Raw genomic sequence first — 72089 nt, forward strand, 5'->3', positions numbered from 1 at the left:
GCCCACTAGGGGACGTACTTAGTCCAAGTGCCCGTTAGCTAACCTACATAGTGCAAGTGCCCGCTAGTTAACATTGATCATCCAAGTGCCCGCTAGTTAACCTACGTAGTCCAAGGTCCGCTAGTTAACCTAGATAGTCCAAGTGCTCGCTAGTTAACCTACATAGTACAAGGGCCCGGAGTTGACCTAGATAGTCCAAGTGCCCGCTAGTTAACCTAGATAGTCCAAGTGCCCGCTAGGTAACCTAAGTAGTCCAAATGTCCAATAGGGATCCTACATTGTCCAAGTGCCCGCTAGGTACCTTACATTGTCCAAGTTCCCGCTAGGTAACCTAGATACTCAAAGTGCCCGTTACCTAACATAGATAGTCCAAGTGCCCGCTAAGCAACCTACATATTCAAAGTGCCCGTCGTTAACCTAGAACTCAAAGTGCCCGCTAGGTAACCTAGACAGTCCAAGTGCCCGCTAGGTTACCTGCACATTCCAAGTGCCCGTTCGTTAACCTAGATAGTCCAAGTGCCCACTAGGTAACCTACATAGTCCAAGTGCCCGCTAGGTAACCTAGATATTCCAAGGGCCCGCTAGTTAACCTATATAGTCCAAGGGCTCACTTGTTAACTTTGATAGCCCAAGTGCCTGCTAGTTAACCTAGATCGTCCAAGTGCCTGCTAGTTAACCTAGATTGTCCAAGTGCCCGCTAGTTAACCTACATAATCCAAGGGCCCACTAGTTAACCTAGATAATCCAAGTGTCCTCTAGTTAACTTATATACCAAGTGCCCGCTACGTAACCTAGATAGTCCAAGGGCATGCTAGTTAACCTACATAGTCCAAGTGCCCGCTAGGTAACGTACATAGTCCAATTGCCCTCTAGTTAACCTACATAGTCCAAGTGTCCAATAGGGAACCTATATAATCCAAGTACCCGCTGGGGAACCTACATAGTCCAAGTGCCCGTTAGGTAACCGAGATAGTCCAAATGCCCGCTAGGGAACCCACATAGTCCAAGTGCCTTCTAGGGAACTTACATAGTCCAAGGGCCCCTTAGGGAACCTACATAGTCCAAGTGCCCGATAGTTAACCTATGTAGTCCAAGTGCCCGCTAGGTAACCTATATAGTCCAACAGCCCAGTAGGTAACCAACATACTCCAAGTACAGGGCTAGGTAACGTAGATATTTCAAGTGCCAGCTAGGTAACCTAGATAGTCCAAGTGCCCGGTAGGTAACCTACAAAATCTAAGTGCCCGCTAGGTTATCTATATAGTCCAAATGCCTGCTAGGGAATCTGCATAGTCCAAGGGCCCGCTAGTTAAAGTAGATAGTCCAAGTGCCTCTAGTTAATCTACATAGTCCAAGGGCCCGCTAGTTAACGTACATAGTCCAAGTACCCGCTAGTTAACCTAGATCGTCCAAGTGCCCGCTAGGTAACCTACATAGTCCAAGGGCCTGCTAGTTAACCTACATAGTCCAAGGGCCCGCTAGGTAACCTACAAAGTCTAAGTGCCCGCTAGGTTATCTATATAGTCCAAATGCCCGCTAGGGAACCTACATAGTCCAAGTGCCCGCTAGGTAACCAAGATAATCCAAGTGCCTGCTAGTTAACCTATATCGTCCATGTGCCCGCTAGTTAACCAACATAGTCCAAGGGCTCGCTAGTTGACCTACATAGTCCAAGTGCCCGCTAGGTAACCTAGATAATCCAATTGCCCGCTAGGGAACCTTCATAGTCCAAGTGCCAGCTAGGTAACCTAGATAGTCCTAGTGCCGGTTACCTAACCTAGATAGTACAAGTGCCCGCTAGGTAACCTACGTAGTCCAAGTTCCCGCTAGGTAACCTAAATAGTCCAAGTGCCCGTTACCTAACCTAGATAGTCCAAGTGCCCGCTAGGCAACCTACATAGTACAAGTACCCGTTCGTTAACCTAGAAGTCCAAGTGCCCGCTAGGTAACCTAGACTGTCCAAGTGCCCGCTAGTTAACCTACATAGTCCAGAACCCGCTAGTTTACCTAGATAGTCCAAGTGCCCGCTAGATAACCTACATAGTCCAAGGGCCCGCTAGTTAACCTAGATATTCCAAGTGCCCGCTAGTTAACCTAGATCATCCAAGAGTCCGCTAGTTAACCTACATAGTCCAAGTTCCCGTTAGGTAACCTAGGTAGTCCAAGTTCCTGTTAGCTAACCTAGATAGTACAAGTGCCTGCTAGGTAACCTACATAGTCCAAGTGCCCATTCCTTAACCTAGATAGTCCAAGTGCCCGCTAGGTAACCTAGACTGTCCAACTGCCCTCTAGGTTGCCTACATAGTCCAAGTGCACGTTCGTTAACCTAGATCGTCCACGTGCCCGCAAGGTAACCTACATAGTCCAAGGGCCTGCTAGGTAACCTACATATTAAAAGTGCCCGCTAGGTAACCTAGATAGTCCAAGTGGCCGTTAGGTAACCTAGATAGTCCAAGTGCCCGCTAGGTAACCTACATAGTCAAATTTCCCGCTAGGTAACCCAAATAGTCCAAGTGCCCTTTACCTATCTTAGATAGTCCAAGTGCCCGCTAGGCAACCTACATACTACAAGTGCCTGTTCGTTAACCTAGAAGTCCAAGTGCCCGCTAGTTTACCTACATAGTCCAAGGGCCCGTTAATAACATAGATAGTCCAAGTGCCCGCTAGGTAACCTTTAGAGTCCAAGTGCCCGCTAGGTAACCTAGATAGTCCAAGTGCCTGTTAGGTATCCTAGATAGTCCAAGTGCCCGTTAGGTAACCTAGATAGTCCAAGTGCCCGCTAGGTAACCTACATAGTCTAAGTGCCCGCTAGGTAACCTAGATAGTACAACAGCCCGTTAGTTAACCTAGATAGTCCAAGTTCCCACTAGGGAACGTACATAGTCCAAGTGCCTCCTAAGGGACGTACATAGTCCAAGTGCCCGCTAGGGAACCTAGATAGTCCAAGTGCCCGCTAGTTAACCTTGATCATCCAAATTCCCGCTAGTTAACCTACATAGTCCAAGTGCCCGATAGGGAACATACATAGTCCAAGTGCCCGATAGGGAACCTTCATAGTCCAAGTGCCAGCTAGGTAACTTAGATAGTCCAAGTGCCCGCTAGTTAACCTAGATAGTCCTAGTGCCCGTTAGTTAACCTAGAGTGTCCAAGTGCCCACTAGGGGACGTACTTAGTCCAAGTGCCCGTTAGCTAACCTACATAGTGCAAGTGCCCGCTAGTTAACATTGATCATCCAAGTGCCCGCTAGTTAACCTAGATAGTCCAAGTGCTCGCTAGTTAACCTACATAGTACAAGGGCCCTCTAGTTGACCTAGATAGTCCAAGTGCCCGCTAGTTAACCTAGATAGTCCAAGTGCCCGCTAGGTAACCTAAGTAGTCCAAATGTCCAATAGGGATCCTACATTGTCCAAGTGCCCGCAAGGTACCATACATTGTCCAAGTTCCCGCTAGGTAACCTAGATACTCAAAGTGCCCGTTACCTAACATAGATAGTCCAAGTCCCCGCTAAGCAACCAACATATTCCAAGTGCCCGTCGTTAACCTAGAAGTCAAAGTGCCCGCTAGGTAACCTAGACAGTCCAAGTGCCCGCTAGGTTACCTGCACATTCCAAGTGCCCGTTCGTTAACCTAGATAGTCCAAGTGCCCACTAGGAAACCTACATAGTCCAAGTGCCCGCTAGGTAACCTAGATATTCCAAGGGCCCGCTAGTTAACCTACATAGTCCAAGGGCTCACTTGTTAACTTTGATAGTCCAAGTGCCTGCTAGTTAACCTAGATCGTCCAAGTGCCTGCTAGTTAACCTAGATTGTCCAAGTGCCCGCTAGTTAACCTACATAGTCCAAGGGCCCACTAGTTAACCTAGATAATCCAAGTGTCCTCTAGTTAACTTATATACCAAGTGCCCGCTACGTAACCTAGATAGTCCAAGGGCATGCTAGTTAACCTACATAGTCCAAGTGCCCGCTAGGTAACGTACATAGTCCAATTGCCCTCTAGTTAACCTACATAGTCCAAGTGTCCAATAGGGAACCTATATAATCCAAGTACCCGCTGGGGAACCTACATAGTCCAAGTACCCGTTAGGTAACCTAGATAGTCCAGATGCCCGCCAGGATACCCACATAGTCCAAGTGCCCGCAAGGGAACTTACATAGTCCAAGTGCCCGTTAGTTACCCTACATAGTCCAAGTGTCCGCTTGGTAACCTAGATAGTCCAACAGCCCGCTAGGTAACCTACATACTCCAAGAACCCGCTAGGTAACGTAGATAGTTCAAGTGCCAGCTAGGTAACCTAGATAGTCCAAGTGCCCGCTAGGTAACCTACAGAGTCTAAGTGCCCGCTAGATTATCTGTATAGTCCAAATGCTCGCTAGGGAATCTACATAGTCCAAGGGCCCGCTAGTTAATGTAGATAGTCCAAGTGCCGCTAGTTAACATACATTGTCCAAGGGCCCGCTAGTTAACCTACATGGTCCAAGGGCCCTCTAGGTAACCTACACAGTCTAAGTGCCCTCTAGGTTATCTATATAGTCCAAATGCCCGCTAGGGAACCTACATAGTCCAAGTGCCCGCTAGGTAACCTAGATAATCCAAGTGCCCGCTAGTTAACCTATATCGTCCAAGTGTCCGCTTGTTAACCTAGATCATCCAAGTGCCCACTAGTTAACCAACATAGTCAAGGGCCCGCTAGTTAACCTACATAGTGCAAGAGCCCGCTAGTTAACCTAGATCGTGCAAGTGTCCGCTAGTTAACCTACATAGTCCAAGTGCCAGTTAGCTATCCTAGATAGTCCAAGTGCCCGCTAGTTAACCTAGATAGTCCTAGCGCCCGTTAGTTAACCTAGAGTGTCCAAGTGCCCACTAGGGGACGTACTTAGTCCAATGCCCGCTAGGTAACCTATATAGTCCAAGTGCCCGCTAGGTAACCTAGATAGTCCATGGGCCCGCTCGTTAACCTACATAGTCCAAGGGCTCACTTGTTAATTTTGATTGGCCAAGTGCCCGCTAGTTAACCTAGATCGTCCAAGTGCCTGCTAGTTAACCTAGATTGTCCAAGTGCCCGCTATTTAATCTACCTAGTCCAAGGGCCCACTAGTTAACCTAGATAGTCCAAGTGTCCTCTAGTTAACCTACATAGTCCAAGTGCCCGCTAGTTAACCTATATACCAAATGCCCGCTACGTACCCTAGATAGTCCAAGGGCACGCTAGTTAACCTACAAAAATCCAAGTGCCCACTAGGCAACCTAGATTGTCCAAGTGCCTGCTAAGGAGCTTACATAGTCCAAGTGCACGATAGTTAATCTAGATAGTCCAAATGCCTGCTAGGTAACCTACATAGTGCAAGTGTCCACTAGTTAACCTACATATTCCAAGTGCCCGCTAGTTAACCTACATAATCTAAGTGCCCGTTAGGTAACCTAGATAGTCCAAGTGCCCGCTAGGTAACCTAGATAGTGCAAGTGCGCGCTAGTTAACCAAGATAGTTCAAGTACCCCCTAGGTAACCTAGACCGTTCAAGGGCCCCCTAGTTAGCCTACATAGTCCAAGTGCCTGCTAGGTAACCTAGAAAGTCCAAGTGCCCTTTAGGGAACCTAGATAGTCCAAGGGCCCGCTAGTAAACCTACATAGTCCATGGGCGCGCTAGTTAATCTACATAGTGCAAGTGTCCCCTAGTTAACCTACATATTCCACGTGCGCGCTAGTTAACCTACATAATCTAAGTGCCCGTTAGGTAACCTAGATACTCCAAGGGCCCGTTAGTTGACCTACATAGTCCAAGTGCCAGCTAGGTAACCTAGATAGTACAAGTGCCCGCTAGGGAACCTAGATAGTCTAAGTGCCTGTTAGATAACCTAGATAGTCCAAGTGGCTACTAGGTAACCTACATAGTCCAAGTGCCCGTTCATTAACCTAGATAATCCAAGTGCCCGCTAGGTAACCTAGACAGTCCAAGTGCCCGCTAGGCACCTACATAGTCCAAGTGCCCGATAGGGAACTTACATAATCCAAGTGCCCGCTAGGGAACCTATATAGTCCAAGTGCCGGCTATGCAACCTACGTAGTCCAAGTGCCCACTAGTTAACCTACATAGTCAAGGTTCCCCCTAGGTAACCTAGATTGTCAAAGTGCCCGCTAGGTAACCTACATAGTCCAAGTACCCGCTGGGGAACCTACATAGTCCAAGTGCCCGTTAGGTAACCAAGATAGTCCAAATGCCCGCTAGGGAACCCACATAGTCCAAGTGCCTGCTAGGGAACTTACATAGTCCAAGGGCCCCTTAGGGAACCTACATAGTCCAAGTGCCCGATAGTTAACCTATGTAGTCCAAGTGCCCGCTAGGTAACCTAGATAGTCCAACAGCCCGGTAGGTAACCAACATACTCCAAGTACAGGGCTAGGTAACGTAGATATTTCAAGTGCCAGCTAGGTAACCTAGATAGTCCAAGTGCCCGGTAGGTAACCTACAAAGTCTAAGTGCCCACAAGGTAATCTATATAGTCCATCGGACCGATAGGGAGCATACATAGTCCAAATGCTTGCTAGCTAACCTAGATAGTCCAAGGGCCCGCTAGGTAACCTACATAGTCCTAGTGCCCACTAGTTAACCTACATTCTCCAAGTGCCCGATAGGGAACCTACATAGTCCAAGTGCCCGCTAGGTAACCTACATAGTCCAGGTTCCCCCTAGGTAACCTAGATAGTCCAAGAGCCCGCTAGGTAACCTACATAGTCCAAGTGCCCGATAGGGAACCTACATAATCCAAGTGCCCGCTAGGGAACCTACATAGTCCAATTGCCAGTTAGGTAACCTAGATAGTCCAAATGCCCACTAGAAAACCCACATAGTCCAAGTGCCCGATAGTTAACCTATGTAGTCCAAGTGCCCGCTAGGTAATCTAGATAGTCCAACAGCCCGGTAGGTAACCTACATACTCCAAGTACCCGCTAGGTAACGTAGATATTTCAAGTGCCAGCTAGGTAACCTAGATAGTCCACGTGCCCGCTAGGTAACCTACAAAGTCTAAGTGCCCGCTAGGTTATCTATATAGTCCAAATGCCCGCTAGGGAATCTGCATAATCCAAGGGCCCGCTAGTTAATATAGATAGTCCAAGTGCCGCTAGTTAATCTACATAGTCCTAGGGCCCGCTAGTTAACCTACATAGTCCATGTACCCGCTAGTTAACCTAGATCGTCCAATTGCCCTACAGTTAACCAACATAGTCAATGGGCCCGCTAGTTAACCTACATATTGCAAGAGCCCACTAGTTAACCTAGTTCGGGCAAGTGTCCACTAGTTAACCTACATAGTCCAAGTGCCAGTTAGGTAACCTAGATAGTCCAAGGGCCCGCTAGTTGACCTATATAGTCCAAGTGCCCGCTAAGTAACCTAGATAATCCAAGTGCCCGCTAGGGAACCTTCATAGTCCAAGTGCCAGCTAGGTAACCTAGATAGTCCAAGTGCCCGTTCAGTAACCTAGATAGTCCAAGTGCCCTTTAGGGAACCTAGATACTCCAAGGGCCCGCTAGTAAACCTACATAGTTCATGGGCCTGCTAATTAACCTACATAGTCCAAGTGCCCGCTAGTTAACCTATATACCAAATGCCCGCTACGTAACCTAGATAGTCCAAGGGCACGCTTGTTAACCTACATAGTCCAAGTGCCCGCTAGTCAACCTAGATAGTCCAAGTGCCCGCTAAGGAACCTACATAGTCCAAGTGCACGCTAGTTAACCTAGATTATCCAAGTGCCCGCTAGTTAATCTAGATAGTCCAAGTGCCTGCTAGGTAACCTACATAGTGCAAGTGTCCACTAGTTCACCTACATATTATAAGTGCCCGCTAGTTAAACTACATAATCTAAGTGCCCGTTAGGTAACCTAGATAGTCCAAGGGCCCGCTAGTTGACCTACATAGTCCAAGTGCCCGCTAGGTAACCTAGATAGTACAAGTGCCCGCTAGGGAACCTAGATAGTCCAAGTGCCTGTTAGCTAACCTATATAGTCCAAGTGCACGCAAGTTAACCTAGATAGTCCAAGTGCCTGCTAGGTAACCTACATAGTGCAAGTGTCCGCTAGTTAATCTACATATTCCAAGTGCCCGCTAGTTAACATAGATTGTCCAAGTGCCCGCTAGGGAACGTACATTGTCCAAGTGTCCCCTAGGTAACCTAGATAGTTCAAGTACACGCTAGGTAACCTAGTTCGTCCAAGGGCCCCCTAGTTAGCCTACATAGTTCAATTGCCCGCTAGGTAACCTAGATAGTCCAAGTGCCCGCTTGTTAACCTACATAATCTAAGTGCCCGTTAGCTAACCTATATAGTCCAAGGGCCCGCTAGTTGACCTACATAGTCCAAGTGCCAGCTATGTATCCTAGATAGTACAAGTGCCCTCTAGGGAACCTAAATAGTCCAAGTGCCTGTTAGCTAACCTAGATAGTCCAAGTGGCGGCTAGGTAACCTACAAAGTCTAAGTGCCCGCAAGGTAATCTATATAGTCCAAATGACTGAGGGGAGCCTACATAGCCCAAATGCCTGCTAGGTAACCTAGATAGTCCAAGGGCCCGCTAGGTAACATACATAGTCCTAGTGCCCCCTAGTTAACCTACATTCTACAAGTGCCCGAAAGGGAACCTACATAGTCCAAGTGCCCGCTAGGTAACCTACATAGTCCAAATGCCCTCTAGTTAACCTACATAGTCCAAGTGCCCGTTCGTTAACCTAGATAATGCAAGTGCCCGCTAGGTAACCTAGAGAGTCCAAGTGCCCGCTAGTTAACCTACATAGTCCAAGTGCGCGATAGGGAACTTACATAATCCAAGTGCCCGCTAGGGAACTTATATAGTCCATGTGCCCGCTACGCAACCTACATAGTCCAAGTGCCCACTAGTTAACCTACATAGTCCAGGTTCCCCCTAGGTAACCTAGATAGTTCTAGGGCCCGCTAGGTAACCTACATAGTCCAAGTGCCCGGTAGGGAACCTACATAATCCAAGTGCCCACTAGGGAACCTATATAGTCCAAGTGCCCGTTAGGTAACCTAGATAGTCCAAATGCCCGCTAGGGAACCCACATAGTCCAAGTGACCGCTAGGGAACTTACATAGTCCAAGGGCCCCTTAGGGAACCTACATAGTCCAAGTGCCCGATAGTTAACCTATGTAGTCCAAGTGCCCGCTAGGTAACCTAGATAGTCCAACAGCCCGGTAGGTAACCTACATATTCCAAGTACCGGCTAGGTAACGTAGATATTTCAAGTGCCAGCTAGGTAACCTAGATAGTCCAAGTGCCCGGTAGGTAACCTACAAAGTCTAAGTGCCCACAAGGTAATCTATATAGTCCAACGGACCGATAGGGAGCCTACATAGTCCAAATGCCTGCTAGGTAACCTAGATAGTTCAAGGGCCCGCTAGGGAACATACATAGTCCTAGTGCCCCCTAGTTAACCTACATTCTCCAAGTGCCCGATAGGGAACCTACATAGTCCAAGTACCCGCTAGGTAACCTACATAGTCCAAATGCCCTCTAGTTACCCTACATAGTCCAAGTGCCCGATAGGGAACCTACATAATGCAAGTGCCCGCTAGGGAACCTACATAGTCCAAGTGTCCGTTAGGTAACCTAGAGAGTCCAAATGCCCGCCAGGATACCTATGTAGTCCAAGTGCCCGCTAGGGAACTTACATAGTCCAAGGGCCCGCTAGGGAACCTACACAGTCCAAGTACCCGTTAGTTACCCTACATAGACCAAGTTCCCGCTTGGTAACCTAGATAGTCCAAAAGCCCGCTAGGTAACCTACATACTCCAAGAACCCGCTAGGTAACGTAGATAGTTCAAGTGCCAGCTAGGTAACCTAGATAGTCCAAGTGCCCGCTAGGTAACCTACAAAGTCTAAGTGCCCGCTAAGTTATCTATAGAGTCCAAATGCCCGCTAGGGAATCTGCATAGTCCAAGGGCCCGCTAGTTAACGTAGACAGTCCAAGTGCCGCTAGTTAATCTACATAGTCCAAGGGCCCGCTAGTTAACGTACATAGTCCAAGTACCCGCTAGTTAACCTAGATCGTCCAAGTGCCCGATATGTAACCAACATAGTCCAAGGGCCCGCTAGTTGACCTACATAGTCCAAGTGCCCGCTAGGTAACCTAGATAATCCAATTGCCCTCTAGGGAACCTTCATAGTCCAAGTGCCAGCTAGGTAGCCTAGATAGTCCAAGTGCCCGCTAGATAACCTAGATAGTCCTAGTGCCCGTTAGTTAACCTAGAGTTTCCAAGTGTCCACTTAGGGACGTACTTAGTCCAAGTGCCCGTTAGCTAACCTAGATAGTCCAAGTGCCCGCTAGTTAACATTGATCATCCAAGTGCCCGCTAGTTAAACTAGATAGTCCAAGTGCACGCTAGTTAAACTTGATAGTCCAAGTGCCCTCTAGTTAATCTAGATCGTCCAAGTGCCCGCTAGTTAACCTACATAGTCCAAGTGCCCGCTATGTAACCTAGATAGTCAAAGTGCCCATTAAGTAACCTAGATAGTCCAATTGCCCGCTAGGTAACTTACATTGTCCAAGTTCCTGCTAGGTAACCTAGATACTCAAAGTGCCCGTTATCTAACCTAGATAGTCCAAGTGCCCGCTAAGCAACCTACATAGTACTAGTGCCCGCTAGTTAACCTAGATCGTCCAAGTGCACGCTAGTTAACCTAGATAGTCCAAGGGACCGCTAGTCAACATAGATATTCCAGTGCCCGCTAGGGAACGTACATAGTCCAAGTGCCTGCTACGTAATCTAGATAGTGCAAGTGCGCGCTAGTTAACCTAGATAGTTCAAGTACCCGCTAGGTAACCTTGATCGTCCAAGGGCCCCCTAGTTAGCCTACATAGTCCAAGTGCCCGCTAGGTAACCTAGATAGTCCAAGTGCCCATTCGGTAACCTAGATAGTCCAAGTGCCCTTTAGGGAACCTAGATAGTCCAAGGGCCCGCTAATAAACCTACATAGTCCATGGGCCCGCTAGTTAACCTACATAGTGAAATTGTCCGCTAGTTAACCTACATATTCCAAGTGCCCGCTAGTTAACCTACATAATCTAAGTGCCCGTTAGCTAATCTAGATAGTCCAAGGGCCCGCTAGTTGACCTACATAGTCCAAGTGCCTGTTAGCTAACCTAGATGGTCCATGTGGCGACTAGGTAACGTACATAGTCCAAGTGCCCGTTCGTTAACCTAGATAGTCAAAGTGCCTGCAAGGTAACCTAGATAGTCCAAGTGCCCGCAAGGTAACCTTCAAAGTCTAAGTGCCCTCTAGGTAACCAAAATAGTCCAAATGCCCGCTAGGGAAACTACATAGACCAAGTGCCCGCTTGTTAACCTAGATAGTCCAAGTGCCTGCTAGTAAAGCTACATAATCCTTGGGCCCGCTAGTTAACCTACATAGTGCAAGGGCCCGCTAGTTAACCTAGATCGTGTAAGTGTCCGCTAGTTAACTTATATAGTCCAAGTGCCCGCTAGTTAACCTATATACCAAGTGCCCGCTACGTAACCTAGATAGTCCAAGGGCACGCTAGTTAACCTACATAGTACAAGTGCCCGCTAGGCAACCTAGATAGTCCAAGTGCCCGCTAAGGAACCTACATAGTCCAAGTGCCTGCTAGTTAACCTAGATAGTCCAAGTGCCTGCTAGTAAACCTACATAATCCATGGGCCCGCTAGTTAACCTACATAGTGCAAGGGCCCGCTAATTCACCTAGATCGTGCAAGTGTCCGCTAGTTAACCTATATAGTCCAAGTGCCCGCTACGTAACCTAGATAGTCCAAGGGCACGCTAGTTAACCTACATAGTACAAGTGCCCGCTAGGCAACCTAGATAGTCCAAGTGCCCGCTAAGGAACCTACATAGTCCAAGTGCACGCTAGTTAACCTAGATAGTCCAAGTTACCGCTAGTTAACCTAGATAGTCCAAGTGCCTGCTAGTTAACCTAGATAGTTCAAGTGCCAGCTAGGTATCCTAGATAGTACAAGTGCCCGCTAGGGAACCTAAATAGTCCAAGTGCCTGTTAGCTAACCTAGATAGTCCAAGTGGCGGCTAGGTAACCTACATAGTCCACGTGCCCGTTCGTTAACCTAGATAATCCAAGTGCCCGCTAGGAAACCCAGAGAGTCCAAGTGCCCGCTAGTTAACCTACATAGTCCAAGTGCCCGATAGGGAACCTACGTATTCCAAGTGCCCACTAGGGAACCTACATAGTCTAAGTGCCCGCTAGGCAACCTACATAGTCCAAGTGCCCACTAGTTAACCTACATAGTCCACGTTACCCCTAGGTAACCTGGATAGTCCAAGGGCGCGCTAGGCAACCTACATAGTCCAAATGCCCTATAGTTAACCTACATAGTCCAAGTGCCCGCTAGGGAACCTACATAGTCCAAGTGCCCGTTAGGTAACCTGATAGACCAAATGCCCGCTAGGGAACCCACATAGTGCAAGTGCCCGCTAGGGCACTTACATAGTCCAAGGGCCCGCTAGGGAACCTTCATAGTCCAACTGCCCGCTAGGTTACCTAGATAATCCAAGTGCGCGGTAGTTAACTTATATCGTCCAAGTGCCCGCTATTTAACCTAGATCGTCCAGTGCCCGCTAGTTAACCTACATTGTCAATGGGCCCGCTAGTTAACCTACATAGTGCAAGAGCCCGCTAGTTAACCTAGATAGTGCAAGTGTCCGCTAGTTAACCTACATTGTCCATGTGCCCGCTAGGTAACCTAGATAATCTAAGTGCCCGCTAGGGAACCTTCATAGTCCAAGTGCCCGTTCATTAACCTAGATAGTCCAAATGCCCGCTAGGAAACCTACATAGTCCAAGGGCCCCCTAGGTAACCTAGATAGTCCAAGTGCCCGCTAGATAACCTAGAGTCCAAGTGCTCGCTAGTTAACCTACATAGTCCAAGTGCCCGCTATGTAACCTAGATAGTCCAAGTGCCCATTAGGTCACCTAGATAGTCCTAGTGTCCGCTAGGTAACGTACATTGTCCAAGTTCCCGATAGGTAACCTAGATACTCAAAGTGCCCGTTACCTAACCTAGATAGTCCAAGTGCCCGCTAAGCAACCTACATAGTCCAAGTGCCCGTTCGTTAACTTGGAAGTCCAAGTGCCCGCTAGGTAACCTAGACAGTCCAAGGGCCCGCTAGGTTACCTGCATATTCCAAGTGCCCGTTCGTTAACCTAGATAGTCCAAGTGCCCGCTAGGTAACCTAGATAGTCCAAGGGCCCGCTAGTAAACCTAGATTGTCCAAGTGCCCGCTAGATAACCTACAAAGTCTAAATGCCCGCTAGGTTATCTATATATTCCAAATGCCCGCTAGGGAATCTGCATAGTCCAAGGGCCCGCTAGTTAACGTAGATAGTCCAAGTGCCTCTAGTTAATCTACATAGTCCAAGGGCCCGCTAGTTAACGTACATAGTCCAAGTACCCGCTAGTTAACCTAGATCGTCCAAGTGCCCGATAGGTAACCTACATAGTCCAAGGGCCCGCTAGTTAACCTACATAGTCCAAGGGCCCGCTAGGTAACCTACAAAGTCTAAGTGCCCGCTAGGTTATCTATATAGTCCAAATGCCCGCTAGGGAACCTACATAGTCCAAGTGCCCGCTAGGTAACCTAGATAATCCAAGTGCCTGCTAGTTAACCTATATCGTCCAAGTGCCCGCTAGTTACCCAACATAGTCCAAGGGCCCGCTAGTTGACCTACATAGTCCAAGTGCCCGCTAGGTAACCTAGATAATCCAATTGCCCTCTAGGGAACCTTCATAGTCCAAGTGCCAGCTAGGTAACCTAGATAGTCCAAGTGCCCGCTAGATAACCTAGATAGTCCTAGTGCCCGTTAGTTAACCTAGAGTTTCCAAGTGCCCACTAAGGGACGTACTTAGTCCAAGTGCCCGTTAGCTAACCTAGATAGTCCAAGTGCCAGCTAGTTAACATTGATCATCCAAGTGCCCGCTAGTTAACCTAGATAGTCCAAGTGCACGCTAGTTAACCTTGATAGTCCAAGTGCCCTCTAGTTAACCTAGATCGTCCAAGTGCCCGCTATGTAACCTAGATAGTCAAAGTGCCCATAAAGTAACCTAGATAGTCCAATTGCCCGCTAGGTAACTTACATTGTCCAAGTTCCCGCTAGGTAACCTAGATACTCAAAGTGCCCGTTACCTAACCTAGATAGTCCAAGTGCCCGCTAAGCAACCTACATGGTCCATGTGCCCGCTAGTTAACATAGATCGTGCAAGTGTCCGCTGGTTAACCTATATAGTCCAAGTGCCCGCTAGTTAACCTATATACCAAGTGCCCGCTACGTAACCTAGATAGTCCAAGGGCACGCTAGTTAACCTACATAGTAAAAGTGCCCGCTAGGCAACCTAGATAGTCCAAGTGCCCGCTAAGGAACCTACATAGTCCAAGTACCCGCTAGTTAACCTAGATTGTCCAAGTGCCTGCTAGTAAACCTACATAATCCATGGGCCCACTAGTTAACCTACATAGTGCAAGGGCCCGCTAATTAACCTAGATCGTGCAAGTGTCCGCTAGTTAACCTATATAGTCCAAGTGCCCGCTACGTAACCTAGATAGTCCAAGGGCACGCTAGTTAACCTACATAGTACAAGTGCCCGCTAGGCAACCTAGATAGTCCAAGTGCCCTCTAAGGAACCTACATAGTCCAAGTGCACGCTAGTTAACCTAGATAGTCCAAGTGCCCGCTAGTTAACCTAGATAGTCCAAGTGCCTGCTAGTTAACCTAGATAGTCCAAGTGCCAGCTAGGTATCCTAGATAGTACAAGTGCCCGCTAGGGAACCTAAATAGTCCAAGTGCCTGTTAGCTAACCTAGATAGTCCAAGTGGCGGCTAGGTAACCTACATAGTCCACGTGCCCGTTCGTTAACCTAGATAATCCAAGTGCCCGCTAGGAAACCCAGAGAGTCCAAGTGCCCCCTAGTTAACCTACATAGTCCAAGTGCCCGATAGGGAACCTCCGTAATCCAAGTGCCCACTAGGGAACCTACATAATCTAAGTTCCCGCTAGGCAACCTACATAGTCTGTGTGCCCACTAGTTAACCTACATAGTCCACGTTACCCCTAGGTAACCTGGATAGTCCAAGGGCGCGCTAGGCAACCTACATAGTCCAAATGCCCTCTAGTTAACCTACATAGTCCAAGTGACCGTTAGGTAACCTAGATAGACCAAATGCCCGCTAGGGAACCCACATAGTCCAAGTGCCCGCTAGGGCACTTACATAGTCCAAGGGCCCGCTAGGGAACCTTCATAGTCCAACTGCCCGCTAGGTTACCTAGATAATCCAAGTGCCCGGTAGTTAACCTATATCGTCCAAGTGCCCGCTAGTTAACCTAGATCGTCCAGTGCCCGCTAGTTAACCTACATAGTCAATGGGCCCGCTAGTTAACCTACATAGTGCAAGAGCCCGCTAGTTAACCTAGATCGTGCAAGTGTCCGCTCGTTAACCTACATTGTCCAAGTGCCCGCTAGGTAACCTAGATAATCCAAGTGCCCGCTAGGGAACCTTCATAGTCCAAGTGCCAGCTATGTAACCTAGATAGTCCACGTGCCCGCTAGTTAACCTAGATAGTCCTAGTGACTGTTAGTTAACCTAGAGTGTCCAAGTGCCCACAAGGGGACGTACTTAGTCCAAGTGCCCGTTAGCTAACCTAGATAGTCCAAGTGCCCGCTAGTTTACATTGATCATCCAAGTGCCCGCTATTTAACCTAGATAGTCCAAGTGCACGATAGTTAACCTAGATAGTCCAAGTGCCCTCTAGTTAACTTAGATCGTCCAAGTGCCCGCTAAGAAACCTAGATAGTCCAAGTGCCCGTTAGGTAACCTAGATAATCCAAGTGCCAGCTAGGTAACCTACATAGTCCAAGTTCCCGCTAGGTAACCTAGATAGTCCAAGTGCCCGTTACCTAACCTAGATAGTCCAATTGCCCGCTATGCAACATATATAGTCCAAATGCCCGTTCGTTAACCTAGAAGTCCAAGTGCCCGCTAGGTAACCTAGACTGTCAAAGGTCCCGCTAGGTTACCTATATAGTCCAAATGCCCGTTCGGTAACCTAGATGGTGCAAGTGCCCAGTAGTTAACCTACATAGTCCAAGTGCCCGCTAGGTAAACTAGATAGTCCAAGGGCCCGCTAGTTAACCTACATAGTCCAAGTGCCCGGTAGTTAACTTCCATAGTTCAATTGTCCGTAGGGAACATACATAGTCCAAGTGCCCGCTAGGGAACATACAGAGTCCAAGTGCCCGCTAGGGAATATACATAGTCCATGTGCCCGCTCGGGAATCTACATAGTCCTTGGGCCCGCTAGTTAATGTAGATAGTCCAAGTGCCGCTAGTTAACCTAGATCGTCCAAGTGTCCACTAGTTAACCTACATAGTACAAGTGCCCACTAGGGAACCTAGATAGTCCAAGTGCCCGCTCTGGAACCTACATAGTCCAAGTGCCTGCTAGGGAACCTACATAGTCCAAGTGCCCGCTAGGGAATCTACATAGTTCAAGGGCCCGCTAGTTAACGTAGATAGTCCAAGTGCCGCTAGTTAATCTACATAGTCCAAGGGCCCGCTAGTTAACCTAGATAGTCCAAGTGCCCGCTAATTAACCTACATTGTCCAAGTGCCCGCTAGGTAACCTAGACAGTTCAAGTGACCACTAGGTTACCTACATAGTCCAAGTGCCCGTTCGTTAACCTACATAGTCCAAGTGCCCGCTAGGTAACCAACATTTTCCATATGCCCGCTAGGGTTCCTAATAGTCCAAATGCCCGCTAGTTAACCTAGATAGTCCAAGTGCTCGCTAGTTAACCTAGATTGTCCAAGTGCCCGCTAGTTAACCTAGATAGTCAAGTGCCCTCTAGGGAACCTAACTAGTCCAAGTACCCGCTAGGAAACGTACATAGTCCAAGTGCCCGCTAGGTAACGTACATAGTTCAAATGCCCGCTATGTAAAGTAGATAGTCCAAGAGACCGCTAGGGAACGTACATAGTCCTAGTGCCCACTAGGTAACGTAGATAGTCCAAGTGCCCGCTAGTTAACCTACATAGTCCAAGTGCCTGCTAGGTAACCTAGATAGTCCAAGTGCCCACTAGTTCACCTACATAGTCCAGGTTCCCCCTAGATACCTAGATAGTCCAAGGGCCCGCTAGGTAACCTACATTGTCCTAGTGCCCCCTAGTTAACCTACATTCTCCAAGTGCCCGATAGGGAACCTACATTGTCCAAGTGCCCGCTAGGTAACCTACATAGTCCAAATGCCCGCTAGTTTACCTACATAGTCCAAGTGTCCGCTAGAAAACATTGATCATCCACGTGCTCGCTAGTTAACTTAGATAGTCCAAGGGCCCGCTAGTTAACCTACGTTGTCCAAGGTCCGCTAGTTAACCTAGATAGTCCAAGTGCTCGCTAGTTAACCTACATTGTACAAGGGCCCGCTAGTTGACCTAGATAGTCCAAGTGCCCGCTAGTTTACCTAGATAGTCAAAGTGCCCGTTTGTTAACCTAGATAGTCCAAGTGCCCGCTAGTTAACCTAGACTTTCCAAGTGCCCGCTAGGTTACCTGCATAGTCCAAGTGCCCGTTCGTTAACCTAGATAGTCCAAATGCCCGCTAGGAAACCTACATAGTCCAAGGGCCCCCTAGGTAACCTAGATAGTCCAAGTGCCCGCTAGATAACCTAGAGTCCAAGTGCTCGCTAGTTAACCTACATAGTCCAAGTGCCCGCTATGTAACCTAGATAGTCAAAGTGCCCTTTAGGTCACCGAGATAGTCCAAGTGTCCGCTAGGTAACTTACATTGTCCAAGTTACCGATAGGTAACCTAGATACTCAAAGTGCCCGTTACCTAACCTAGATAGTCCAAGTGCCCGCTAAGCAACCTACATAGTCCAAGTGCCCGTTCGTTAACCTAGAAGTCCAAGTGCCCGCTAGGTAATCTAGACAGTCCAAGGGCCCGCTAGGTTACCTGCATATTCCAAGTGCCCGTTCGTTAACCTAGATAGTCCAAGTGCCCGCTAGGTAACCTAGATAGTCCAAGGGCCCGCTAGTTAACCTAGTTTGTCCAAGTGCCCGCTAGTTAACCTACATAGTCCAAGGGACCACTAGTTAACCTAGATATTCCAAGTGTCCTCTAGTTAACGTACATAGTCCAAGGGCCCGCTAGTTAACCTACATAGTCCAAGGGCCCGCTAGGTAACCTACAAAGTCTAAGTGCCCGCTAGGTTATCTATATAGTCCAAATGCCCGCTAGGGAACCTACATAGTCCAAGTGCCCGCTAGGTAACCTAGATAATCCAAGTGCCTGCTAGTTAACCTATATCGTCCAAGTGCCCGCTAGTTACCCAACATAGTCCAAGGGCCCGCTAGTTGACCTACATAGTCCAAGTGCCCGCTAGGTAACCTAGATAATCCAATTGCCCTCTAGGGAACCTTCATAATCCAAGTGCCAGCTAGGTAACCTAGATAGTCCAAGTGCCCGCTAGATAACCTAGATAGTCCTAGTGCCCGTTAGTTAACCTAGAGTTTCCAAGTGCCCACTAAGGGACGTACTTAGTCCAAGTGCCCGTTAGCTAACCTAGATAGTCCAAGTGCCAGCTAGTTAACATTGATCATCCAAGTGCCCGCTAGTTAACCTAGATACTCCAAGTGCACGCTAGTTAACCTTGATAGTCCAAGTGCCCTCTAGTTAACCTAGATCGTCCAAGTGCCCGCTATGTAACCTAGATAGTCAAAGTGCCCATAAAGTAACCTAGATAGTCCAATTGCCCGCTAGGTAACTTACATTGTCCAAGTTCCCGCTAGGTAACCTAGATACTCAAAGTGCCCGTTACCTAACCTAGATAGTCCAAGTGCCCGCTAAGCAACCTACATGGTCCATGTGCCCGCTAGTTAACATAGATCGTGCAATTGTCCGCTGGTTAACCTATATAGTCCAAGTGCCCGCTAGTTAACCTATATACCAAGTGCCCGCTACGTAACCTAGATAGTCCAAGGGCACGCTAATTAACCTACATAGTAAAAGTGCCCGCTAGGCAACCTAGATAGTCCAAGTGCCCGCTAAGGAACCTACATAGTCCAAGTACCCGCTAGTTAACCTAGATTGTCCAAGTGCCTGCTAGTAAACCTACATAATCCATGGGCCCACTAGTTAACCTACATAGTGCAAGGGCCCGCTAATTAACCTAGATCGTGCAAGTGTCCGCTAGTTAACCTATATAGTACAAGTGCCCGCTACGTAAACTAGATAGTCCAAGGGCACGCTAGTTAACCTACATAGTACAAGTGCCCGCTAGGCAACCTAGATAGTCCAAGTGCCCGCTAAGGAACCTACATAGTCCAAGTGCACGCTAGTTAAACTAGATAGTCCAAGTGCCCGCTAGTTAACCTAGATAGTCCAAGTGCCTGCTAGTTAACCTAGATAGTCCAAGTGCCAGCTAGGTATCCTAGATAGTACAAGTGCCCGCTAGGGAACCTAAATAGTCCAAGTGCCTGTTAGCTAACCTAGATAGTCCAAGTGGCGGCTAGGTAACCTACATAGTCCACGTGCCCGTTCGTTAACCTAGATAATCCAAGTGCCCGCTAGGAAACCCAGAGAGTCCAAGTGCCCCCTAGTTAACCTACATAGTCCAAGTGCCCGATAGGGAACCTCCGTAATCCAAGTGCCCACTAGGGAACCTACATAATCTAAGTTCCCGCTAGGCAACCTACATAGTCTGTGTGCCCACTAGTTAACCTACATAGTCCACGTTACCCCTAGGTAACCTGGATAGTCCAAGGGCGCGCTAGGCAACCTACATAGTCCAAATGCCCTCTAGTTAACCTACATAGTCCAAGTGACCGTTAGGTAACCTAGATAGACCAAATGCCCGCTAGGGAACCCACATAGTCCAAGTGCCCGCTAGGGCACTTACATAGTCCAAGGGCCCGCTAGGGAACCTTCATAGTCCAACTGCCCGCTAGGTTACCTAGATAATCCAAGTGCCCGGTAGTTAACCTATATCGTCCAAGTGCCCGCTAGTTAACCTAGATCGTCCAGTGCCCGCTAGTTAACCTACATAGTCAATGGGCCCGCTAGTTAACCTACATAGTGCAAGAGCCCGCTAGTTAACCTAGATCGTGCAAGTGTCCGCTCGTTAACCTACATTGTCCAAGTGCCCGCTAGGTAACCTAGATAATCCAAGTGCCCGCTAGGGAACCTTCATAGTCCAAGTGCCAGCTATGTAACCTAGATAGTCCACGTGCCCGCTAGTTAACCTAGATAGTCCTAGTGACTGTTAGTTAACCTAGAGTGTCCAAGTGCCCACAAGGGGACGTACTTAGTCCAAGTGCCCGTTAGCTAACCTAGATAGTCCAAGTGCCCGCTAGTTTACATTGATCATCCAAGTGCCCGCTATTTAACCTAGATAGTCCAAGTGCACGATAGTTAACCTAGATAGTCCAAGTGCCCTCTAGTTAACTTAGATCGTCCAAGTGCCCGCTAAGAAACCTAGATAGTCCAAGTGCCCGTTAGGTAACCTAGATAATCCAAGTGCCAGCTAGGTAACCTACATAGTCCAAGTTCCCGCTAGGTAACCTAGATAGTCCAAGTGCCCGTTACCTAACCTAGATAGTCCAATTGCCCGCTATGCAACATATATAGTCCAAATGCCCGTTCGTTAACCTAGATGTCCAAGTGCCCGCTAGGTAACCTAGACTGTCAAAGGTCCCGCTAGGTTACCTATATAGTCCAAATGCCCGTTCGGTAACCTAGATGGTGCAAGTGCCCAGTAGTTAACCTACATAGTCCAAGTGCCCGCTAGGTAAACTAGATAGTCCAAGGGCCCGCTAGTTAACCTACATAGTCCAAGTGCCCGGTAGTTAACTTCCATAGTTCAATTGTCCGTAGGGAACATACATAGTCCAAGTGCCCGCTAGGGAACATACAGAGTCCAAGTGCCCGCTAGGGAATATACATAGTCCATGTGCCCGCTCGGGAATCTACATAGTCCTTGGGCCCGCTAGTTAATGTAGATAGTCCAAGTGCCGCTAGTTAACCTAGATCGTCCAAGTGTCCACTAGTTAACCTACATAGTACAAGTGCCCACTAGGGAACCTAGATAGTCCAAGTGCCCGCTCTGGAACCTACATAGTCCAAGTGCCTGCTAGGGAACCTACATAGTCCAAGTGCCCGCTAGGGAATCTACATAGTTCAAGGGCCCGCTAGTTAACGTAGATAGTCCAAGTGCCGCTAGTTAATCTACATAGTCCAAGGGCCCGCTAGTTAACCTAGATAGTCCAAGTGCCCGCTAATTAACCTACATTGTCCAAGTGCCCGCTAGGTAACCTAGACAGTTCAAGTGACCACTAGGTTACCTACATAGTCCAAGTGCCCGTTCGTTAACCTACATAGTCCAAGTGCCCGCTAGGTAACCAACATTTTCCAAATGCCCGCTAGGGTTCCTAATAGTCCAAATGCCCGCTAGTTAACCTAGATAGTCCAAGTGCTCGCTAGTTAACCTAGATTGTCCAAGTGCCCGCTAGTTAACCTAGATAGTCAAGTGCCCTCTAGGGAACCTAACTAGTCCAAGTACCCGCTAGGAAACGTACATAGTCCAAGTGCCCGCTAGGTAACGTACATAGTTCAAATGCCCGCTATGTAAAGTAGATAGTCCAAGAGACCGCTAGGGAACGTACATAGTCCTAGTGCCCACTAGGTAACGTAGATAGTCCAAGTGCCCGCTAGTTAACCTACATAGTCCAAGTGCCTGCTAGGTAACCTAGATAGTCCAAGTGCCCACTAGTTCACCTACATAGTCCAGGTTCCCCCTAGATACCTAGATAGTCCAAGGGCCCGCTAGGTAACCTACATTGTCCTAGTGCCCCCTAGTTAACCTACATTCTCCAAGTGCCCGATAGGGAACCTACATTGTCCAAGTGCCCGCTAGGTAACCTACATAGTCCAAATGCCCGCTAGTTTACCTACATAGTCCAAGTGTCCGCTAGAAAACATTGATCATCCACGTGCTCGCTAGTTAACTTAGATAGTCCAAGGGCCCGCTAGTTAACCTACGTTGTCCAAGGTCCGCTAGTTAACCTAGATAGTCCAAGTGCTCGCTAGTTAACCTACATTGTACAAGGGCCCGCTAGTTGACCTAGATAGTCCAAGTGCCCGCTAGTTTACCTAGATAGTCAAAGTGCCCGTTTGTTAACCTAGATAGTCCAAGTGCCCGCTAGTTAACCTAGACTTTCCAAGTGCCCGCTAGGTTACCTGCATAGTCCAAGTGCCCGTTCGTTAACCTAGATAGTCCAAATGCCCGCTAGGAAACCTACATAGTCCAAGGGCCCCCTAGGTAACCTAGATAGTCCAAGTGCCCGCTAGATAACCTAGAGTCCAAGTGCTCGCTAGTTAACCTACATAGTCCAAGTGCCCGCTATGTAACCTAGATAGTCAAAGTGCCCTTTAGGTCACCGAGATAGTCCAAGTGTCCGCTAGGTAACTTACATTGTCCAAGTTACCGATAGGTAACCTAGATACTCAAAGTGCCCGTTACCTAACCTAGATAGTCCAAGTGCCCGCTAAGCAACCTACATAGTCCAAGTGCCCGTTCGTTAACCTAGAAGTCCAAGTGCCCGCTAGGTAATCTAGACAGTCCAAGGGCCCGCTAGGTTACCTGCATATTCCAAGTGCCCGTTCGTTAACCTAGATAGTCCAAGTGCCCGCTAGGTAACCTAGATAGTCCAAGGGCCCGCTAGTTAACCTAGTTTGTCCAAGTGCCCGCTAGTTAACCTACATAGTCCAAGGGACCACTAGTTAACCTAGATATTCCAAGTGTCCTCTAGTTAACGTACATAGCCCAAGTGCCCGCTAGTTAACCTATATACCAAGTGCCCGCTACGTAACCTAGATAGTCCAAGGGCACGCTAGTTAACCTACATAGTCCAAGTGCCAGCTAGGCAACCTAGATAGTCCGAGTGCCCGCTAAGGAACCTACATAGTCCAAGTGCACGCTAGTTAACCTAGATAGTCCAAGTGCCCGCTAGTTAATCTAGATAGTCCAAGTGCCTGCTAGGTAACCTACATAGTGCAAGTGTCCACTAGTTAACCTACATATTCCACGTGCCCGCTAGTTAACATAGATATTCCAAGTGCCCGCTAGGGAACGTATATAGTCTAAGTGCCCGCTAGGTAACCTAGATAGTGCAAGTGCGCGCTAGTTAACCTAGATAGTTCAAGTACCCGCTAGGTAACCTAGATCGTCCAAGGGCCCCCTAGTTAGCCTACATAGACCAAGTGCCCGCTAGGTAACCTAGATAGTCCAAGTGCCCGTTCGGTAACCTGGATAGTCCAAGTGCCCTTTAGGGAACCTAGATAGTCCAAGGGCCCGCTAATAAACCTACATAGTCCATGGGCCCGATAGGGAACCCACATAGTCCAAGTGCCCGCTAGGGAACTTACATAATCCAAGGGCCCGCTAGGGAACCTACATAGTCCAAGTGCCCGTTAGTTAACCTAGATAGTCCAAGTGCCCTCTTGGTAACCTAGATAGTCCAACAGCCAGCTAGGAACCTACATACTCCAAGAACCCGCTAGGTAACGTAGATAGTTCAAGTGCCAGCTAGGTAACCTAGAAAGTCCAACTGCCCACTAGGTAACCTACAAAGTCTAAGTGACCGCTAGGTTATCTATATAGTCTAAATGCCCGCTAGGGAATCTACATAGTCCAAGGGCCCGCTAGTTAACGTAGATAGTCCAAGTGCCGATAGTTAATTTACATAGTCCAAGGGCCTGCTAGTTATCCTACATAGTCTAAATACCCGCTAGTTAACCTAGATTGTCCAATTGCCCGCTAGGTAACCTACATAGTCCAAGGGCCCGCTAGTTAACCTACATAGTCCAAGGGCCGGCTAGGTAACCTACAAAGTCTAAGTGCCCGCTAGGTTATCTATATAGTCCAAATGCCCGGTAGGGAACATACATAGTCCAAGTGCCCGCTAGGTAACCTAGATAATCCAAGTGCCCCCTAGTTAACCTATATCGTCCAAGTGCCCGCTAGTTAACCTAGATTGTCCAAGTGCCCGCTAGTTACCCAACATAGTCAATGGGCCCGCTAGTTTACCTACATAGTGCAAGTGCCCGCTATTTAACCTAGATCGTCCAAGTACTGGCTAGTTAACTTACATCGTCCAAGGGCCCACTACTTAACCTAGATAGTCCAAGTGTCCTCTAGTTAACCTACATAGTCAAAGTTGCCCTAGGTAACCTACATAGTGCAAGTGTCTGCTAGGTACCCTACATAGTCCAAGCACCCGCTAGTTAACCTAGATAGTTCAAGTGCCCGCTAGGTAACCTACATAGTGCAAGTGTCCGCTAGTTAACCTAAGTAGTCCAAGGGCCCGCTAGGGAACTTACATAGTCCAAGTGCCCGCTAGAGAATCTACATAGTCAAAGAGCCCGCTAATTAACGTAGATTGTCCAAGTGCTGCTAGTTAATCTATATAGTCCAAGGGCCCGCTAGTTGACCTACATAGTCCAAGTGCCCGCTAGTTAACCTACATAGTCCAAGTTCCCCCTAGGTAACCTAGATAGTCCAAGTGCCCGCTAGTTAACCTAGATAGTCCAAGTGCCCACTAGGGTACGTACATAGTCCAAGTGCCCACTAGGTAACCTAGATAGTTCTAGTACCCGTTACCTAACCTAAGTAGTCCAAGTGCCGCTAGGCAACCAACATAGTCCAAGTGCCCGTTCGTTAACCTAGAAGTCCAAGTGCCCACTATGTAACCTAGACAGTCCAAGTGCCCGCTAGGTTACCTGCATAGTCCAAGTGCCCGTTGGTTAACCTAGATATTCCAAGTGCCCGCTAGGGAACCTATATAGTCCAAGTGCTATCTAGGTAACCTAGATAGTCCAAGGGCCCGCTAGTTAACCTACATAGTCCTATGGCTCGCTTGTTAACTTTGATAGTCCAAGTGCCCCTTAGTTAACTTAGATCGTCCATGTGCCCGCTAGTTAACCTAGATCGTCCAAGTACTGGCTAGTTAACTTACATCGTCCAAGGGCCCACTACTTAACCTAGATCGTCTAAGTGTCCTCTAGTTAACCTACATAGTCCAAGTTCCCCCTAGGTAACCTACATAGTGCAAGTGTCTGCTAGGTAACCTACATAGTCCAAGCGCCCGGTAGTTAACCTAGATAATTCAAGTGCCAGCTAGGTAACCTACATAGTGCAAGCGTCCGCTAGTTAACCTAAGTAGTCCAAGGGCCCGCCAGGGAACTTACATAGTCCAAGTGCCCGCTAGAGAATCTACATAGTCCAAGGGCCCGCTAATTAACGTAGATAGTCCAAGTGCTGCTAGTTAATCTACATAGTCCAAGGGCCCGCTAGTTGACCTACATAGTCCAAGTCCCCGCTAGTTAACCTACATAGTCCAAGTGCCCGCTAGGTAACCTAGATAGTCCAAGTGCCCGCTAGTTAACCTAGATAGTCCTAGTGCCCGTTAGTCAACCTAGAGTGTCCAAGTGCCCACTAGGGGACGTACTTAGTCCAAAGTGCCCATTAGCTAACCTAGATAGTCCAAGTGCCCACTAGTTAACATTGATAATCCAAGTGCCTGTTAGTTAACCTAGATAGTCCAAGTGCACGCTAGTTAACCTAGATAGTCCAAGTGCCCTCTAGTTAACCTAGATCGTCCAAGTGCCCGCTAGTTAACCTACATAGTCCAAGGGCCCGCTAGTTAACCTACGTAGTCCAAGGTCCGCTAGTTAACCTAGATAGTCCAAGTGTTCGCTAGTTAACCTACATAGTACAAGTGCCCGCTAGTTGACCTAGATAGTCCAAGTGCCCGCTACGTAACCTAAGTAGTCCAAATGTCCGATAGGGATCCTACATAGTCCAAGTGCCCGCTAGGTAAACTACATAGTCCAAGTGCCCGTTCGTTAACCTAGATAGTCCAAGTGCCTGCTAGGTAACCTAGATAATCCAAGTGCACGATAGGTAACCTAGAGTCCAAGTGCTCGCTAGTTGACCTACATAGTCCAAGTGCCCGCTATGTAACCCAGATAGTCCAAGTGCCCGCTAGGTAACTTACATTGTCCAAGTTCCCGCTAGGTAACCTAGATACCCAAAGTGCCCGTTACCTAACTTAGATAGTCCCAGTGCCCGTAAGCAACCTACATAGTCCAAGTGTCCGTTCGTTAACCTAGAAGTCCAAGTGCCCGCTAGGCAACCTAGACAGTCCAAGTGCCCGCTAGGTTACCTGCATATTCCAATTGCCCGTTCGTTAACCTAGATAGTCCAAGTGCCCACTAGGTAACCTACATAGTCCAAGTGCCCGCTAGGTAAACTATATAGTCCAAGTGCCCGCTAGGTAACCTAGATAGTCCAAGGGCCCCCTAGTTAACCTACATAGTCCAAGGGCTCACTATTTAACTTTGATAGTCCCAGTGCCCGCTACTTAACCTAGATAGTCCTAGTGCCCGTTAGTCAACCTAGAGTGTCCAAGTGCCCACCAGGGGACGTACTTAGTCCAAAGTGCCCATTAGCTAACCTAGATAGTCCAAGGGCCCCCTACTTATCCTACATAGTCCAAGGGCTCAATTTTTAACTTTGATAGTCCAAGTGCCCGCTAGTTAACCTAGATAGTCCTAGTGCCCGTTAGTCAACCAAGAGTGTCCAAGTGCCCACCAGGGGACGTACTTAGTCCAACGTGCCCATTAGCTAACCTAGATATTCCAAGGCCCGCTAGTTAACATTGATCATCCAAGTGCCTGCTAGTTAACCTAGATAGTCCAAGTGCCCTCTAGTTAACCTAGATCGTCCAAGTGCCCGCTAGTTAACCTACATAGTCCAAGGGCCCGCTAGTTAACCTACGTAGTCCAAGGTCCGCTAGTTAACCTAGATAGTCCAAGTGCTCGCTAGTTAACCTACATAGTACAAGGGCCCGCTTGTTGACCTAGATAGTCCAAGTGCCTGCTAGTTAACCTAGATATTCCAAGTGCCCGCTTGGTAACCTAAGTAGTCCAAATGTCCGATAGGGATCCTACATAGTCCAAGTGCCCGCTAGGTAAACTACATAGTCCAAGTGCCCGTTCGTTAATCTAGAAGTCCTAGTGCCCGCTAGGCAACCTAGACAGTCCAAGTGCCCGCTAAATTACCTGCATATTCCAAGTGCCCGTTCGTTAACCTAGATAGTCCAAGTGCCCACCAGGTAACCTACATAGTCCAAGTGCCCGCTAGGTAAACTATATAGTCCAAGTGCCCGCTAGGTAACCTAGGTAGTCCAAGGGCCCCCTAGTTAACCTACATAGTCCAAGGGCTCACTATTTAACTTTGATAGTCCCAGTGCCCGCTAGTTAACCTAGATAGTCCTAGTGCCCGTTAGTCAACCTAGAGTGTCCAAGTGCCCACCAGGGGACGTACTTAGTCCAAAGTGCCCATTAGCTAACCTAGATAGTCCAAGAGCCCCCTAGTTAACCTACATAGTCCAAGGGCTCAATTTTTAACTTTGATAGTCCAAGTGCCCGCTAGTTAACCTAGATAGTCCTAGTGCCCGTTAGTCAACCAAGAGTGTCCAAGTGCCCACCAGGGGACGTACTTAGTCCAAAGTGCCCATTAGCTAACCTAGATAGTCCAAGGCCCGCTAGTTAACATTGATCATCCAAGTGCCTGCTAGTTAACCTAGATAGTCCAAGTGCCCTCTAGTTAACCTAGATCGTCCAAGTGCCCGCTAGTTAACCTACATAGTCCAAGGGCCCGCTAGTTAACCTACGTAGTCCAAGGTCCGCTAGTTAACCTAGATAGTCCAAGTGCTCGCTAGTTAACCTACATAGTACAAGGGCCCGCTACTTGATCTAGATAGTCCAAGTGCCTGCTAGTTAACCTAGATATTCCAAGTGCCCGCTTGGTAACCTAAGTAGTCCAAATGTCCGATAGGGATCCTACATAGTCCAAGTGCCCGCTAGGTAAACTACATAGTCCAAGTGCCCGTTCGTTAATCTAGAAGTCCTAGTGCCCGCTAGGCAACCTAGACAGTCCAAGTGCCCGCTAAATTACCTGCATATTCCAAGTGCCCGTTCGTTAACCTAGATAGTCCAAGTGCCCACCAGGTAACCTACATAGTCCAAGTGCCCGCTAGGTAAACTATATAGTCCAAGTGCCCGCTAGGTAACCTAGGTAGTCCAAGGGCCCCCTAGTTAACCTACATAGTCCAAGGGCTCACTATTTAACTTTGATAGTCCCAGTGCCCGCTAGTTAACCTAGATAGTCCTAGTGCCCGTTAGTCAACCTAGAGTGTCCAAGTGCCCACCAGGGGACGTACTTAGTCCAAAGTGCCCATTAGCTAACCTAGATAGTCCAAGGGCCCCTAGTTAACCTACATAGTCCAAGGGCTCACTTTTTAACTTTGATAGTCCAAGTGCCCGCTAGTTAACCTAGATAGTCCTAGTGCCCGTTAGTCAACCTAGAGTGTCCAAGTGCCCACCAGGGGACGTACTTAGTCCAAAGTGCCCATTAGCTAACCTAGATAGTCCAAGTGCCCGCTAGTTAACCTAGATATTCCTAGTGCCCGTTAGTCAACCTAGAGTGTCCAAGTGCCCACCAGGGGACGTACTTAGTCCAAAGTGCCCATTAGCTAACCTAGATAGTCCAAGGCCCGCTAGTTAACATTGATCATCCAAGTGCCCGCTAGGCAACCTAGATAGTCCAAGTGCCCGATAGGGAACCTACATAGTCCAAGTGCCCGCTAGTTAACATAGATAGTCCAAGTACCCACTAGGTAACTTAGATAGTCCAAGTGCCCGCTAGGGAACGTACATAGTCCAAGTGCCCGCTAGGTAACCTAGATAGTCCAAGTGCCCGCTAGTTAACCTACATAGTCCAAGTGCCTGCTAGGTGACCTAGATAGTCCAAGTGCCCGCTAGTTAACCTACATAGTACATGGGCCCGCTAGTTGACCTAGATAGTCCAAGTGCCTGCTAGTTATCCTAGATAGTCCAAGTGCCCGCTACGTAACCTAAGTAGTCCAAATGTCCGATAGGGATCCTACATAGTCCAAGTGCCCGCTAGGTAAACTACATAGTCCAAGTACCCGTTCGTTAACCTAGATAGTCCAAGTGCCCGCTAAGTAACCTAGAGTCCAAGTGCTTGCTAGTTAACCTACATAGTCCAAGTGCCCGCTATGTAACCTAGATAGTCCAAGTGCCCGCTAGGTAACTTACATTGTCCAAGTTCCCGCTAGGTAACCTAGATACTCAAAGTGCCCGTTACCTAACCTAGATAGTCCCAGTGCCCGGTAAGCAACCTATATAGACCATATGCCCGTTCTTTAACGTAGAAGTCCAAGTTCCTGCTAGGCAACCTAGACAGTCCAAGTGCCCGCTAGGTTACCTGCATATTCCAAGTGCCCGTTCGTTAACCTAGATAGTCCAAGTGCCCACTAGGTAACCAACATAGTCCAAGTGCCCGCTAGGTAAACTATATAGTCCAAGTGCCCGCTAGGTAACCTAGATTGTCCAAGGGCCGCCTAGTTAACCTACATAGTCCAAGGGCTCACTTTTTAACTTTGATAATTCAAGTGCCCACTAGTTAACCTAGATCGTCCAAGTGCCCGCTAGTTCACCTAGATTGTCCAAGTGCCTGCTAGTTAACCTACATAGTCCAAGGGCCCACGAGTTAACCTAGATAGTCCAAGTGTCCTCTAGTTAACCTACATAGTCCAAGTGCCCGCTAGTTAACCTATATACCAAGTGCCCACTACGTAACCTAGATAGTCCAAGGGCACGCTAGTTAACCTACATAGTCCAAGTGCCCGCTAGGCAACCTAGATAGTCCAAGTGCCTGCTAGGTAACCTACATAGTGCAAGTGTCCGCTAGTTAACCTACATATTCCAAGTGCCCGTTAGTTAACATAGATAGTCCAAGTGCCCGCTAGGTAACCTAGATAGTGCAAGTGCCCACTAGTTAACCTAGATAGTTCAAGTACCCGCTAGGTAACCTAGATCGTCCAAGGGCCCCCTATTTAGCCTACATAGTCCAAGTGCCCGCTAAGTAACCTAGATAGTCCAAGTGCCCGTTCGGTAACCTAGATAGTCCAAGTGCCCTTTAGGGAACCCAGATAGTCCAAGGGCCCTCTAGTAAACCTACATATTCCATGGGCCCGCTAGTTAACCTACATAGTGCAAGTGTCCGCTAGTTAACCTACATATTCCAAGTGCCCGCTAGTTAACCTACATAATCTAAGTGCCCGTTAGCTAACCTAGATAGTCCAAGGGCCCGCTAGTTGACCTACATAGTCCAAGTGCCAGCTAGGTATCCTAGATGGTACAAGTGCCCGCTATGGAACCTACATAGTCCAAGTGCCCCAAAGGGAACCTACATAATCCAAGTGCCCGTTAGGGAACCTACATAGTCCAAGTGCCCTCTAGGCAACCTATATAATCCAAGTGCCCGTTAGGTAACCTAGATAGTCAAAGTGCCTGCTAGGTAACCTAGATAGTCCAAGTTCTCGCTAGGTAACCTACATAGTCCAAGTGCCCGCTTGGTAACCTAAATAGTCCAAATACCCGTTAGGGAAACTACATAGTCCTAGTGCCCGCTTGTTAACCTAGAGAGTCCAAGTGCCTGCGAGTAAACCTACATAATCCATGGGCCCGCTAGTTAACCTACATAGTGCAAGGGCCCACTAGTTAACCTAGATCGTCCACGTGTCCTCTAGTTAACCTACATAGTCCAAGTTCCCCCTAGGTAACCTACATAGTGCAAGTGTCTGCTAGGTAACCTACATAGTCCAAGCGCCCGCTAGTTAACCTAGATAGTTCAAGTGCCCGCTAGGTAAACTACATAGTGCAAGTGTCCGCTAGTTAACCTAAGTAGTCCAAGGGCCCGCTAGGGAACTTACATAGTCCAAGTGCCCGCTAGAGAATCTACATAGCCCAAGGGCCCGCTAATTAACGTAGATAGTCCAAGTGCTGCTAGTTAATCTACATAGTCCAAGGGCCCGCTAGTTAACCTACATAGTCAAAGTACCCGCTAGTTAACCTAGATCATCCAAGTGTCCGCTAGTTAACCTACATAGTCCAAGTGCCCGCTACGGAACCTAGATAGTCCAAGTGCCCGCACTGGAACCTACATAGTCGAAATGCCTGCTAGGGAACCTACATAGTCCACGTGCCTGCTCTGGAACATATATAGTCCAAGTCCCCGCGAGGGAATCTACATAGTCTAAGGGCCCACTAGTTAACGTAGATAGTCCAAGTACGCTAGTTAATCTACATAGTCCAAGGGCCCGCTAGTTAACCTACATAGTCCAAGTACCCGCTAGTTAACCTAGATCGTCCTAGTGCGCGCTAGTTAACCTACATAGTCCAAACGCCCGCTAGTTTACCTACATCGTCCAAGGGCCCGCTAGTTAACCTACATCGTCCAAGGGCCCGCTAGTTAACCTAGATAGTCCAAGTGCCCGCTAGATAACGTAGATAGTCCAAGTGCCCGCTAGGGAACATATATCGTCCAAGTGCCCGCTAGGTAACCTAGATAGTCCAAGTGCCCAATAGTTAACCTACATAGACCAAGTGCCTGCTAGGTAACCTAGATAGACCAAGTGCCCGCTAGTTAACCTATATAGTACAAATGCCCGCTAGGGACCCTAATAGTCCAAGTGCCCGCTAGTTAACCTAGATAGTCCAAGTGCCCGATAGGGAACCTACATAGTCCAAGTGCCCGGTAGTTAACATAGATAGTCCAAGTGCCCCCGAGTTAACATACATTCTCCAAGTGTCCGACAGGGAACCTACATAGTCCAAGTGCCCGCTAGGTAACCTAGACAGTCCAAGTGCCCGCTAGTTAACCTACATAGTCCAAGTGCCTGCTAGGAAACCTAGATAGTCCATGGGCCCGCTAGGTAACCTACATTGTCCTAGTGCCCCCTAGTTAACATACATTCTCCAAGGGCCCGACAGGGAACCTACATAGTCCAAGTGCCCGCTAGGTAACCTACATAGTCCAAATGCCCGCTAGTTAACCTACATAGTCCAAGTGCCCGATAGGGAACCTACATAATCCAAGTGCCCCTAGGGAAGCTACATATTCCAAGTGCCCGTTAGGTAACCTAGATAGGCCAAATGCCCTCTAGGGAACCCACATAGTCCAAGTGCCCGCTAGGGAACTTACATAGTCCAAAGGCCCGCTAGGGAACCTACATAGTCCTAGTGCCCCCTAGTTAACCTACATTCTCCAAGTGCCCGATAGGTAACCTACATAGTCCAAGGGCCCGCTAGGGAACCTACATAGTTCATGTGCCCGTTAGTTAACCTAGATAGTCCAAGTGCCTGCTAGGTAACCTAGATAGTCCAACAATCCGCTAGGTAACCAACATACTCCAAAACCGCTAGGCAATGTAGATACTTCAAGTGCCAGCTAGGTAACCTAGATAGTCCAAGTGCTCGCTAGTTAACCCACATAGTACATGGGCCCGCTAGTTGACCTAGATAGTCCAAGTGCCTGCTAGTTAACCTAGATAGTCCAAGTGCCCGCTACGTAACCTAAGTAGTCCAAATGTCCGATAGGGATCCTACATAGTCCAAGTGCCCGCTAGGTAAACTACATAGTCCAAGTACCCGTTCGTTAACCTAGATAGTCCAAGTGCCCGCTAAGTAACCTAGAGTCCAAGCGCTCGCTAGTTAACCTACATAGTCCAAGTGCCCGCTATGTAACCTAGATAGTCCAAGTGCCCGCTAGGTAACTTACATTGTCCAAGTTCCCGCTAGGTAACCTAGATACTCAAAGTGCCCGTTACCTAACCTAGATAGTCCCAGTGCCCGGTAAGCAACCTACATAGACCATATGCCCGTTCTTTAACGTAGAAGTCCAAGTGCCTGCTAGGCAACCTAGACAGTCCAAGTGCCCGCTAGGTTACCTGCATATTCCAAGTGCCCGTTCGTTAACCTAGATAGTCCAAGTGCCCACTAGGTAACCTACATAGTCCAAGTGCCCGCTAGGTAAACTATATAGTCCAAGTGCCCGCTAGGTAACCTAGATTGTCCAAGGGCCGCCTAGTTAACCTACATAGTCCAAGGGCTCACTTTTTAACTTTGATAGTTCAAGTGCCCGCTAGTTAACCTAGATCGTCCAAGTGCCCGCTAGTTCACCTAGATTGTCCAAGTGCCTGCTAGTTAACCTACATAGTCCAAGGGCCCACGAGTTAACCTAGATAGTCCAAGTGTCCTCTAGTTAACCTACATAGTCCAAGTGCCCGCTAGTTAACCTATATACCAAGTGCCCACTACGTAACCTAGATAGTCCAAGGGCACGCTAGTTAACCTACATAGTCCAAGTGCCCGCTAGGCAACCTAGATAGTCCAAGTGCCTGCTAGGAAACCTACATAGTGCAAGTGTCCGCTAGTTAACCTACATATTCCAAGTACCCGTTAGTTAACATAAATAGTCCAAGTGCCCGCTAGGTAACCTAGATAGTCCAAGTGCCCAATAGTTAACCTACATAGACCAATTGCCTGCTAGGTAACCTAGATAGACCAAGTGCCCGCTAGTTAACCTATATAGTACAAATGCCCGCTAGGGACCCTAATAGTCCAAGTGCCCTCTAGTTAACCTAGATAGTCCAAGTGCCCGATAGGGAACCTACATAGTCCAAGTGCCCGCTAGTTAACATAGATAGTCCAAGTGCCCCCTAGTTAACATACATTCTCCAAGTGTCCGACAGGGAACCTACATAGTCCAAGTGCCCGCTAGGTAACCTAGACAGTCCAAGTGCCCGCTAGTTAACCTACATAGTCCAAGTGCCTGCTAGGAAACCTAGATAGTCCATGGGCCCGCTAGGTAACCTACATTGTCCTAGTGCCCCCTAGTTAACATACATTCTCCAAGGGCCCGACAGGGAACCTACATAGTCCAAGTGCCCGCTAGGTAACCTACATAGTCCAAATGCCCGCTAGTTAACCTACATAGTCCAAGTGCCCGATAGGGAACCTACATAATCCAAGTGCCCCTAGGGAAGCTACATATTCCAAGTGCCCGTTAGGTAACCTAGATAGGCCAAATGCCCTCTAGGGAACCCACATAGTCCAAGTGCCCGCTAGGGAACTTACATAGTCCAAAGGCCCGCTAGGGAACCTACATAGTCCTAGTGCCCCCTAGTTAACCTACATTCTCCAAGTGCCCGATAGGTAACCTACATAGTCCAAGGGCCCGCTAGGGAAACTACATAGTTCATGTGCCCGTTAGTTAACCTAGATAGTCCAAGTGCCTGCTAGGTAACCTAGATAGTCCAACAATCCGCTAGGTAACCAACATACTCCAAAACCGCTAGGCAATGTAGATACTTCAAGTGCCAGCTAGGTAACCTAGATAGTCCAAGTGCTCGCTAGTTAACCCACATAGTACATGGGCCCGCTAGTTGACCTAGATAGTCCAAGTGCCTGCTAGTTAACATAGATAGTCCAAGTGCCCGCTAGGTAACCTAGATAGTCCAAGTGCCCAATAGTTAACCTACATAGACCAAGTGCCTGCTAGGTAACCTAGATAGACCAAGTGCCCGCTAGTTAACCTATATAGTACAAATGCCCGCTAGGGACCCTAATAGTCCAAGTGCCCGCTAGTTAACCTAGATAGTCCAAGTGCCCTTTAGGGAACCCAGATAGTCCAAGGGCCCTCTAGTAAACCTACATATTCCATGGGCCCGCTAGTTAACCTACATAGTGCAAGTGTCCGCTAGTTAACCTACATATTCCAAGTGCCCGCTAGTTAACCTACATAATCTAAGTGCCCGTTAGCTAACCTAGATAGTCCAAGGGCCCGCTAGTTAACCCACATAGTACATGGGCCCGCTAGTTGACCTAGATAGTCTAAGTGCCTGCTAGTTAACCTAGATAGTCCAAGTGCACGCTACGTAACCTAAGTAGTCCAAATGTCCGATAGGGATCCTACATAGTCCAAGTGCCCGCTAGGTAAACTACATAGTCCAAGTACCCGTTCGTTAACCTAGATAGTCCAAGTGCCCGCTAAGTAACCTAGAGTCCAAGTGCTCGCTAGTTAACCTACATAGTCCAAGTGCCCGCTATGTAACCTAGATAGTCCAAGTGCCCGCTAGGTAACTTACATTGTCCAAGTTCCCGCTAGGTAACCTAGATACTCAAAGTGCCCGTTACCTAACCTAGATAGTCCCAGTGCCCGGTAAGCAACCTACATAGACCATATGCCCGTTCTTTAACGTAGAAGTCCAAGTGCCTGCTAGGCAACCTAGACAGTCCAAGTGCCCGCTAGGTTACCTGCATATTCCAAGTGCCCGTTCGTTAACCTAGATAGTCCAAGTGCCCACTAGGTAAACTACATAGTCCAAGTGCCCGCTAGGTAAACTATGTAGTCCAAGTGCCCGCTAGGTAACCTAGATTGTCCAAGGGCCGCCTAGTTAACCTACATAGTCCAAGGGCTCACTTTTTAACTTTGATAGTTCAAGTGCCCGCTAGTTAACCTAGATCGTCCAAGTGCCCGCTAGTTCACCTAGATTGTCCAAGTGCCTGCTAGTTAACCTACATAGTCCAAGGGCCCACGAGTTAACCTAGATAGTCCAAGTGTCCTCTAGTTAACCTACATAGTCCAAGTGCCCGCTAGTTAACCTATATACCAAGTGCCCACTACGTAACCTAGATAGTCCAAGGGCACGCTAGTTAACCTACATAGTCCAAGTGCCCGCTAGGCAACCTAGATAGTCCAAGTGCCTGCTAGGTAACCTACATAGTGCAAGTGTCCGCTAGTTAACCTACATATTCCAAGTGCCCGTTAGTTAACATAGATAGTCCAAGTGTCCTCTAGGTAACCTAGATAGTGCAAGTGCCCACTAGTTAACCTAGATAGTTCAAGTACCCGCTAGGTAACCTAGATCGTCCAAGGGCCCCCTATTTAGCCTACATAGTCCAAGTGCCCGCTAAGTAACCTAGATAATCCAAGTGCCCGTTCGGTAACCTAGATAGTCCAAGTGCCCTTTAGGGAACCCAGATAGTCCAACGGCCCTCTAGTAAACCTACATATTCCATGGGCCCGCTAGTTAACCTACATAGTGCAAGTGTCCGCTAGTTAACCTACATATTCCAAGTGCCCGCTAGTTAACCTACATAATCTAAGTGCCCGTTAGCTAACCTAGATAGTCCAAGGGCCCGCTAGTTGACCTACATAGTCCAAGTGCCAGCTAGGTATCCTAGATGGTACAAGTGCCAGCTAGGTATCCTAGATGGTACAAGTGCCCGCTATGGAACCTACATAGTCCAAGTGCCCCAAAGGGAACCTACATAATCCAAGTGCCCGTTAGGGAACCTACATAGTCCAAGTGCCCTCTAGGCAACCTATATAGTCCAAGTGCCCGTTAGTTAACCTAGATAGTCAAAGTGCCTGCTAGGTAACCTAGATAGTCCAAGTGCTCGCTAGGTAACCTACATAGTCCAAGTGCCCGCTTGGTAACCTAAATAGTCCAAATGCCCGCTAGGGAAACTACATAGTCCAAGTGCCCGCTAGTTAACCTAGAGAGTCCAAGTGCCTGCGAGTAAACCTACATAATCCATGGCCCGCTAGTTAACCTACATAGTGCAAGGGCCCACTAGTTAACCAAGATCGTCCACGTGTCCTCTAGTTAACCTACATAGTCCAAGTTCCCCCTAGGTAACCTACATAGTGCAAGTGTCTGCTAGGTAACCTACATAGTCCAAGCGCCCGCTAGTTAACCTAGATAGTTCAAGTGCCCGCTAGGTAAACTACATAGTGCAAGTGTCCGCTAGTTAACCTAAGTAGTCCAAGGGCCCGCTAGGGAACTTACATAGTCCAAGTGCCCGCTAGAGAATCTACATAGTCCAAGGCCCGCTAATTAACATAGATAGTCCAAGTGCTGCTAGTTAATCTACATAGTCCAAGGGCCCGCTAGTTAACCTACATAGTCCAAGTACCCGCTAGTTAACCTAGATCATCCAAGTGTCCGCTAGTTAACCTACATAGTCCAAGTGCCCGCTACGGAACCTAGATAGTCCAAGTGCCCGCACTAGAACCTACATAGTCGAAATGCCTGCTAGGGAACCTACATAGTCCACGTGCTTGCTCTGGAACATATATAGTCCAAGTCCCCGCTAGGGAATCTACATAGTCTAAGGGCCCACTAGTTAACGTAGGTAGTCCAAGTAGGCTAGTTAATCTACATAGTCCAAGGGCCCGCTAGTTAACCTACATAGTCCAAGTACCCGCTAGTTAACCTAGATCGTCCTAGTGCGCGCTAGTTAACCTACATAGTCCAAACGCCCGCTAGTTTACCTACATCGTCCAAGGGCCCGCTAGTTAACCTACATCGTCCAAGGGCCCGCTAGTTAACCTAGATAGTCCAAGTGCCCGCTAGATAACGTAGATAGTCCAAGTGCCCGCTAGGGAACATATATCGTCCAAGTGCCCGCTAGGTAACCTAGATAGTCCAAGTGCCCAATAGTTAACCTACATAGACCAAGTGCCTGCTAGGTAACCTAGATAGTCCAAGTGCCCGCTAGTTAACCTATATAGTACAAATGCCCGCTAGGGACCCTAATAGTCCAAGTGCCCGCTAGTTAACCTAGATAGTCCAAGTGCCCGATAGGGAACCTACATAGTCCAAGTGCCCGCTAGTTAACATAGATAGTCCAAGTGCCCCCTAGTTAACATACATTCTCCAAGTGTCCGACAGGGAACCTACATAGTCCAAGTGCCCGCTAGGTAACCTAGACAGTCCAAGTGCCCGCTAGTTAACCTACATAGTCCAAGTGCCTGCTAGGTAACCTAGATAGTCCATGGGCCCGCTAGGTAACCTACATTGTCCTAGTGCCCCCTAGTTAACATACATTCTCCAAGGGCCCGACAGGGAACCTACATAGTCCAAGTGCCCGCTAGGTAACCTACATAGTCCAAATGCCCGCTAGTTAACCTACATAGTCCAAGTGCCCGATAGGGAACCTACATAATCCAAGTGCCCGCTAGGGAAGCTACTTATTCCAAGTGCCCGTTAGGTAACCTAGATAGGCCAAATGCCCTCTAGGGAACCCACATAGTCCAAGTGACCGCTAGGGAACTTACATAGTGCAAAGGCCCGCTAGGGAACCTACATAGTCCTAGTGCCCCCTAGTTAACCTACATTCTCCAAGTGCCCGATAGGTAACCTACATAGTCCAAGGGCCCGCTAGGGAACCTACATAGTCCAAGTGCCCGTTAGTTAACCTAGATAGTCCAAGTGCCTGCTAGGTAACCTAGATAGTCCAACAATCCGCTAGGTAACCAACATACTCCAAAACCGCTAGGCAATGTAGATAGTTCAAGTGCCAGCTAGGTAACCTAGATAGTCCAAGTGCCCGCTAGGTAATCTACAAAGTCTGAGTGCCCGCTAGGTTATCTATATAGTCCAAATGCCCGCTAGGGAAACTACATAGTCCACGTGCCCGCTAGAGAATCTACAAAGTCCAATGGCCCGCTAATTAACGTAGATAGTCCAAGTGCTGCTAGTTAATCTACATAGTCCAAGGGCCCGCTAGTCAACCTACATAGTCCAAGTACCCGCTAGTTAACCTAGATCGTCCTAGTGTCCGCTAGTTAACCTACATAGTCCAAGGGCCCGCTAGGGAACCTAGATAGTCCAAGTGCCCGCTCTGGAACCTACACAGTCGAAGTGCCTGCTAGGGAACATACATAGTCCAAGTGCCCGCTCTGGAACATATATACTCCAAGTGCCCGCTAGGGAATCTACATAGTCTAAGGGCCCACTAGTTAACGTAGATAGTCCAAGTGCCGCTAGTTAATCTACATAGTCCAAGGGCCCGCTAGTTAACCTACATAGTCCAAGGGCCCGCTAGTTAACCTACATCGTCCAAGGGCCCGCTAGTTAACCTACATCGTCCAAGGGCCCGCTAGTTAAACTAGATAGTCCAAGTGCCGACTAGTTAACCTACATAGTCCAAGTGCCCGCTGGGTAACCTAGACAGTTCAAGTGACCACTAGGTTACCTACATAGTCCAAGTGCCTGTTCGTTAACCTACATAGTCCAAGTGCCCGCTAGGTAACCTATACAGTACAAATGCCCTCTAGGGACCCTAATAGTCCAAGTGCCCGCTAGTTATCCTGGATAGTCCAAGTGCTCGCTAGTTAACCTAGATAGTCCAAGTGCCCGATAGGGAACCTACATAGTCCAAGTGCCCGCTAGTTAACATAGATAGTCCAAGTACCCGCTAGGTAACTTAGATAGTCCAAATGCCCGCTAGGGAACGTACATAGTCCAATTGCCCGCTAGGTAACCTAGATAGTCCAAGTGCCCGCTAGTTAACGTACATAGTCCAAGTACCTGCTAGGTAACCTAGATAGTCCAAGTGCCCGATAGGGAACCTACATAGTCCAAGTGCCCGCTAGTTAACGTACATAGTTCAAGTGCCCGCTAGATAACGTAGATAGTCCAAGTGCCCGCTAGGGAACATATATAGTCCAAGTGCCCGCTAGGTAACCTTAATAATCCAAGTACCCGCTAGTTAACCTACATAGTCCAAGTGTCTGCAAGGTAATCTAGATAGTCCATGGGCCCGCTAGGTAACCTACATTGTCCTAGTGCCCCCTAGTTAACATACATTCTCCAAGTGCCCGACAGGGAACCTACATAGTCCAAGTGCCCGCTAGGTAACCTACATAGTCCAAATGCCCGCTAGTTAACCTACATAGTCCAAGTGCCTGCAAGGTAACCTAGATAGTCCAAGGGCGCGCTAGGTAATCTACATTGTCCTAGTGCCCCCTAGTTAACATACATTCTCCAAGTGCCGGACAGGGAACCTACATAGTCCAAGTGCCCGCTAGGTAACCTACATAGTCCAAATGCCCGCTAGTTAATCTACATAGTCCAAGTGCCCGATAGGGAACCTACATAATCCAAGTGCCCGCTAGGGAAGCTACATATTCCAAGTGCCCGTTAGGTAACCTAGATAGCCCATATGCCCCCTAGGGAACCCACATAGTCCAAGTGCCCGCTAGGGAACTTACATATTCCAAAGGCCCGCTAGGGAACCTACATAGTCCTAGTGCCCCCTAGTTAGCCTACATTCTCCAAGTGCCCGATAGGTAACCTACATAGTCCAAGGGCCCACTAGGGAACCTACATAGTCCAAGTGCCCGTTAGTTAACCTAGATAGTCCAAGTGCCCGCTAGGTAACCTAGATAGTCCAACAGCCCGCTAGGTAACCTACATACTCCAAAACCGCTAGGCAATGTAGATTGTTCAAGTGCCAGCTAGGTAACCTAGATAGTCCAAGTGCCCGCTAGGTAACCTACAAAGTCTAAGTGCCCGCTAGGTTATCTATATAGTCCAAATGCCCGCTAGGGAAACTATGTAGTCCAAGTGCCCGCTAGGTAACCTAGATAATCCAAGTGCCCGCTAGTTAAGCTATATCGACCAAGTGCCAGCTAGTTAACCTAGATCGTCCAAGTGCCCGCTGGTTAACCTACATATTCAATGGGCCCACTATTTAACCTACATATTGCTAGAGCCAGCTAGTTAACCTAGATCGTCCAAGTGCCCGCTAGTCAACCTACATAGTCAATGGGCCCGCTAGTTAACCTACATAATGTTAGAGCCCGCTAGTTAACCTAGATCGTGCAAGTGTCCGCTAGTTAACCTACATAGTCCACGTGCCAGTTAGCTAACCTAGATAGTCCAAGGGCCCGCTAGTTGACCTACATAGTCCAAGTGCCCGCTGGGTAACCTAGATAATCCAAGTGCCCGCTAGGGAACCTTCATAGTCCAAGTGCCAGCTAGGTAACCTAGATAGTCCAAGTGCCCGCTAGGTAACCTAGATAGTCCTAGTGCCCGTTAGTTTACCTAGATAGTCCAAGTGCCCACTAGGGGACGTACTTAGTCCATGTGCCCATTAGCTAACCTAGATAGTCCAAGTGACCGCTAGTTAACATTGATCATCCAAGTGCCCGCTAGGTAACCTAGATAGTCCAAGTGCACGCTAGTTAACCTAGATAGTCCAAGTGCCCTCTAGTTAACCTAGATCGTCCACGTGCCCGCTAGTTAACCTACATAGTCCAAGGGCCCGCTAGTTAACCTACATAGTACAAGGGCCCACTTGTTGACCTAGATAGTCCAAGTGCCCGCTAGTTAAACTAGATAGTCCGAGTGCCCGCTAGGTAACCTAAGTAGTCCAAATGTCCGATAGGGATCCTACATAGTCCAAGTTCCCGCTACGTAACCTACATAGTCCAAGTGCCGGTTCGTTAACCTAGATAGTTCAAGTGCCCGCTAGGTAACCTAGACTGTCCAAGTGCCCGCTAGGTTACCTACATAGTCCAAATGTCCGTTCGTTAACCTATATAGTCCAAGTGCCCGCTAGGAAACCTACATAGTCAAAGGGCCCTCTAGGTAACCTAGATGGTCCAAGTGGCCGCTATGTAACCTAGATAGTCAAATGCCCGTTAGGTAACCTAGATAGTCCAAGTGCCCGCTAGGTAACTTACATTGTCCAAGTTCCCTCTAGGTAACCTAGATAGTCCAAGTGCCCGTTACCTAAACTAGATAGTCCAAGTGCCCTCTAGGGAACCTACATAGCCCAAGAGCCCGTTCTTTAACCTAAAAATCCAAGTGCCCGCTAGGTAACCTAGACAGTTCAAGTGCCGCTGGGTTACCTGCATATTCCAAGTGCCCGTTCGTTAACCTATATTCCAAGTGCCCGCTACGTAACCTAGATATTCCAAGGGCACGCTAGTTAACCTATATCGTCAAAGTACCCGCTAGGCAACCTAGATAGTCCAACAGCCCGGTAGGTAACAACATACTCCAAGAACCAACTAGGCAACGTAGATAGTTCAAGTGCCAGCTAGGTAACCTAGATAGTCCAAGTGCCCGCTAGGTAAGCTACGAAGTCTAAGTGCCCGCTAGGTTATCTATGTAGTACAAATGCCCGCTAGGGAACCTACATAGTCCAAGTGCCCGCTAGGTAACCTAGATAATCCAAGTGCCCGCTAGTTAACCTATATCGTCCAAGTGCCCGCTAGTTAACCTAGACCTTCCAAGTGCCCGCTAGTTCACCTACATAGTCCAAGTGCCCTAAAGGGAACCTACATAATCCAAGTGCCCGCTAGGGAACCTACATAGTTCAAGTGCTCGCTAGGTAACCTACATAGTCCAAGTGCCCGCTTGGTAACCTAAGTAATCCAAATGCCCGCTAGGGAAATCATAGTCCAAGTGCCCGCTAGTTAACCTAGATAGTCCAAGTGCCTGCTAGTAAACCTACATAATCCATGGGCCCGCTAGTTAACCTACATAGTGCAAGGGCCCGCTAGTTAACCTAGATCGTGCAAGTGTCCGCTAGTTAACCTACATAGTCCAAGTGCCCGCTAGGTAACCTAGATAGTCCAAGTGCCCGCTAGTTAACCTAGATAGTCCAAGTGCCCACTAGGGGACGTACATAGTCCAAGTGCCGGCTAAGTAACCTAGCTAGTTCTAGTGCCCGTTACCTAACCTAGATAATCCAACTGCCCGCTAGGCAACCTACATAGTCCAAGTGCCCGTTCGATAACCTTGAAATCCAAGTGCCCGCTATGTAACCTAGACAGTCCAAGTGCCCGCTATGTAACCTAGAGAGTCCAAGTGCCCGCTAGGTTACCTGCATAGTCCAAGTGCCCGTTCGTTAACCGAGATAGTGCAAGTGCCCGCTAGGGAACCTATATATTCCAAGTGCTATCTAGTTAACCTAGATAGTCCAAGGGCCCGCTAGTTAACCTACAAAGTCTAAGTGCCCGCTAGGTTATCTATATAGTCCAAATGCCCGCTAGGGAACTTATATAGTCCAAGTGCCCGCTAGGTAAGCTAGATAATCAAAGTGCCCGCTAGTTAACCTATATCGTCCAAGTGCCAGCTTGTTAACCTAGATATTCCAAGTGCCTGCTAGTAAACCTACATAATCCATGGGTCCGCTAGTTAACCTACATAGTGCAAGGGCCACCTAGTTAACCTAGATCGTGCAAGTGTCCGCTAGTTAACCTACATAGTCCAAGTGCGCGCTAGGTAACATAAATAGTCCAAATGCCCGCTAGGGAAACTACATAGTCCAAGGGCCCGCTAGTTAATGTAGATAGTCCAAGTGCCGCTAGTTAATCTACATAGTTCAAGGGCCCGCTAGTTAACCTACATAGTCCAATTGCCCGCTAGGGAACCTAGATAGTCCAAGTGCCCGCTCTGGAACCTACATAGTCCAAGTGCCTCCTAGGGAACCTACATAGTCCAAGTGCCCGCTTGGGAACATATATAGTCCAAGTGCCCGCTAGGGAATCTACATAGTCTAAGGGCCCACTAGTTAACTTAGATAGTCCAAGTGCCGCTAGTTAATCTACATAGTCCAAGGGCCTGCTAGTTAACCTACATAGTCCAAGCACCCACTAGTTAACCTAGATCGTCCTTGTGCCCGCTAGTTAACCTACTTAGTCCAAGGGCCCGCTAGTTAACCTACATAGTCCAAGGGTCCGCTAGTTAACCTACATCGTCCCAGGGCCCGCTAGTTAACCTAGATAGTCCAAGTGCCCACTAGTTAACCTACATAGTCCAAGTGCCCGCTGGGTAACCTAGACAGTTCAAGTGACCACTAGGTTACCTACATAGTACAAGTGCCTGTTCGTTAACCTACATAGTCCAAGTGCCCGCTAGGTAACCTATATAGTAATAATGCCCGCTAGGGACCCTAATAGTCCAAGTGCCCGCTAGTTATCCTGGATAGTCCAAGTGCTCGCTAGTTAACCTAGATAGTCCAAGTGCCCGATAGGTAACGTAGATAGTCCAAGTGCCCGCTAGGGAACGTACATAGTCCAAGTGCCCGATAGGTAACCTAGATAGTCCAAGTGCCCGCTAGTTCACCTACATAGTCCAAGTGCCTGTTCGTTAACCTATATAGTCCAAGGCCCGCTGGGTAACCTAGACAGTTCAAGTGCCCACTAGGGACCCTAATAGTCCAAGGGCCCGCTAGTTATCCTAGATAGTCCAAGTGCTCGCTAGTTAAGCTAGATAGTCCAAGTGCCCGATAGGGAACCTACATAGTCCAAGTGCACGCTAGTTAACGTACATAGTCCAAGTGCCCGCTAGATAACGTAGATAGTCCAAGTGCCCGCAAGGGAACTTACATAGTCCAAAGGCCCGCTAGGGAACCTACATTGTCCTAGTGCCCCCTAGTTAACCTACATTCTCCAAGTGCCCGCTAGGTAACCTAGATAGTCCAAGTGCCCGCTAGTTAACCTACATAGTCCAAGTGCCTGCTAGGTAACCTAGATAATCCAAGGGCCCACTAGGTAACCTACATTGTCGTAGTGTCCCCTAGTTAACATACATTCTCCAAGTGCCCGAGAAGGAATATACATAGTCCAAATGCCCGCTAGTTAACCTACATAGTCCAAGTGCCCGATAGGGAACCTACATAATCCAAGTGCCCGCTAGGGAAGCTACATATTCCAAGTGCCCGTTAGGTAACCAAATAGTCCAAATGCCCGCTAGGGATCCCACATAGTCCAAGTGGCCGCTAGGGAACTTACATAGTCCAAAGGCCCGCTAGGGAACCTACATAGTCCTAGTGCCCCCTAGTTAACCTACATTCTCCAAGTGCCCGATAGGTAACCTACATAGTCCAAGGGCCCGCTATGGAACCTACATAGTCCAAGTGCCCGTTAGTTAACCTAGATAGTCCAAGTGCCCGCAAGGTAACCTTGATAGTCCAACAGCCCGCTAGGTAACCTACATACTCCAAAACCGCTAGGCAATGTAGATAGTTCAAGTGCCAGCTAGGTAATCTAGATAGTCCAAGTGACCGCTAGGTAACCTACAAAGTCTAAGTGCCCGCTAGGTTATCTATATAGTCCAAATGCTCGCTAGGGAAACTACATAGTCCAAGTGCACGCTAGGTAACCTACATAATCCAAGTGCCCGCTAGTTAACCTATATCGTCCAAGTGCCAGCTAGTTAACCTAGATCGTCCACGTGCCCGCTAGTTAACCTACATAGTCAATGGGCCCGCTATTTAACCTACATAGTGCTAGAGCCCGCTAGCTAACCTAGATAATCCAAGTGCCTGCTAGTTAACCTATATCGTCCAAATGCCCGCTAGTTAACCTAGATCGTCCAAGTGCCCGCTAAGTAACCTACATAGTCAATGGGCCCTCTAGTTAACCTACATAGTGCGAGAGCCCGCTAGTTAACCTAGATCGTGCAATTGTCCGCTAGTTAACCTACATAGTCCACGTGACAGTTAGCTAACCTAGAGATAGTCCAAGGGCCCGCTAGTTGACCTACATAGTCCAAGTGCCCTAAAGGGAACCTACATAATCCAAGTGCCCGCTAGGGAACCTACATAGTCCAAGTGCCCGCTTGGTAACCTAAATAGTCCAAATGCCCGTTAGGGAAACTACATAGTCCAAGTGCCCGCTAGTTAACCTAGATAGTCCAAGTGCCTGCTAGTAAACCTACATAATCCATGGGCCCGATAGTTAACCTACATAGTGCAAGGGCCCGCTAATTAACCTAGATCGTGCAAGTGTCAGCTAGTTAAGCTACATAGTCCAAGTGCCATCTAGTTAAACTAGATAGTACAAGTGCCCACTAGGGGACGTAAATAGTCCAAGTGCCCGCTAGGTAACCTAGATAGTTCTAGTGCCCATTACCTAACCTAGATATTCCAAGTGCCCGCTAGGCAACCTACATAGTCCAAGGGACCGTTCGTTAACCTAGAAGTCCAAGTGCCCGCTATGTAAACTAGACAGTCCAAGTGCCCGCTAGATTACCTGCATAGTCCAAGTGCCCGTTCGTTAACCTAGATAGTGCAAGTTCCCGCTAGGGAACCTATATAGTCCAAGTGCTATCTAGTTAACCTAGATAGTCCAAGGGCCCGCTAGTTAACCTACATAGTCCAAGGGCTCGCTTGTTAACTTTGATAGTCCAAGTGCCCCTTAGTTAACCTAGATCGTCCAAGTGCCCGCTAGTTAACCTAGATCGTTCAAGTACTGGCTAGTTAACCTACATTGTCCAAGGGCCCACTAGTTAACCTAGATCGTCCAAGTGTCCTCCAGTTAACCAACATAGTCCAAGTGCCCGCTAGGTAACCTACATAGTGCAAGTGTCTGCTAGGTAACCTACATAGTCTAAGTGCCCGCTAGTTAACAGAGATAGTCCAAGTGCCCACTAGGTAACCTAGAGAGTGCAAGTGCCCGCTAGTTAACCTACATAGTCCAAGTGCCTGCTAGGTAACCTAGATAGTCGAAGGGCCTACATAGTCCAAGTGCCCGCTAGGTAACCTACATAGTGCAAATGTCCGCTAGTTAACATACATAGTCCAAGCGCACCCTAGTTAACCTAGATATTTCAAGTGCCCGCTAGGTAACCTACATAGTGCAAGTGTCCGCTAGTTAACCTAACTAGTCCAAGGGCCCGCAGGTTAACATACATAGTCCAAGTGCCCGGTTGTTAATTACAGAGTTCAAGTGTCCGTAGGGAACATACATAGTCCAAGTGTCCGCTAGGGAACATACATAGTCCAATGCCCACTAGGGAACCTACAAAGTCTAAGTGCCCACCAATTAATCTATATAGTCCAAATGCCCGTTAGGGGGCCTACATAGTCCAAATGCCCGCTAGGTAAGCTAGATAGTCCAAGGGCCTGCTAGGTAACCTACATAATGTAAGTGTCCGCTAGGGAACCTACATAGTCGAAGTGCCCATTAGGTAACCTAGATAGTACAAATGCCCGCCAGGAAACCCACATAGTCCAAGTGCCCGCTAGGGAACTTACATAGTCCAAGGGCCCGCTAGGGAACCTACATAGTCCAAGTGGCCGTGAGGTAACCAAGATAGTCCAAGTGCCCGCTAGGTAACCTACAAAGTCTAAGTGCCCGCTAGGTTATCTATATAGTCCAAATGCCCGCTAGGGAACCTACATAGTCCAAGTGCCCGCTAGGTAACCTAGATAATCCAAGTGCCCGCTAGTTAACCTAGATCGTCCAAGTGTCCTCTAGTTAACCTACATAGTCCAAGTGCCCGCTAGTTAAGCTACATAGTCCAAGTGCCCGCTAGGGAACCTAGATAGTCCAAATGCCTGCTCTGGAACCTACATTGTCCAAGTGCCTGCTGGGAACCTACATAGTCGAAGTGCCCGCTCTGGAACATACATAGTCCAAGTGCCCGCTAGGGAATCTACATAGTCCAATGGCCCGCTAGTTAACGTAGATAGTCCAAGTGCCGCTAGTTAATCTACATAGTCCAAAGGCCCGCTAGTTAACCTACATAGTCCAAGTACCTGCTAGTTTACCTAGATCGTCCAAGTGCACGCTAGTTAACCTACATAGTCCAAATGCCCGCTAGTTAACCTACATCGTCCAAGGTCCCGTTAGTTAACCTACATAGTCCAAGTGCCCGCTAGGTAACCTAGACAGTTCAAGTGACCACTAGGTTACCTACATAGTCCAAGTGCCTGTTCGTTAACCTACATAATCCAAGTGCCCGCTAGGTAAACTATATAATGAAAACGCCCGCTAGGTATCCTAATAATCCAAGTGCCCGCTAGTTATCCTAGATAGTCCAAGTGCTCGCTAGTTAACCTAGATAGTCCACGTGCCCGCTAGTTAACCTAGATAGACCAAGTGCCCGCTAGGGAACCTACCTAGTCCAAGTGCCCGATAGGGAACTTACATAGTCCAAGGGCCCGCTAGGCAACCTACATAGTCCAAGTGCCTGTTAGTTAACCTAGATAGTCCAATGCCTGCTAGGTAACCTAGATAGTCCAACAGCCCGCTAGGTAACCTACATACTCCAAGAACCCGCTAGGCAACGTAGATAGTTCAAGTGCCAGCTAGGTAACCTAGATAGTCCAAGTGCCCACTAGGTAACCTACAAAGTCTAAGTGCCCGCTAGGTTGTCTATATAGTCCAAATGCCCGCTAGGGAACCTACATAGACCAAGTGCCCGCTAGGTAACCTAGATAATCCAAGTGCCCGCTAGTTAACCTATATCGTCCAAGTGTCCACTAGTTAACCTAGATCGTCCAAGTGTCCTCTAGTTAACCTACATAGTCCAAGTGCCCGCTAGTTAAGCTACATAGTCCAAGTGCCCGCTAGGGAACCTAGATAGTCCAAGTGCCTGCTCTGGAACCTACATAGTCCAAGTGCCTGCTAGGGAACCTACATAGTCGAAGTGCCCACTCTGGAACATACATAGTCCAAGTGCCCGCTAGGGAATCTACATAGTCCAAGGGCCGCTAGTTAACGTAGATAGTCCAAGTGCCCGCTAGTTAACCTACATCGTCCAAGGGCCCGCTAGTTAACCTAGATAGTCCAAGTGCCCGCTAGTTAACCTACATGGTTGAAGTGCCCGCTAAGTAACCTAGACAGTTCAAGTGACCACTAGGTTACCTACATAGTCCAAGTGCCTGTTCGTTAACCTACATAATCCAAGTGCCCGCTAGGTAACCTATATAGTGCAAACGCCCGCTAGGGACCCTAATAGTCCAAGTGCCCGCTACTTATCCTAGATAGTCCAAGTGCTCGCTAGTTAACCTAGATAGTCCACGTGCCCGCTAGTTAACATAGATAGACCAAGTGCCCGCTAGGGAACCTACCTAGTCCAATTGCCCGATAGGGAACTTACATAGTCCAAGGGCACGCTAGGCAACCTACATAGTCCAAGTGCCTGTTAGTTAACCTAGATAGTCCAATGCCTGCTAGGTAACCTAGATAGTCCAAGTGCCCGCTAGGTAACCTACAAAGTTTAAGTGCCCGCTAGGTTATCTATATAGTCCAAATGCCCACTAGGGAACCTACTTAGTCCAAGTGCCCTCTAGGTAACCTAGATAATCCAAGTGCCCGCTAGTTAACCTAGATCGTCCAAGTGCCCGCTAGTTTACCAACATAGTCAATGGGACCGCTAGTTAACCTACATAGTGCAAGAGCCCGCTAGCTAACCTAGATAATCCAAGTGCCCGCTAGTTAACCTATATCATCCAAGTGCCCGCTAGTTAAACTAGATCGTCCAAGTGCCCGCTAGTTAACCTACATAGTCCACGTGCCAGTTAGTTAACCTAGATAGTCCAAGGGCCAGCTAGTTGACCTACATAGTCCAAGTGCCCGCTGGGTAACCTAGATAATCCAAGTGCCAGCTAGTTAACCTAGATAGTCCTAGTGCCCGTTAGTTTACCTAGATAGTCCAAGTGCCCACTAGGGGACATACTTAGTCCATATGCCCGTTAGCTGACCTAGATAGTCCAAGTGCCCTCTAGTTAAAATTGATCATCCAAGTGCCAGCTAGGTAACCTAGATAGTCAAAGTGCACGCTAGTTAACCTAGATAATCCAAGTGCTCTCTAGTTAACCTAGATTGTCCAAGTGACCGCTAGTTAACCTACATAGTCCAAGGGCCCGCTAGTTAACCTACATAATCCAAGGTCCGATAGTTAACCTAGATAGTCCAAGTGCTCGCTAGTTAACCTACATAGTACAAGGGCCCACTAGTTGACCTAGATAGTCCAAGTGCCCGCGAGTTAACCTAATTGGTACAAGTGCCCGCTAGGTAACCTAAGTAGTCCAAATGTCCGATAGGTATCCTACATAGTCCAAGTGCCCGCTTGGTAACCTACATAGTCCAAGTGCCCGTTCGATAACCTAGATAGTCCATGTGCCCCCTAGGTTATCTACATAGTCCAAGTACCCGTTCGTTAACCTAGATAGTCCAAGTGCCCGCTAGGAAACCTACATAGTCCAAGGGCCCGCTAGGTAACCTAGATAGTCCAAGTGCCCGCTAGGAAACCTAGATTCCAAGTGCTCGCTAGTTAACCTACATAGTCCAAGTGCCTGCTATGTAACCTAGATAGTCAAAGTGCCCGTTAGGTAACCTAGATAGTCCAAGTGCCCGCTAGGTAACTTACATTGTCCAAGTTCCCGCTTGGTAACCTAGATACTCCTAGTGCCCGTTACGTAACCTAGATAGTCCAAGTGCCCGCTAGGCAACCTACATAGCCCAAGAGCCCGTTCGTTAACCTAGAAGTCCAAGTGCCGGTTAGGTAACCTAGACAGTCCAAGTGCCCGCTAGGTTGCCTACATAATCCGGGTGCCCGTTCGTTAACCTAGATAGTCCAAGTGCCCACTAGGTAACCTACATAGTCCAAGTGCCCGCTAGGTAACCTATATAGTCCAAGTGCCCGCTAGTTAACCTGCATAGTCCAAGGGCTCACTTGTTAACTTAGATAGTCCAAGTGCCCGCTAGTTAACCTAGATCATACAAGTGCCCGCTAGTTAACCTAGATTGTCCAAGTGCCCGCTAGTTAACCTACATAGTTCAAGGGCCCACTAGTTAACCTAGATAGTCCATGTGTCCTCTAGTTAATCTACGTAGTCCAAGTGCCCACTAGTTAACCTATATGCCAAGTGTCCGCTACATAACCTAGATATTCCAAGGGTACGCTAGTTAACCTATATCGTCCAAGTGCCCGCTAGGGAACGTACATAGTCCAAGTGCCCGCTAGGTAACCTAGATAGTGCAATTGCGCGCTAGTTAATCTAGATAGTTCAAGTACCCGCTAGGTAACCTAGATCGTCCAAGGGCCCCCTAGTTAGCCTACATAGTCCAAGTGCCCGCTAGGTAACCTAGATAGTCCAAGTGCCCGTTCGGTAACCTAGATAGTCCAAGTGCCCTTTAGGGAATGTAGATAGTCCAAGGGCCCGCTAGTAAACCTACATAGTCCATGAGCCCGCTAGTTAACCTTCATATTGCAAGTGTCCGCTACTTAACGTACATATTCCAAGTGCTCGCTAGTTAACCTACATAATCTAAGTGCCCGTTAGCTAACCTAGATAGTCCAAGGGCCCGCTAGTTGACCTACATAGTCCAAGTGCCAGCTAGGTATCCTAGATTGTACAAGTGCCCGCTCGGGAACCTAAATAGTCCAAGTTCCTGTTAGCTAACCTAGATAGTCCAAGTGGTGGCTAGGTAACCTACATAGTCCAAGTGCCTGTTCGTTAACCTAGATAATCCAAGTGCCCACTAGGTAACCTTGACAATCCAAGTGCCCGCTAGTTAACCTACATAGTCCATGTGCCCGATAGGGAACCTACATAATCCAAGTGCCCGTTCGTTATCCTAGATAATCCAAGTGCCCACTAGGTAACCTTGACAATCCAAGTGCCCGCTAGTTAACCTACATTGTCCAAGTGCCCGTTAGTTAACCTACATAGTCCAAGTGCCCGCTAGGTAACCTAAATAGTCCAAATGCCCGCTAGGGAAACTACAGAGTCCAAGTGCCCGCTAGGTAACCTAGATAGTCCAAGTGCCTGCTAGTAAACCTACATAATCCATGGGCCCGCTAGTTAACCTAGATAGTGCAAGGGCCCGCTAGTTAACCTACATCGTCCAAGGGCCCGCTAGTTAACCTAGATAATCCAAGTCCCCGCTAGTTAACCTACATAGTCCAAATGCCTGCTAGGTAACCTAGACAGTTCAAGTGACCACTAGGTTACCTACATAGTCCAAGTGCCCGTTCGTTAACCTACCTAGACCAAGTGCCCGCTATGTAACCAATATAGTCCAAATGCCCGCCAGGGGCCCAAATAGTCCAAATGCCCGCTAGTTAACTTTGATAGTCCAAGTGCTCGCTAGTTAACCTAGATAATCCAATTTCCCGCTAGTTAACCTAGATAGACCAAGTGCCCGCTAGGGAACCTATCTAGTCCAAGTACCCGCTAGGAAACATACATAGTCCAAGTACCAGCTAGGTAACGTACAAAATCCAAGTGCCCGCTAGGTAACGTAGATAGTCCAAGTGCCCGCTAGGGAACGTACATAGTCCAAGTGCCCGCTAAGTAACCTAGATAGTCCAAGGGCACGCTAGTTAACCTACATAGTCCAAGTGCCCGCTAGGTAACCTAGATAGTCCAAGTGCCCACTAGTTAACCTACATAGTCCAGGTTCCGCCTAGGTAACCTAGATAGTTCAAGGGCCCGCTAGGTAACCTACATTGTCCTAGTGCCCCCTAGTTAACCTACATTCTCCAAGTGCCCGATAGGGAACCGACATAGTCCAAGTGCCCGCTAGGTAACCTACATAGTCCAAATGCCCGCTAGTTAACCTCCATAGTCCAAGTGGCCGATAGGGAACTTACATATTGCAAGTGTCCGCTAGTTAACCTAAGTAGTCCAAGGGCCCGCTAGTTAACATACATAGTCCAAGTGCCCAGTATTTAACTTACATAGTTCAAGTGTCCGTAGGGAACATTCATAGTCCAAGTGCCCGCTAGGGAACCTACATAGTCCAAGTGCCCGCTCGGGAACCTACATAGTCCAAGTGCCCGCTAGGGAATCTACATAGTCCAAGACCTGCTAGTTTACGTAGATAGTCCAAGTGCTGCTAGTTAATCTACATAGTCCAAGGGCCCGCTAGTTAACCTTCATATTGCAAGTGTCCGCTACTTAACGTACATATTCCAAGTGCTCGCTAGTTAACCTACATAATCTAAGTTCCCGTTAGCTAACCTAGATAGTCCAAGGACCCGCTAGTTTACCTACATAGTCCAAGTGCCAGTTAGGTAACATAGATAGTACAAGTGCCCGCTATAGAACCTAGATAGTCCAAGTGCCTGTTAGCTAACCTAGATAGTCCAAGTGGCGGCTAGGTAACCTACATAGTCCAAGTGCCCGTTCATTAACCTAGATAATCCAAGTGCCCACTAGGTAACCTTGACAATCCAAGTGCCCGCTAGTTAACCTACATAGTCCAAGTGCCCGATAGGGAACCTACAATATCCAAGTGCCTGTTAGGCAACCCATATAGTCCAAGTGCCCGTTAGTTAACCTACATAGTACAAGTGCCCGCTAGGTAACCTAAATAGTCCAAATGCCCGCTAGGAAAAGTACATAGTTCAAGTGCCCGCTAGTTAACCTAGATAGTCCAAGTGCCCGCTAGTTAACCTAGATAGTCCAAGTGCCCGCTAGGTAACCTAGACAGTTCAAGTGACCACTAGGTTACCTACATAGTCCAAGTGCCCGTTCGTTAACCTACATAGTCCAAGTGCCCGCTAGGTAACCAATATAGTCCAAATGCCCGCCAGGGGCCCTAATAGTCCAAATGCCCGCTAGTTAACTTAGATAGTCCAAGTGCTCGCTAGTTAACCTAGATAGTCCAATTTCCCGCTAGTTAACCTAGATAGACCAAGTGCCCGCTAGGGAACCTATCTAGTCCAAGTATCCGCTAGGAAACATACATAGTCCAACTGCCCGCTAGGTAACGTACATAGTCCAAGTGCCCGCTAGGTAACGTAGATAGTCCAAGTGCCCGCTAGGGAACGTACATAGTCCAAGTGCCCGCTAAGTAACCTAGATAGTCCAAGTGCTCGCTAGTTAACCTAGATAGTCCAAGTGTCCGCTAGGGAACCTATCTAGTCCAAGTACCCGCTAGGAAACATACATTGTCCAAGTGCCCGCCAGGTAACGTACTTAGTCCAAGTGCCCGCTAGGTAACGTAGATAGTCCAAGTCCCCGCTAGGGAACGTACATAGTCCAAGTGCCCGCTAGGTAACCTAGATAGTCCAAGTGCATGCTAGTTATCCTACATAGTCAAAGTGCCTGCTAGGTAACCTAGATAGTCCAAGTGCCCACTAGTTAACCTACATAGTCCAGGTTCCCCCTAAGTAACCTAGATAGTTCAAGGGCCCGCTAGGTAACCTACAATGTCCTTGTGCCCAATAGTTAACCTACATTCTCCATGTGTCCGATAGGGAACCTACATAGTCCAAGTGCCCGCTAGTTAACCTCCATAGTCCATGTGCCCGATAGGGAACCTACATAGTGCAAGTGTCCGCTAGTTAACCTAAGTAGGCCAAGGGCCCGCTAGTTAACATACATAGTCCAAGTGCCCTGTATTTAACTTACATAGTTCAAGTGTCCATAGGGAACATTCATAGTCCAAGTGCCCGCTAGGGAACCTACGTAGTCCAAGTGCCCGCTAGGGAATCTACATAGTCCAAGGGCCCGCTAGTTTACGTAGATAGTCCAAGTGCTGCTAGTTAATCTACATAGTCCAAGGGCCCACTAGTTAACCTACATAGTCAAAGTACCCGCTAGTTAACCTAGATCGTCCAAGTGTCCGCAAGTTAACCTAAATAGTCCAAGTGCGCGCTAGGGAACCTACATAGTCCAGTGCGTGCTAGGGAACCTACATAGTCCAAGTGCCCGCTCTGGAACATACATAGTCCAAGTGCCTTCTAGGGAATCTACATAGTCCAAGGGCCCGCTAGTTAACGTAGATAGTCCAAGTGCCGCTAGTTAATCTACATAGTCCAAGGGCCCGCTAATTAACCTACATAGTCCAAGTACCCGCTAGTTAACCTAGATCGTCCAAGGGCCCGCTAGTTAACCTACATCGTCCAAGGGCTCGCTAGTTAACCTAGATAGTCCAAGTGCCCGCTAGTTAACCTACATAATCCAAGTGCCCTAAAGGGAACCTACATAATCCTAGTGCCCGCTAGGGAACCTACATAGTCCAAGTGCTCGCTAGGTAACCTACATAGTCCAAGTTCCCGCTTGGCAACCTAAATAGTCCAAATGCCTGCTCGGGAAACTACATAGTCCAAGTGCCCGCTAGTTAACCTAGATAGCTCAAGTGCCTGCTAGTAAACCTACATAATCCATGGGCCCGCTAGTTAACCTACATAGTGCAAGGGCCCGCTAGTTAACCTAGATCGTGCAAGTGTCCGCTAGTTAACCTATATAGTCCAAGTGCCCGATAGGTAACCTAGATAGTCCATGTGTCCGCTAGTTAACCTAGATAGTCCAAGTGCCCATTAGGGGACATACATAGTCCAAGTGCCCGCTAGGTAACCTAGATAGTTCTAGTGCCCGTTACCTAACCTAGATAGTCCAAGTGCCCGCCAGGCAACCTAGACAGTCCAAGTGCCCACTATGTAACCTAGGCAGTCCAATTGCCCGCTAGGTTACCTGCATAGTCCAAGTGACCGTTCGTTAACCTAGATCGTCCAAGTGCCCGCTAGTTAACCTAGATTTTCCAAGTGCCCGCTAGTTAACCTACATAGTCCAAGGGCCCACTAGTTAACCTAGATAGTCCAAGTGTCCTCTAGTTAATCTACATAGTCTAGGTGCCCGCTAGTTAACCTATATACCAAATGCCCGCTACGGAACCTAGATATTCCAAAGGCACGCTAGTTAACCTATATCGTCCAAGTGCCCGCTAGGCAACCTAGATAGTCCAAGTGCCCGCTAAGGAACCTACATAGTCCAAGTGCACGCTAGTTAACCTAGATAGTCCATGTGCCTGCTAGTTAACCTAGATAGTTCAAGTACCCGCTAGGTAACCTAGATCGTCCAAGGGCCCCTTAGTTAGCCTACATAGTCCAAGTGCCCGCTAGGTAACCTAGATAGTCCAAGTGCCCGTTCGGTAACCTAGATAGTCCAAGTGCCTGCTAGGTAACCTAGATAGTGCAAGTGTCCGCTAGTTAACCTACAAATTCCAAGTGCCCGCTCATTAACATAGATAGCCCAAGTGCCCGCTAGAGAACTTACATAGTCCAAGTGCCCGCTAGGTAACCTAGATACTGCAAATGCCCGCTAGTTAACCCCGAGAGTTCAAGTACCCGCTAGGTTACCTAGGTCGTCCAAGGGCCCCCTAGTTAGCCTACATAGTCCAAGTGCCCTCTAGGTAACCTAGATAGTCTAAGTGCCCGTTCGGTAACCTAGATAGTCCAAGTGCCCTTTAGGGAATCTAGATAGTCCAAGGGCCCGCTTGAAAACCTACATAGTCCATGGGCCCGCTAGTTAACCTTCATAGTGCAAGTGTCCGCTACTTAACGTACATATTCCAAGTGCTCGCTAGTTAACCTACATAATCAAAGTGCCCGTTAGCTAACCTAGATATTCCAAGGGCCCGCTAGTTGACCTACATAGTCCAAGTGCCAGCTAGGTAACCTAGATAGTCCAAATGCCCGCTAGGTAACCTACATGGTCCAAGTGCCCGCTAGGTAACCTAAATAGTCCAAATGCCCGCTAGGGAAACTACATAGTCCAAGTGCCCACTAGTTAACCTAGATAGTCCAAGTGCCTGCTAGTAAACCTACATAATCCATGGGCACGCTAGTTAACCTACATAGTGCAAGGGCCCGCTAGTTAACCTACATTGTCCAAGGGCCCGCTAGTTAACCTATATAGTCCAAGTGCCCGCTAGTTAACCTACATAGTACAAGTGCCCGCTAGGTAACCTAGAGAGTTCAAGTGACAACTAGGTTACCTACATAGTCCAAGTGCCCGTTCGTTAACTTACATAGTCCAAGTTCCCGCTAGGTAACCAATATAGTACAAATGCCCGTTAGGGCCCTAATACTCCAAATGCCCGCTAGTTAACCTAGATAGTCCAAGTGCTCGCTAGTTAACCTAGATAGTCCAAGTGCCTGCTAGTTAACCTAGATAGTCCAAGTGCCCGCTAGGGAACCTATCTAGTCCAAGTACCCGCTAGGAAACGTACATAGTCCAAGTGCCCGCTAGGTAACGTACTTAGTCCAAGTGCCCGCTAGGTAACGTAGATAGTCCAAGTGACCGCTAGAGAACGTACATAGTCCAAGTGCCCGCTAGGAAACCTAGATAGTCCAAGTGCCGCTAGTTAACCTACATAGTCCAGGTTCCCCCTAGGTAACCTAGATAGTCCAAGGGCCCGCTAGGTAACCTACATTGTCCTAGTGCCCCCTAGTTAACCTACATTCTCCAAGTGCCCGATAGGGAACATACATAGTCCAAGTGCCCGCTAGGTAACCTACATAGTCCAATTGACCGCTAGTTAACCTACATAGTCCAAGGGCCCGATAGGGAACCTACATAGTGCAAGTGTCCGCTAGTTAACCTAAGTAGTCCAAGGGCCCGCAGGTTAACATACATAGTCCAAGTGCCTGGTAGTTAACTTACATAGTCCAAGTGCCCGCTAGGGAACCTACATAGTCCAAGTGCCCGCTAGGGAACCTATGTAGTCCAAGTGCCCGCTAGGGAATCTTCATAGTCCAAGGGCCCGCTAGTTAACGTAGATAGTCCAAGTTCTACTAGTTAATCTACATAGTCCAAGGGCCCGCTAGTTAACCTACATAGTCCAAGTACCCGCTAGTTAACCTAGATCGTCCAAGTGTCCGCTAGTTAACCTACATAGTCCAAGTGCCCGCTAGGGAACCTACATAGTCCAAGTGCCTGCTAGGGAACCTACATAGTCCAAGTGCCCGCTCTGGAACATACATAGTCCAAGTGCCCGCTAGGGAATCTACATAGTCAAAGGGCCCGCTAGTTAACGTAGTTAGTCCAAGTGCGGCTAGTTAATCTACATAGTCCAAGGGCCCGCTAGTTAACCTACATAGTTCACGTACTCGCTAGTTAACCTAGATCGTCCAAGGGCCCGCTAGTTAACCTACATCGTCCAAGGGCCCGCTAGTTAACTTAGATAGTCCAAGTGCCCGCTAGTTAACCTACATAATCCAAGTGCCCTAAAGGGAACCTATATAATCCAAGTGCCCGCTAGGGAACCTACATAGTCCAAGTGCTCACTAGGTAACCTACATAGTCCAATGCCCGCTTGTTAACCTAAATAGTCCAAATGCTCGCTTGGGAAACTACATAGTCCAAGTGCCCGCTAGTTAACCTAGATAGTCCAAGTGCCTGCTAGTAAACCTACATAACCCATGGGCCCGCTAGTTAACCTAGATTGTGCAAGTGTCCGCTAGTTAACTTACATAGTCCAAGTGTCCGCTAGGTAACCTAGATAGTCCAAGTGGCCGCTAGTTAACCTAGATAGTCCAAGTGCTCAATAGGGGACGTACATAGTCCAAGTGCCCACTAGGTAACCTAGATAGTTCTAGTGCCCGTTACCTAACCTAGATAGCCCAAGTGCCAGCTAGGCAACCTACATAGTCCAAGTGCCCGTTCGTTAACCTAGAAGTCCAAGTGCCCGCTATGTAACCTAGACAGTCCAAGTGCCCGCTATGTAACCTAAACAGTCCTAGTGCCCGCTAGGTTACCTGCATAGTCCAAGTGCCCGTTCGTTAACCTAGATAGTGCAAGTGCCCGCTAGGGAACCTATATAGTCCAAGTGCTATCTAGGTAACCTAGAATGTCCAAGGGACCGCTAGTTATCCTACATAGTCCAAGGGCTCACTTGTTAACTTTGATAGTCCAAGTGCCCCTTAGTTAAACTAGATCGTCCAAGTGCCCGCTAGTTAACCTAGATCGTTCAAGTACTGGCTAGTTAACCTACATCATCTAAGGGCCCTCTAGTTAACCTAGATCGTCCAAGTGTCCTCTAGTTAACCTACATAGTCCAAGTCCATGCTAGATAACCTACATAGTGCAAGTGTCTGCTAGGTAACCTACATAGTCCAAGTGCCCGCTAGTTAACATAGATTGTCCAAGTGCCCGCTAGGGAAGGTACATAGTCCAAGTGCCCGCTAGGTAACCTAGATAGTCCAAGTGCCCGCTAATTAGCCTAGATAGTCCAAGTGCCCGCGAGGTAACCTAGATAGTCCAACAGCCCGGTAGGTAACCTACATACTCCAAGAACCCACTAGGCAACGTAGATAGTTGAAGTGCCAGCTAGGTAACCTAGATAGTCCAAGTGCCCGCTAGGTAACCTATGAAGTCTAAGTGCCCGCTAGGTTATCTATATAGTCCAAATGCCCGCTAGGGAACCTACATAGTCCAAGTGGCCGCTAGTTAACCTCCATAGTCCATGTGCCCGATAGGGAACCTACATAGTGCAAGTGTCCGCTAGTTAACCTAAGTAGGCCAAGGGCCCGCTAGTTAACATACATAGTCCAAGTGCCCTGTATTTAACTTACATAGTTCAAGTGTCCATAGGGAACATTCATAGTCCAAGTGCCCGCTAGGGAACCTACGTAGTCCAAGTGCCCGCTAGGGAATCTACATAGTCCAAGGGCCCGCTAGTTTACGTAGATAGTCCAAGTGCTGCTAGTTAATCTACATAGTCCAAGGGCCCACTAGTTAACCTACATAGTCAAAGTACCCGCTAGTTAACCTAGATCGTCCAAGTGTCCGCAAGTTAACCTAAATAGTCCAAGTGCGCGCTAGGGAACCTACATAGTCCAGTGCGTGCTAGGGAACCTACATAGTCCAAGTGCCCGCTCTGGAACATACATAGTCCAAGTGCCTTCTAGGGAATCTACATAGTCCAAGGGCCCGCTAGTTAACGTAGATAGTCCAAGTGCCGCTAGTTAATCTACATAGTCCAAGGGCCCGCTAATTAACCTACATAGTCCAAGTACCCGCTAGTTAACCTAGATCGTCCAAGGGCCCGCTAGTTAACCTACATCGTCCAAGGGCTCGCTAGTTAACCTAGATAGTCCAAGTGCCCGCTAGTTAACCTACATAATCCAAGTGCCCTAAAGGGAACCTACATAATCCTAGTGCCCGCTAGGGAACCTACATAGTCCAAGTGCTCGCTAGGTAACCTACATAGTCCAAGTTCCCGCTTGGCAACCTAAATAGTCCAAATGCCTGCTCGGGAAACTACATAGTCCAAGTGCCCGCTAGTTAACCTAGATAGCTCAAGTGCCTGCTAGTAAACCTACATAATCCATGGGCCCGCTAGTTAACCTACATAGTGCAAGGGCCCGCTAGTTAACCTAGATCGTGCAAGTGTCCGCTAGTTAACCTATATAGTCCAAGTGCCCGATAGGTAACCTAGATAGTCCATGTGTCCGCTAGTTAACCTAGATAGTCCAAGTGCCCATTAGGGGACATACATAGTCCAAGTGCCCGCTAGGTAACCTAGATAGTTCTAGTGCCCGTTACCTAACCTAGATAGTCCAAGTGCCCGCCAGGCAACCTAGACAGTCCAAGTGCCCACTATGTAACCTAGGCAGTCCAATTGCCCGCTAGGTTACCTGCATAGTCCAAGTGACCGTTCGTTAACCTAGATCGTCCAAGTGCCCGCTAGTTAACCTAGATTTTCCAAGTGCCCGCTAGTTAACCTACATAGTCCAAGGGCCCACTAGTTAACCTAGATAGTCCAAGTGTCCTCTAGTTAATCTACATAGTCTAGGTGCCCGCTAGTTAACCTATATACCAAATGCCCGCTACGGAACCTAGATATTCCAAAGGCACGCTAGTTAACCTATATCGTCCAAGTGCCCGCTAGGCAACCTAGATAGTCCAAGTGCCCGCTAAGGAACCTACATAGTCCAAGTGCACGCTAGTTAACCTAGATAGTCCATGTGCCTGCTAGTTAACCTAGATAGTTCAAGTACCCGCTAGGTAACCTAGATCGTCCAAGGGCCCCTTAGTTAGCCTACATAGTCCAAGTGCCCGCTAGGTAACCTAGATAGTCCAAGTGCCCGTTCGGTAACCTAGATAGTCCAAGTGCCTGCTAGGTAACCTAGATAGTGCAAGTGTCCGCTAGTTAACCTACAAATTCCAAGTGCCCGCTCATTAACATAGATAGCCCAAGTGCCCGCTAGAGAACTTACATAGTCCAAGTGCCCGCTAGGTAACCTAGATACTGCAAATGCCCGCTAGTTAACCCCGAGAGTTCAAGTACCCGCTAGGTTACCTAGGTCGTCCAAGGGCCCCCTAGTTAGCCTACATAGTCCAAGTGCCCTCTAGGTAACCTAGATAGTCTAAGTGCCCGTTCGGTAACCTAGATAGTCCAAGTGCCCTTTAGGGAATCTAGATAGTCCAAGGGCCCGCTTGAAAACCTACATAGTCCATGGGCCCGCTAGTTAACCTTCATAGTGCAAGTGTCCGCTACTTAACGTACATATTCCAAGTGCTCGCTAGTTAACCTACATAATCAAAGTGCCCGTTAGCTAACCTAGATATTCCAAGGGCCCGCTAGTTGACCTACATAGTCCAAGTGCCAGCTAGGTAACCTAGATAGTCCAAATGCCCGCTAGGTAACCTACATGGTCCAAGTGCCCGCTAGGTAACCTAAATAGTCCAAATGCCCGCTAGGGAAACTACATAGTCCAAGTGCCCACTAGTTAACCTAGATAGTCCAAGTGCCTGCTAGTAAACCTACATAATCCATGGGCACGCTAGTTAACCTACATAGTGCAAGGGCCCGCTAGTTAACCTACATTGTCCAAGGGCCCGCTAGTTAACCTATATAGTCCAAGTGCCCGCTAGTTAACCTACATAGTACAAGTGCCCGCTAGGTAACCTAGAGAGTTCAAGTGACAACTAGGTTACCTACATAGTCCAAGTGCCCGTTCGTTAACTTACATAGTCCAAGTTCCCGCTAGGTAACCAATATAGTACAAATGCCCGTTAGGGCCCTAATACTCCAAATGCCCGCTAGTTAACCTAGATAGTCCAAGTGCTCGCTAGTTAACCTAGATAGTCCAAGTGCCTGCTAGTTAACCTAGATAGTCCAAGTGCCCGCTAGGGAACCTATCTAGTCCAAGTACCCGCTAGGAAACGTACATAGTCCAAGTGCCCGCTAGGTAACGTACTTAGTCCAAGTGCCCGCTAGGTAACGTAGATAGTCCAAGTGACCGCTAGAGAACGTACATAGTCCAAGTGCCCGCTAGGAAACCTAGATAGTCCAAGTGCCGCTAGTTAACCTACATAGTCCAGGTTCCCCCTAGGTAACCTAGATAGTCCAAGGGCCCGCTAGGTAACCTACATTGTCCTAGTGCCCCCTAGTTAACCTACATTCTCCAAGTGCCCGATAGGGAACATACATAGTCCAAGTGCCCGCTAGGTAACCTACATAGTCCAATTGACCGCTAGTTAACCTACATAGTCCAAGGGCCCGATAGGGAACCTACATAGTGCAAGTGTCCGCTAGTTAACCTAAGTAGTCCAAGGGCCCGCAGGTTAACATACATAGTCCAAGTGCCTGGTAGTTAACTTACATAGTCCAAGTGCCCGCTAGGGAACCTACATAGTCCAAGTGCCCGCTAGGGAACCTATGTAGTCCAAGTGCCCGCTAGGGAATCTTCATAGTCCAAGGGCCCGCTAGTTAACGTAGATAGTCCAAGTTCTACTAGTTAATCTACATAGTCCAAGGGCCCGCTAGTTAACCTACATAGTCCAAGTACCCGCTAGTTAACCTAGATCGTCCAAGTGTCCGCTAGTTAACCTACATAGTCCAAGTGCCCGCTAGGGAACCTACATAGTCCAAGTGCCTGCTAGGGAACCTACATAGTCCAAGTGCCCGCTCTGGAACATACATAGTCCAAGTGCCCGCTAGGGAATCTACATAGTCAAAGGGCCCGCTAGTTAACGTAGTTAGTCCAAGTGCGGCTAGTTAATCTACATAGTCCAAGGGCCCGCTAGTTAACCTACATAGTTCACGTACTCGCTAGTTAACCTAGATCGTCCAAGGGCCCGCTAGTTAACCTACATCGTCCAAGGGCCCGCTAGTTAACTTAGATAGTCCAAGTGCCCGCTAGTTAACCTACATAATCCAAGTGCCCTAAAGGGAACCTATATAATCCAAGTGCCCGCTAGGGAACCTACATAGTCCAAGTGCTCACTAGGTAACCTACATAGTCCAATGCCCGCTTGTTAACCTAAATAGTCCAAATGCTCGCTTGGGAAACTACATAGTCCAAGTGCCCGCTAGTTAACCTAGATAGTCCAAGTGCCTGCTAGTAAACCTACATAACCCATGGGCCCGCTAGTTAACCTAGATTGTGCAAGTGTCCGCTAGTTAACTTACATAGTCCAAGTGTCCGCTAGGTAACCTAGATAGTCCAAGTGGCCGCTAGTTAACCTACATAGTCCAAGTGCCCGCTAGGGAACCTACATAGTCCAAGTGCCTGCTAGGGAACCTACATAGTCCAAGTGCCCGCTCTGGAACATACATAGTCCAAGTGCCCGCTAGGGAATCTACATAGTCAAAGGGCCCGCTAGTTAACGTAGTTAGTCCAAGTGCGGCTAGTTAATCTACATAGTCCAAGGGCCCGCTAGTTAACCTACATAGTTCACGTACTCGCTAGTTAACCTAGATCGTCCAAGGGCCCGCTAGTTAACCTACATCGTCCAAGGGCCCGCTAGTTAACTTAGATAGTCCAAGTGCCCGCTAGTTAACCTACATAATCCAAGTGCCCTAAAGGGAACCTATATAATCCAAGTGCCCGCTAGGGAACCTACATAGTCCAAGTGCTCACTAGGTAACCTACATAGTCCAATGCCCGCTTGTTAACCTAAATAGTCCAAATGCTCGCTTGGGAAACTACATAGTCCAAGTGCCCGCTAGTTAACCTAGATAGTCCAAGTGCCTGCTAGTAAACCTACATAACCCATGGGCCCGCTAGTTAACCTAGATTGTGCAAGTGTCCGCTAGTTAACTTACATAGTCCAAGTGTCCGCTAGGTAACCTAGATAGTCCAAGTGGCCGCTAGTTAACCTAGATAGTCCAAGTGCTCAATAGGGGACGTACATAGTCCAAGTGCCCACTAGGTAACCTAGATAGTTCTAGTGCCCGTTACCTAACCTAGATAGCCCAAGTGCCAGCTAGGCAACCTACATAGTCCAAGTGCCCGTTCGTTAACCTAGAAGTCCAAGTGCCCGCTATGTAACCTAGACAGTCCAAGTGCCCGCTATGTAACCTAAACAGTCCTAGTGCCCGCTAGGTTACCTGCATAGTCCAAGTGCCCGTTCGTTAACCTAGATAGTGCAAGTGCCCGCTAGGGAACCTATATAGTCCAAGTGCTATCTAGGTAACCTAGAATGTCCAAGGGACCGCTAGTTATCCTACATAGTCCAAGGGCTCACTTGTTAACTTTGATAGTCCAAGTGCCCCTTAGTTAAACTAGATCGTCCAAGTGCCCGCTAGTTAACCTAGATCGTTCAAGTACTGGCTAGTTAACCTACATCATCTAAGGGCCCTCTAGTTAACCTAGATCGTCCAAGTGTCCTCTAGTTAACCTACATAGTCCAAGTCCATGCTAGATAACCTACATAGTGCAAGTGTCTGCTAGGTAACCTACATAGTCCAAGTGCCCGCTAGTTAACATAGATTGTCCAAGTGCCCGCTAGGGAAGGTACATAGTCCAAGTGCCCGCTAGGTAACCTAGATAGTCCAAGTGCCCGCTAATTAGCCTAGATAGTCCAAGTGCCCGCGAGGTAACCTAGATAGTCCAACAGCCCGGTAGGTAACCTACATACTCCAAGAACCCACTAGGCAACGTAGATAGTTGAAGTGCCAGCTAGGTAACCTAGATAGTCCAAGTGCCCGCTAGGTAACCTATGAAGTCTAAGTGCCCGCTAGGTTATCTATATAGTCCAAATGCCCGCTAGGGAACCTACATAGTCCAAGTGCCCGCTAGGTAACCTAGATAATCCAAGTGCCCGCTAGTTAACCTATATCGTCCAAGTGCCCGCTAGTTAACCTAGATCTTCCAAGTTCCCGCTAGTTAACCTACATAGTCCAAGTGCCCTAAAGGGAACCTACATTATCCAAGTGCCCGCTAGGGAACCTACATAGTCCAAGTGCTCGCTAGGTAACCTACATAGTCCAAGTGCCCGCTTGGTAACCTAAATAGTCCAAATGCCAGTTAGGGAAACTACATAGTCCAAGTGCCCGCTAGTTAACCTAGATAGTCCAAGTGCCTGCTAGTAAACCTACATAATCCATGGGCCCGCTAGTTAACCTACATAGTGCAAGGGCCCGCTTGTTAACCTAGATCGTGCAAGTGTCAGCTAGTTAACCTACATAGTCCAAGTGCCCGCTAGTTAACCTAGATAGTACAAGTGCCCACTAGGGGACGTACATAGTCCAAGTGCCCACTAGGTAACCTAGATAGTTCTAGTGCCCGTTACCTAACCTAGATAGTCCAAGTGCCCGCTAGGCAACCTACATAGTCCAAGGGACCGTTCGTTAACCTAGAAGTCCAAGTGCCCGCTATGTAAACTAGACAGTCCAAGTGCCCGCTATGTAACCTAGACAGTCCAAGTGCCCGCTAGATTACCTGCATAGTCCAATTGCCCGTTCGTTAACCTAGATAGTGCAAGTGCCCGCTAGGGAATCTATATAGTCCAAGTGCTATCTAGTTAACCTAGATAGTCCAAGGGCCCGCTAGTTAACCTACATAGTCCAAGGGCTCGCTTGTTAACTTTGATAGTCCAAGTGCCCCCTGGTTAACCTAGATCGTCCAAATGCCCGCTAGTTAACCTAGATCGTTCAAGTACTGGCTAGTTAACCTACATCGTCCAAGGGCCCACTAGTTAACCTAGATCGTCCAAGTGTCATCTAGTTAACCTACATAGTCCAAGTGCCCGCTAGGTAACCTACATAGTGCAATGTCTGCTAGGTAAACTACATAGTCCAAGTGCCCGCTAGTTAACAGAGATAGTCCTAGTGCCCGCTAGGTAACCTAGAGAGTGCAAGTGCCCGCTAGTTAACCTACATAGTCCAAGTGCCTGCTAGGTAACCTAGATAGTCGAAGGGCCTGCTAGTTAACCTACATAGTCCAAGTGCCCGCTAGGTAACCTACATAGTGCAAGTGTCCGCTAGTTAACGTACATAGTCCAAGCGCCCCCTAGTTAACCTAGATAGTTCAAGTGCCCGCTAGGTAACCTACATAGTGCAAGTGTCTGCTAGTTAACCTAAGTAGTCCAAGGGCCCGCAGGTTAACATACATAGTCCAAGTGCCCGGTAGTTAACTTACAGAGTTCAAGTGTCCGTAGGGAACATACATAGTCCAAGTGTCCGCTAGGGAACATACATAGTCCAAGTGCCCACTAGGGAACCTACAAAGTCTAAGTGCCCACCAATTAATCTATATAGTCCAAATGCCCGCTAGGGGGCCTACATAGTCCAAATGCCCGCTAGGTAAGCTAGATAGTCCAAGGGCCCGCTAGGTAACCTACATAATGCAAGTGTCCACTAGGGAACCTACTTAGTCCAAGTGCCCATTACGTAACCTAGATAGTACAAATGCCCGCCAGGAAACCCACATAGTCCAAGTGCCCGCTAGGGAACTTACATAGTCCAAGGGCCCGCTAGGGAACCTACATAGTCCAAGTGCCCGTTAGGTAACCAAGATAGTCCAAGTGCCCGCTAGGTAAACTACAAAGTCTAAGTGCCCGCTAGGTTATCTATATAGTTCAAATGATCGCTAGGGAACTTACATAGTCCAAGTGCCCGCTAGGTAACCTAGATAATCCAAGTGCCCGCTAGTTAACCTAGATCGTCCAAGTGTCCTCTAGTTAACCTACATAGTCCAAGTGCCCTCTAGTTAAGCTACATAGTCCAAGTGCCCGCTAGGGAACCTAGATAGTCCAAGTGCCTGCTCTGGAACCTACATAGTCCAAGTGCCTGCTAGGGAGCCTACATAGTCGAAGTGCCCGCTCTGGAACATATTTAGTCCAAGTGCCCTCTCGGGAATCTACATAGTACAAGGGCCCGCTAGTTAACGTAGATAGTCCAAGTGCTGCTAGTTAATCTACATAGTCCAAAGGCCCGCTAGTTAACCTACATAGTCCAAGTACCTGCTAGTTTACCTAGATCGTCCAAGTGCACGCTAGTTAACCTACATAGTCCAAGGGCCCGCTAGTTAACCTACAGAGTCCAAATGCCCGCTAGTTAGCCTACATCGTCCAAGGTCCCGCTAGTTAACCTACATAGTCCAAGTGCCCGCTAGGTAACCTAGACAGTTCAAGTGATCACTAGGTTACCTACATAGTCCAAGTGCCTGTTCGTTAACCTACATAATCCAAGTGCCCGCTAGGTAAACTATATAATGAAAACGCCCACTAGGGACCCTAATAGTCCAAGTTCCCGCTAGTTATCCTAGATAGTCCAAGTGCTCGCTAGTTAACCTAGATAGTCCACGTGCCCGCTAGTTAACCTAGATAGACCAAGTGCCCGCTAAGGAACCTACCTAGTCCAAGTGCCCGATAGGGAACTTACATAGTCCAAGGGCCCGCTAGGCAACCTAAATAGTCCAAGTGCCTGTTAGTTAACCTAGATAGTCCAATGCCTGCTAGGTAACCTAGATAGTCCAACAGCCCGCTAGGTAACCTACATACTCCAAGAACCCGCTAGGCAACGTAGATAGTTCAAGTGCCAGCTAGGTAACCTAGATAGTCCAAGTGCTCGCTAGGTAACCTACAAAGTCTAAGTGCCCGCTAGGTTATCTATATAGTCCAAATGCCCGCTGGGGAACCTACATAGACCAAGTGCCCGCTAGGTAACCTAGATAATCCAAGCGACCGCTAGTTAACCTATATCGTCCAAGTGCCCACTAGTTAACCTAGATCGTCCAAGTGTCCTCTAGATAACCTACATAGTCCAAGTGCCCGCTAGTTAAGCTACATAGTCCAAGTGCCCGCTAGGGAACCTAGATAGTCCAAGTGCCTGCTCTGGAACCTACATAGTCCAAGTGCCTGCTAGGGAACCTACATAGTCCAAGTGCCCGCTCTGGAACATACATAGTCCAAGTGCCCGCTAGGGAATCTACATAGTCCAAACGCCCGCTAGTTAACGTAGATAATCCAAGTGCCGCTAGTTAATCTACATAGTCCAAAGGCCCGCTAGTTAACCTACATAGTCCAAGTACCTGCTAGTTTACCTAGATCGTCCAAGGGGCCGCTAGTTAACCTACATAGTCCAAATGCCCGCTAGTTAACCTACATCGTCCAAGGGCCCGCTAGTTAACCTAGATAGTCCAAGTGCCCGCTAGTTAACCTACATAGTCGAAGTGCCCGCTAGGTAACCTAGACAGTTCAAGTGACCACTAGGTTACCTACATAGTCCAAGTGCCTGTTCGTTAACCTACATAATCCAAGTGCCCGCTAGGTAACCTATATAGTGCAAACGCCCGCTAGGGACCCTAATTGTCCAAGTGCCCGCTAGTTATCCTAGATAGTCCAAGTGCTCGCTAGTTAACCTAGATAGTCCACGTGCCCGCTAGTTAACCTAGATAGACCAAGTGCCCGCTAGGGAACCTACCTAGTCCAAGTGCCCGATAGGGAACTTACATAGTCCAAGGGCCCGCTAAGCAACCTACATAGTCCAAGTGCCTGTTAGTTAACCTAGATAGTCCAATGCCTGCTAGGTAACCTAGATACTCCAACAGCCCGCTAGGTAACCTACATACTCCAAGAACCCGCTAGGCAACGTAGATAGTTCAAGTGCCAGCTAGGTAACCTAGATAGTCCAAGTGCCCGCTAGGTAACCTACAAAGTCTAAGTGCCCGCTAGGTTATCTATATAGTCCAAATGCCCACTAGGGAACCTACATAGTCCAAGTGCCCGCTAGGTAACCTAGATAATCCAAGTGCCCGCTAGTTAACCTAGATCGTCCAAGTGCCCGCGAGTTTACCAACATAGTCAATGGGCCCGCTAGTTAACCTACATAGTGCAAGAGCCCGCTAGCTAACCTAGATAATCCAAGTGCCCGCTAGTTAACCTATATCATCCAAGTGCCCGCAAGTTAACCTAGATCGTCCAAGTGCCCGCTAGTTAACCTACATAGTCCACGTGCCAGTTAGTTAACCTAGATAGTCCAAGGGCCAGCTAGTTGACCTACATAGTCCAAGTGCCCGCTGGGTAACCTAGATAATCCAAGTGCCAGCTAGTTAACCTAGATAGTCCTAGTGCCCGTTAGTTTACCTAGATAGTCCAAGTGCCCACTAGGGGACATACTTAGTCCATGTGCCCGTTAGCTGACCTAGATAGTCAAAGTGCCCTCTAGTTAAAATTGATCATCCAAGTGCAAGCTAGGTAACCTAGATAGTGAAAGTGCATGCTAGTTAACCTAGATAATGCAAGTGCCCTCTAGTTAACATAGATTGTCCAAGTGGCCGCTAGTTAACCTACATATTCCAAGGGCCCGCTAGTTAACCTACATAATCCAAGGTCCGCTAGTTAACCTAGATTGTCCAAGTGCTCGCTAGTTAACCTACATAGTACAAGCGCCCACTAGTTGACCTAGATAGTCCAAGTGCCCGCTAGTTAACCTAATTTGTACAAGAGCCCGCTAGGTAACCTAAGTAGTCCAAATGTCCGATAGGGATCCTACATAGTCCAAGTGCCCGCTTGGTAACCTACATAGTCCAAGTGCCCGTTCGATAAACTAGATAGTCCAAGTGCCCCCTAGGTTACCTACATAGTCCAAGTACCCGTTCGTTAACCTAGATAGTCCAAGTGCCCGCTAGGAAACCTACATAGTCCAAGGGCCCGCTAGGTAACCTAGATAGCCCAAGTGCCCGCTAGGAAACCTAGAATCCAAGTGCTCGCTAGTTAACCTACATAGTCCAAGTGCCTGCTATGTAACCTAGATAGTCAAAGTGCCCATTAGGTAACCTAGATAGTCCAAGTGCCCGCTAGGTAACTTACATTGTCCAAGTTCCCGCTTGGTAACCTAGATACTCCTAGTGCCCGTTACCTAACCTAGATAGTCCAAGTGCCCGCTAGGCAACCTACATGGCCCAAGAGCCCGTTCGTTAACCTAGAAGTCCAAGTGCCGGTTAGGTAACCTAGACAGTCCAAGTGCCCGCTAGGTTACCTACATAGTCCAGGTGCCCGTTCGTTAACCTAGATAGTCCAAGTGCCCACTAGGTAACCTACATAGTCCAAGTGCCCGCTAGGTAACCTATATAGTCCAAGTGCCCGCTAGTTAACCTGCATAGTCCAAGGGCTCACTTGTTAACTTAGATAGTCCAAGTGCCCGCTAGTTAACCTAGATCATACAAGTGCCCGCTAGTTAACCTAGATTGTCCAAGTGTCCGCTAGTTAACCTACATAGTCCAAGGGCCCACTAGTTAACCTAGATAGTCCATGTGTCCTCTAGTTAATCTACGTAGTCCAAGTGCCCGCTAGTTAACCTATATACCAAGTGTCCGCTACATAACCTAGATATTCCAAGGGCACGCTAGTTAACCTATATCGTCCAAGTGCCCGCTAGGCAACCTAGATAGTCCAAGTGCCCGCTAAGGAACCTACATAGTCCAAGTGCACGCTAGTTAACCTAGATAGTCCAAGTGCCCGCTAGTTAACCTAGATAGTCCAAGTGCCTGCTAGGTAACCTACATAGTGCAAGTGTCCGGTAGTTAACCTACATATTCCAAGTGCCCGCTAGTTAACATAGATAGCCCAAGTGCCCGCTAGGGAACGTACATAGTCCAAGTGCCCGCTAGGTAACCTAGATAGTGCAATTGCGCGCTAGTTAATCTAGATAGTTCAAGTACCCGCTAGGTAACCTAGATCGTCCAAGGGCCCCCTAGTTAGCCTACATAGTCCAAGTGCCCGCTAGGTAACCTAGATAGTAGAATGCCCGTTCGGTAACCTAGATAGTCCAAGTGCCCTTTAGGGAATGTAGATAGTCCAAGGGCCCGCTAGTAAACCTACATAGTCCATTGGCCCGCTAGTTAACCTTCATATTGCAAGTGTCCGCTACTTAACGTACATATTCCAAGTGCTCGCTAGTTAACTTACATTATCTAAGTGCCCGTTAGCTAACCTAGATAGTCCAAGGGCCCGCTAGTTGACCTACATAGTGCAAGTGCCAGCTAGGTATCCTAGATTGTACAAGTGCCCGCTCGGGAACCTAAATAGTCCAAGTTCCTGTTAGCTAACCTAGATAGTCCAAGTGGCGGCTAGGTAACCTACATAGTCCAAGTGCCCGTTCGTTAACCTAGATAATCCAAGTGCCCACTAGGTAACCTTGACAATCCAAGTGCCCGCTAGTTAACCTACATAGTTCAAGTGCCCGATAGGGAACCTACATAATCCAAGTACACGCTAGGCAACCTACATAGTCCAAGTGCCCGTTAGTTAACCTACATAGTCCAAGTGCCCGCTAGGTAACGTAAATAGTCCAAGTGCCCGCTAGTTAACCTAGATAGTCCAAGTGCCTGCTAGTAAACCTACATAATCCATGGGCCCGCTAGTTAACCTACATCGTCCAAGGGCCCGCTAGTTAACCTAGATAATCTAAGTCCCCGCTAGTTAACCTATATAGTCCAAGTGCCTGCTAGATAACCTAGACAGTTCAAGTGACCACTAGGTTACCTATATAGTCCAAGTGCCCGTTCGTTAACCTACCTAGACCATGTGCCCGCTATGTAACCAATATAATCCAAATACCCGCCAGGGGCCCTAATAGTCCAAATGCCCGCTAGTTAACTTAGATAGTCCAAGTGCTCGCTAGTTAACCTAGATAGTCCAATTTCCCGCTAGTTAACCTAGATAGACCAAGTGCCCGCTAGGGAACCTATCTAGTCCAAGTATCCGCTAGGAAACATACATAGTCCAAGTGCCCGCTAGGTAACGTACATAGTCCAAGTGCCCGCTAGGTAACGTAGATAGTCCAAGTGCCCGCTAGGGAACGTACATAGTCCAAGTGCCCGCTAAGTAACCTAGATAGTCCAAGTGCACGCTAGTTATCCTACATAGTCCAAGTGCCTGCTAGGTAACCTAGATTGTCCAAGTGCCCACTAGTTAACCTACATAGTCCAGGTTCCGCCTAGGTAACCTAGATAGTTCAAGGGCCCGCTAGGTAACCTACATTGTCCTAGTGCCCCCTAGTTAACCTACATTCTCCAAGTGCCCGATAGGGAACCGACATAGTCCAAGTGCCCGCTAGGTAACCTACATAGTCCAAATGCCCGCTAGTTAACCTCCATAGTCCAAGTGGCCGATAGGGAACCTACATATTGCAAGGGTCCGCTAGTTAACCTAAGTAGTCCAAGGGCCCGCTAGTTAACATACATAGTCCAAGTGCCCAGTATTTAACTTACATAGTTCAAGTGTCCGTAGGGAACATTCATAGTCCAAGTGCCCGCTAGGAAACCTACATAGTCCAAGTGCCCGCTCGGGAACCTACGTAGTCCAAGTGCCCGCTAGGGAATCTACATAGTCCAAGACCCGCTAGTTTACGTAGATAGTCCAAGTGCTGCTAGTTAATCTACATAGTCCAAGGGCCCGCTAGTTAACCTTCATATTGCAAGTGTCCGCTACTTAACGTACATATTCCAAGTGCTCGCTAGTTAACCTACATAATCTAAGTTCCCGTTAGCTAACCTAGATAGTCCAAGGGCCCGCTAGTTTACCTACATAGTCCCAGTGCC

Source organism: Tenrec ecaudatus, chromosome 16 (assembly GCF_050624435.1).
Source record: "Tenrec ecaudatus isolate mTenEca1 chromosome 16, mTenEca1.hap1, whole genome shotgun sequence".
Taxonomy (NCBI): Eukaryota; Metazoa; Chordata; class Mammalia; order Afrosoricida; family Tenrecidae; genus Tenrec; species Tenrec ecaudatus.